The sequence below is a fragment of the Epinephelus moara genome, chromosome 4 (genome assembly GCF_006386435.1).
Source record: "Epinephelus moara isolate mb chromosome 4, YSFRI_EMoa_1.0, whole genome shotgun sequence".
Lineage (NCBI taxonomy): Eukaryota > Metazoa > Chordata > Actinopteri > Perciformes > Serranidae > Epinephelus > Epinephelus moara.
In genome coordinates, this window is record NC_065509.1 from 12,602,536 (window position 1) to 12,673,176 (window position 70,641).

A 70,641-nucleotide genomic window follows, 5' to 3' on the forward strand; every position below is an offset into this window, starting at 1 on the left:
ATGCAGTACACGGAAGTCACACGCCCCAGCTGTAATCAGCCCACAGCCAGCTGCTGTTTGGATCATTGTTTCTTATCAGTCACACACCAATCACAGCCCATTCCCACACAAGGTGGTCCATTTAAAAATAGTCTCCTATTCACTGATCCCTGCTACACCAATGCTGCCACATGGCCTCCAATTACTTTTGATTATTTTCACAAGGGGCAGTCAGAGGGGGGCCAGGGATTGTATCAGGGTGGCCGTGGCCCCCAGGCACCCAGGAACACAACTCAGCTTCAGCAGTTATGACTCTGTCTATTATGAATTTTTGGTCCATGGAGGTTTTATATTTGTGAAACTTTCCTCGAGCTTGAGAAAAGCGATTTAAAAATCTGTTATGTCATCACAATGTAAAGTGTACAAATGGAGTAGGAACTTGTTGGGGGGGATCCAGCAGGTGAAACGCTACTGTGTGGATTGCATAAACAGAAGTAAACCTGAAAGCTAGAAACTTTTTTTGCACATATATCAGGCGGGCAGTTCCACTGGACTGAATAGGCGCCATCTTGGAGTCCAGTATGTAGTCATTATTATACAGAGTTATTTTACAAATATAACTATATTTAGTAGAGAAATTACCATGAAATAAAAAACTGTTTAATGTGCCACAGTTTCAAATGGAGAAGTTCATTTCTGATTAGCTTTTTGGCTCACCCTGATCACTAGTGGGATTATTGGTTTCTAGGGAAGTAGGGAAGGACTGAGTCAAATACTGCAGCCACACAAAGTAGTAAAGTAATTAGGATACAAACCTAGTGTCCGGACAGTTTTAAAATTCTGTTTGTAAATTCATCTGTGAGCTACTTCATTAGCTTGCAACTTTAGCTAGCTTACCATGGTAGGTAGTTAAGCTAGGTGGCTACAAAGACAAGTCATGATTATTTATGAAAACTACTTTTTTGGTTTAGTAGCAGACATGAGCCCTGAGTTGAGTCAAATGTTAACAGATTAGCTGACTCATGGGCTAACTATATTAATAAAAACATTAGTGGAACTTTTACTCAAGGAAAAATAGCAAGTATTATTAGCAAAACATAGGCTACTTAAAGTATCACAATTAAAAGTACTCTGTGCATCTCTATCCTGTGAGTGTTTCTCTATCATATGACGAGTATAGGCTATCACTGGATGATATTTATGACTCAGCACTGACGTTGGCCGTGGCAGGAGGCGTTATGTTTTCAGGTTCTCCTTCTGTACCATGAGCGAATTTCTTCAAATTTAGCACAAACGTCCACTTGGACTAAAGTGATTAGATTTGCGCGGTCAAAGGTCAAGGTAACTGTGACCTCACAAAACATGTTTTTAGCCTGACTCAAGAATTCACAGGCTAATTGTGACAATGGGATGGGATGGGATAAAATAATGAAGTGATGACATTTTATGTCCAGAAGTTCAAAGGTAAACACAAATGTGACATTATAAAGTTCTGCAAAAACACTTCTGGCCCTTACTCAAGAGACATTTGGTAAGATACTGAAATGGTGACACTAATCGATGGTGTCCACCTTGAAATTGTGTTGATTGTACAGATGTTCTGTGCAACTGGATTGAAGATGTGTGTGAAGCATCTATGTTTAAGAATATGTAGCTTCAACAACATCCACCTATTTGAAGCACTGTCAGCTGTCATGACTACATATGAGTCTGGACAGAGGTGGATGGTTTCTGGTTAACTGTAACCACAGAGGCATTTAACTGCAAGGTGGTAATTCTAGTTAATGATGTATTCATGTGGAAGTGTACTTTTACTGTAATAGTTCATCAAAGTGGAGCTAATTGTAATTATTTTATATGCTATTGAATAGTTTACTCTATAGTTGAAGGAAGGAGGACGTACAACTCCAATATTTCAAATCGTGATGGGTGCAAGTTGCTCACAAAAGACTAGAGTCAAAATCTATGTTTTAATAGGGCTATGTTTGGCCGTGTGTTGCCCTATTAAAACATAGATTTTGACTCTAGTCTTTTACTAGTTTCTATAATTTACTCTGTAACAATGCATTATGTTTTATAAGCTCATCATACATTTTGTATATATTTCATCTTAATCTGTCAAATAACTAAAAACTATAGTTGGCAAACAAATGCAGTGAACTAAAAAGTACAATATTTCCTTCTGAAATGTAGTCAAGTAGAAGTATTGAGTAGCACAAAATTAACATATTCAAGTAAAGCACTTAAGTAAATGTACTAACTTCCCCACTATGACTTACTAATTATCATTAACCACCTCGTAGCACATCTCTTAAGATACAGTACACTCTGTCCAACAACATCATATCTGATCACTGAGTACAGAATTGATTTTTGTTTGCTCACATTTAACCAGCTCTCAACAAATGATTGAGCACACAACCCTTGACTGTTCTCAAACTGTCCCAAATAATTAAAGTGCCGTAGAAAACTGGGATGTTTAACATAGATGGCTTCCAAACTATGTGACTCAGTCTGTTGTGATGGCACTAACTACAGTGTGATGTTAAAAGTGGCATAATTGGCATAATTAAACGTTATAGTGCTGTGAAATTGAACATTTTAGTGCTTTGAACAGTGATCCTAATAGGAGCATAAATGCTGCTTAGTCTCCTCTAAATCATTCAGCTTCTTTGGAGTAAAATCTGCCAGAGAAAAAGAAAACCCTCCCCGTGTTGTCAATGCAATAGATTTTAGCAGCAAATGTCAGAAAATGTTAGTCTGGGCATCTGCACGAGTCTCTTGAAGATATAATCAGCAATTTATCTACAGTGATGATGTTTGTGTACAGTTTGACATGCAGTTGGAAAATATTCTGAACAACTTTTCAATTATTCCATATGTAAATAGACCCCGTGCATCCTGGAAATACACAAAATTGTTCTCTTTGCATAGCTTAACTAAACAATTAACTGGGAAATGGGAATTTTAAATATAATCAGTGCAATAACATCCAGTGCAAACAAAGCCAGTGCTGAAGCTCCAGTAAATGGCACAATCACAGACTAGAGATTGATCTATAGTTAATACCACCATCTTAATTCTTGTTTTATTTATACCACATTACGTCTCTTGAAGATCCCTTTCATAGGCAGTCGAGTACAACCACATGATGCCTATTCACCTCAGCTACTTGCCGTCTTATTTTATTGAATGTTGGAGCATTTTGAGGGGGGGGGGCCCAATAGGAGCGACATTGCTTCACTTCACCATCTCCCTGAACTATGAGTTTTATAAAACCTGACACTTTATTTCAAGGTGTTAAGAGTTAAGAGAGAAGGCAGGAAAAACTCTCAGATACTTCCTCTAAAGGTAAAGGTAAATTATCTATTGACCTGCTGAAGCATGTCGTTTTTCAAGCATAATCAAAATGACTAAACAGACACATCAGACCACCTGATACATATCTATCTAGCTCACTCATTAGGCTTGTCTTGATACTGCTGACCTGGGCGTCTGTGCTGCAGGTTCAAGAGTTGCTGCTGGCAAGGGCACACACCTTATTTGTTTGAAAGGGTCTGAAAGTCTTGTTTCCTCTGCTGCTTCTATGTCAGGGGACACAGCTCTCACCATTAGCTTTGTTTGCATCTTTCTTTCTTTGGACACCCCTCCATGAAACTTTTAGGACATCGGCTCCCTGCAGACCTCTTTTGTTCTCTTGTCCGCTGCTCACTTAATCTTAGGTTATATTTTTTACTGGCATGAAATTTTAGAAGAAAGAGAAGGGCTTTTTTTTTATCTATCCTGTATTCAGCTCTGGCACTTAAAGCCCGTCTTAAGTCGAATGAGAGAGTGGAAAGCATCATCTCACGGTTTGAAAAGGATAAGAGGAGGATTATTACACTGAGCTGGTACACTACTTCTTAAAGTTTCTCTCTCAAAGTGCCCCTGAACAGACATTTGGCCACAGATGCTCATTTGAGGGCTTTTATCTGCGGGGAAAGGGACCATTTCGAGTTGATTTGCCACAGAGAAGTGTTGTCTAAAGGTGGGTATATAATGATGACAGCCAATTCAACCATTTTTTTCCCCCTGTCACTGTTCTCGTTGTTAGGTGAAATTAGCAACAGTGAGGTTGAAAATGTTTTGATGGTCCCCGGAGGATCCGTGCTGAGAGCTGATGTGGTTATTTGTGTGCGGCGGAGTTAATAAATTATTTCAAGTCACATCAAATGGAACAATATAGGAAGCAGCGCTGCTCAGTTTCCAATCTTTTAAATTGGAAACGGTGCGGGACCACCTTCTGCCTCTATCATATCCGGACAGCCTGCTACATCTGTGGGGGTGCGTTAAAAGGCCCCTGAAATGAGGGATTTTCTATCATTACCCCTGCTGCTACTTTAAAGCAAATGACTTACAGTGCATTCAGGCTCAAACTGTCCCTCTGCTTCCTCCCACATGCTCATTATCATTGATAGCAGTTATATCAATCCTACCAGTTTCACGTGCCTATCTTTGATCTGTAATTTCGCCTGAATCTTAAAGTGCACTCAGCCAATTTTACACAACGTGTTTACTCCTCATGAGATACACTGCTCAACTGGGAAAACAGGTATATAATAATGTCCTCTGTGGGTTTGACACAGGGGATTAGGTTTTGTTTCAACACTGGGGAGGACACATGTGAAATGGAAGGTTTGGGGGTTGTCTGCTGGGAACTTTGGAGCATCAAACACTTAATTTCCTGCATTCTGGTGAATCTTCATGCACAAATTTCTGCATCAATTTGTGTTGCTCTGCTGCTGTCATGTTTTAATGGTGGGGCCAAATGCACATGTGCCCCATCCCTCTCTGAAATCTATGCTCTGACAGGACAGTGATGTCATTAGGGTTATCTAAGACTTGGAGACCACACATTTACAACAGTACGCCTTTGTTACCATGAGGGTTTGGAGTTTTAAAGATGTTTACCAGACAGGGATGGTTTAATGACAGATGTTATCCTTTTGTGTTATGGGAAATGCAGGATCCAGTGTTTTCAGAGCTTGACCCTAAAAGTCAGGATATTGTGGGCTCTGCTACCTCGATTTTGAGGCTATTTAAAAAAAAAAAAAAAAAAAAAAGGCTCCTTTGAGTTCCCTAACTTTTATGAAATTAGACAATAAATCACTACAGTGCCCCTTTAAAGTGCACACTGAGTGTGAGATGCTGAGCCTTTTTGGGGGTCTTTTTGGTCAACATATGACGTTATGATTATGTGTCCCAGGTTTTTTTTTTTCCAGATGATAATTATTAGAAAAGAACTGGCTCTTGATTATCATAAAACAGAAAGGTTATATCAGAAGAAGCTGTCTGAAGCCTTGCAAAATGAAGTTAAGATTGACCACAGCATCAACAGGATTTCCAAAAGCTCTACTGGCAGCAGCTTCATGACGTCAGATGAGGTTAAATACACTTTTTATTCACAAGTAAAAATGTTAACAGCAAACATTCAAAACACAAACTCTGCTTTTTGTTATGCTAGCAAGCTGTTGCGTTTATGGGCCTTGATCTGTGTGCGCTGTCTGGGCCTGTATCACTTTGATCTGTTCATTTAGCCTACATCAGTCTGACTGGTGATGTACAATATAGAGCTACCGGGCAGATGTAAGAAAACATCAGAATGAGAAAGGAATCATGTGAGTTAAAATCCACTGCTGTCGCCCTCTGTGTAACTTACTGCTTTTTGTTGGGAGGGTGTTGGAAGAAGGGGGGATTGTTTAAAGCACAAAGTCACTGATTGTCACAGCAGAGGGGAAGCGCTGCTCCAGAGCGGCTATGTGTTGCATGCCTCAGCGGGGAAAATGTCTTCGTATGCGGGCGGCAGTTCACTGGGGAGCGGGTAGGAGAAAGGGAAGCAATGATTGAGCTCCGGGTCTGTGGGCGAGTATCCCGGCAGCTCGATTGACGGGTGTCCCCCGCACTGCACTTCTGCACCTGTCTCGTCAAACACATTAAAAACACCCAGATTGATGTAAGACACCGGCTGGAAATCCGCCGAGGAGCAGTCCTGCTCCTCGCTGAGGATGATCGCGCCGGCGCGCTGCCTCTGAGACTGGCGGCTCCTAGAGAACTGCGCTGTTTTGTACCTTTTGATGACCAGCAGGTTGATGAGCCCGAGGAGGCACTCCAAGGTGCTGAGAACAGTGGAGACGACCAGACTCCGCTGGTAATCCCTCAGCTGCTCGCAGGCAGGGTTCACAACCACAGAGTGGAAGCAGTAATGGGAATATTTCCTCTCCACCAGAGAAGCCGTGTCCCCGTCCACCACCGCGCCGGAGAAGGCGGTGAGGACACCCAACAAGAAGACCACAACACCGAGGAGAAAGAAATTCCTGCAGCCGGGCTTCTTTAGGCAACAGAGCATCGCGGTGCCCAGCAGGACCTGCCCAATTCCCACAAGTAGCCCGGAGTAGAAAGCCCCAGCCGCGGCGCCGAGGTGGAAATGCGCTCTCACCGTAGATCCCAACGAGACGCATCTTAATCCAACGACAACTTCGCTCAGGGCGCACACGAAGAGGAGGGTGCTGGAGAAAACGGTGCACAGTCCTTTCCCACTCAACTTCATTATATTCCACCTCTGCCTCTCTCGATCCCTCTCCCCCCTTCTTCATCCTCCTTCGTCCTCTCCTTCGTCTCCTCTGGAAGCACTCTCACATTGGGACATCATCTGCCGGTGACTCCTCCGGTTCAGAGCGGGCGATCCTCGCCACTGTGGCGTCTCTCTCGCATCCCCGCCGCTTTACAGGAATATATAAATAACTAATGCCAAGAACGCGCTCCTTTCTGCACTTATCGGTAATCCATACACACGCAATTATCACTTTACCCCAGATCACCTACACTCCTCAGGCACTCTCCTCACCAAAAGTTTTTTCTTTTTTTCCTCCTCCCGAGCAGAGAGTCGCATCTGCAGTCCGCCAAGTCGTCGGATTGAATGGTGTGTGGCGTTTTTGTGGCAGAGGAGGAGGCGGCTGCTTGAGCCGGAGATGCTTGAGGGTCCTGTGGACCAATGACCGATGACCCACAGGCCTTAAAAAATCACTGCAACACTCCTACAGGGCGCGTTAAATGTGACTTTATAGCTACCGCGGTGTTAAATGCAAAGGTGGGTAAAGGACTTTTGGTTGGTGATCGAGAAAACAAACACCAGCGGGAACAGAAATCATTGGCTTTCAGGAACATTAATTTCTTCACACCCCTTTAAAGCCCCCTGGCCTTGTCGTAAAATCAGTTTGGAGCAGTAGCTGTGAGTCAATGAATTTAATTAGTACTGCTGCTAAACTGCATCCCTGCGAAGAGAAGAGAAGCAAACTGAGTTTTGGTTAATTATATTATATGTAACTATATTTAACTCATTCCAGTGGATATTATATAAAGGCTGCACACATGCTGTGATGTGTCCACGTCATCCTTGTATAGTTTTCTCATAAGGGTTGTTATTGTCAGGTGGATCTTTCTGGAAATCATAAAGCAAAGCATTAATAATAGAGCAGAGCTGTCCGTGGTGCTGAAACATCCAGCCCGGGCCAGATGGCAGCTGACTGGACTCCTCTACATCTTTTCCTCTCAGCCAACCTCTCAGAGAAACACAACAGGCGTTCGTGGACGTAGGAGAAACTATACTTCTCGCGTTTTATATAGCACACATTTAATAACCTGTTGTGTAGGTGGGGACATAACTGCGGCCTCTTTGTTGCTGGCTTGTTAAGCGCCCAAATGACCTTGGCGTCGTGATGGAGACTGTGAGGGGCCACAGACCAAAATAAAAAAGGCGCAGAGGTGTCACAGGGTAGATTACTGTTTAGATTTTCTATTTAGTCTCAAAACAAATGTAGAAGGACAAACGGCGTGAGTCATCCAAAGTCGATGCTGTAATGGCAAACAGAAGTTGATACAGCCCACAGTCTGAAAGTAAATGTATGAGCATGAAGCCTACTGTATTTGCTTTGTCCCCAAAGTTCACGTTTGGCAGGGGTGGAGCCAGATGGGGCTCAGACCAAACCTAAGGGGGTCCGGGGGGCATGCTCCCCCAGAGGAGATCTTTTTTCCCCCACTTACAGCAGCTATATGCATCATTTTTCAAGTCCTTTCAATAAGAGAAAGCCTAAAAATCTGTACATCATTTGGGAAAATATGATAGTTGCCAAGAAAAAAAATCATCCTGTATTTTGATTCCAACTGTTCTCCTACCGTCTTCATCATTCTGAAACCATGAGCATGACTAATTTTCACTCCTGCCACCTGAAAAGAGGCAAAAACTGTCTGATGTTACTATTTTTGGTTGCATAACATAGGGTTGGAATTTGGCATGCAGCATTACTAATCTTTAAACCTATTTTTGTTATACTACGCTGGAGTAGAGTTCACAGACTGAATGTTTAGCTGACAAATATGCCAGCATTGAATCCATGCCATAATAGTCTGGGCTGCTCTTACTGCAAATCAAGGATCCCCAACAATGCTAAGTTAATGTGTTCTTCAATACTTTGAATTAGTTATAAGATCAATAGAAAAACTTTTACTCGATTAAATTGGATTTCTTTAGAGACAGAAGCATGAGAATCAGAATAGTTCAGATAAAGTTAAAGCAAGACTATAAGTGGCTGCCCTTAGGCACAGCAGTGATTTTAACTAAATGCTGCTAACATGCTCACAGTGACAAAGCTAATGCTGCATTCACACTACAAGTGGCACAGCAACAGTGTGCCCAGCTACATCATCGCCAAGTTGCCATTGAAGTGTTGCTCGTTAACATGGTTACAACGCCACGGGCTTGTGTGTGTCTGCTACCTGCCACAAAGCACCTCAACAGAATGTCATCTAAAGCAGCTGTTCCCAACTGGTCCATTCTCCTCAGTCATTAGTTTGAGGTTTACACATTTTAACATGTTCTGCGTCATACTTGCATTTGGCCATGGCGTTAAGCTAGTTTGCTGTCTGTGTTAAGTAGCCGTCTGTTATTCACTCATTCTACAGCAGGAAAAGGCACTTCAGAATAAAAGCTCTGCACCAAAAATTCACTGTATTTAAAAATAAAGTGTGTTTATTACAAACTTAACATGTTCCAGAGTCACTTGTGGTGCATTCAGAATGGACTTGTGACCCACTTATGGACTGCGACCCACCAGTTGGGAACCACTGTTCTAAAGTATGGACATAAAATATCTGCTCATGATCAGTTGCTGAGCCCCATTTTAACATCACATTCGCTGCCCTGTTGCATTTCAGTAGCATTGCAATGCACAGTAAGCCAGCATAGCATCAGCTAACAAAGCTTAATAACAGAGTACCATAGCTAAAAACAAATCAGGTGAGTGGTTGATGCCTAACTGCGTCATTAGAGTGCTGAAAAAAGTTGAGGCCAGCTCAACTTTTGTTTGTAGCGTGTCATGACCATCAGTGGTGACAGGTGTCAGCTGTCAGTTTGTAGCTTCATGTCAGCAGCCTGCAATGAAAATGCTCATAGTGTTAATGCAGCAGAAAATTTTGATATTCAGCAGGTATGACATTCACCATGGATATACACACACACACACACACACACACATAGACCACACACACATATAGGGATAAAACAGATAGGATATGATGATAGAATAAATAGTTAAAATGCTACAGAGTATATAAGTAAAAAGTGCATGTTAAATGCTACAACTAAAAATGGTACGTGCTGACTAAAAGTGCAACGTCACATGCTAACTTAGGGTGCTTTCACACCTGCCCTGTTTGGTTCAGTTCAATGGAACTCAAGTTCGTTTGCCCCCTAAGTGTGGTCCGTTTGGGCAGGTGTGAACACAGCAATCACACTCAGGTGCGCACCAAAACAACCGGACCAAGACGCCTTGAAGAGGTGGACTCAGTCCAGTCACAAACCAACTCTGGTGCGGTTCGGTTGTGTTGAGAACATGTTCCAACCTCAATCCGAACCAACTACAGTCGCATTACAACAACAAACAAACATGAGCATCCAGGAGGATTATTAATGTGCACCTCCTCCTGTGCTGCCTTAATATGCACATTCAGCACATCCAATGCATCAAAACATTGTTTTCTAGTTGGAGCCGTGCCTCGTTTTCAAACTGTATGGTTTGACTAAAGTGAACAATGACAGCAATATAGTCCACGATGACCAGCGCTAAAATTAACCTGCGTAGTTGTCCCTCCATTGTGACATTAGAAAGTGTCACATTCATCTTAGTGGACTCTTCTTCAACGTTTTTTTTACTTCCTGGATTTTTCATTCATGGAAATTCTGATCAATCAAGAGCAGCTTTCTTGCGCAAGGCATTTGATCTGGTCTGTTTGTAAATGCTGCCGTGAGAACATGAACCAACTCTAGGCTTTTATGCAACTTTATAACAAAGTTAGACCCTGATTCAGACCAAAGCAAGACAACTCTAGGTCTGAAAGCACCCTTAGTTTAGCTTGTTAGCATGCAACATTTGCTAATTAGCTTTCTGACTGTTCAAAAAGTCATTAGTTTCCGGTACCTTGTCATAAACTACAACATTAGAAATGTTGACAATTTGTTTTTTAGAATATGTTTTATTTCGAAAGGGACAATGTAGTACATGAATCAACTTTTTAAACAGATGTAAATGCATCTGAGCGAGCTGAAACACTAGTTTTCATCGGCAGTCCCTTTGCCTGATTTTATTAGGCTTCCTAAAATAAAAAAACATGATATGTACAATAGTTTGAGATATACAAATGTCATCCTCATGGTGGCACAGGGTCAAAAGGAATCATCCTCTGAGGACCATGAATGTTTGTACAGAATTTCATGACAATCCATCCTGTAGTGTTAGCTGTTGAGATATTTCAGTCTGAACCAAAGTGTTGGACCGACTGAAAGACTGTGGATAGCTATGTCAAGGACATGTCATGAACTAGAACTCGCAAAAAACACTAAATGCCAAAATTCTTGAGAGGCAACCGTCTGAGAAAAGTTCAAGGATATGTAAAGTGATCTCATGGTGTGACCTGCTGGCCGAGTGCTGCAGGTTGTTGGATTTGATTTCTTTCCAATTCATTTACCCTGGACGTGAAAACTTTCAGAGGACAAGCACGACTTTTTGACTTAATGAACCAAACGTTTGACGGCTGCAGGTGAGAGAATTACACCAGGGAAATCCCTCGCCCATCCATTCATCACAATGAGCCACTTCATTGACTGTACCAGTACAGCTGCCAGTGAGTGTGTGTGTGAGCGGGACTCTAATTAGGTCATTGCTACTTTGCATAGGTTTGCAGATAAGAGAAGGTGCTGTGAATGATGTGTTGATGATGTGCTGATTGGTTGATTGATTGGCAGTAGTGCTGGCTGGCAGTGGGCGTGGGTCGCTGAGGATGTCGACAACATCAACGGCAACACTGAACCCGTCACCTCACATTTTTTGACCAACACACACACACCAGGCAACAAAACCTACACCTTTTAGTCCAGCCTTCTGTTACAGTATTGTATAATGTCCACACTTTGCTGATCAGCAGATTCAAAGCAATTTTCACATTTGTTGTTCCATAATGTGGGCGTTGTGAAGCCTTTGAGACTGTAACTGTGATTAAGAGCTATACAAATAAACTTGGACCAGGCCAGCACAGAAAATGGCTTCAGTTAACCCACAGTGAGAGCAGTCACAGGTACGCAGCACCCATTTTAGTCCTCGGGAAAACTACTGGATTCAATTGTCCGGCAAATTTGATGAAGCAGAAGTTGTTAACAGCATATGTCTTTGATCAGGGCACAAGGAGAGCACTGCTCACCTCCATAACACAGACAATTTCCCTGTCATGGTCACAAACCTGGAAGATGCTGCTACTGAAGAGGAAAGTAATTCCCATCCTAATAGGTAAGACTGCCACACACACGCATGCACACACACACACGCACGCACACACACACACAAGACTGCAACAGCAGTGTAAGAAAAACATGATCAACCAAACATAAACTCGGCCCATTCAGAGTCCTTTTCCCCTTCAAGAGCAGCTTTTTAACTTAAATCACTACAAGTCACAGTGTGTGTGTGCAAATGTGCGTGTGTCTGCATGTGTGTGTGTGTGTCTGCATGTGTGTGTGTGTGTGTGCAAATGTGCGTGTGTCCAGACCCCCTGCCTCAGCTGTGCCAGGAGTCAGCTGTGAAGGGACTGGTTCGGCATCTGAGATGCAGTTTTACGGCAGCAGTTACAACAGCGGTGACAGGTCAGCCTGTAAAATCCTGTGTTAGCCTATAAATATTAATGAATCTAAAGCAGTCTCCAGTGTTGCTGGCTGGAGCTAGGAGGGACTCAAACTATGTTTATCTCAAAGAGGAATTGACTCAGAACTATAAAGAATCGATACAGAGGCGCAGGACCTGCTCGGCCAGGATGAGACAGGGGACAGGGCCTGTCAAATGGGCAGGACTGCGAGGAAGATGAACAAAGAAGCAAGGTGGTCAGGGGGCCGGGGGATTATTTAAAGCTGCACCAGTCAATGTTTATATATTAACAGTGGATCAAATGACAGTGTGTAATGTGAAAGGTGTTGCTTGTTGTGACAAAGCCACAGAAATTCATCGCTTAACTCTGCAATTCCCCTCAGCTCTCTTCTCGTCAGCCTCTTCTGCTCCCATTGACACCCAGGTTGCTGTTTTTAGTGGAAACACTCTGATAAATCAACTGTACACTACCCATTGAACTCCAAATAGAAACAACCAGACAACATTAGCAGCTAATGTTAGCAGCAAAGAGCCAAATGTTTTTTCTAAGGATGTACTGGAGACCAAAACAGAACTACAAGCAGTGCAAATCTAACTTAAATTCATAAGTTTTGTCAGAAACACGACCCCAAATAAATACTAATGTTTGTGTCAGCTGAATTTAAAGGTATTCTATGCCATTGTCAGTTTGTTTGTAAGCACAACATTTAAACTTGGTCACTCTTCCCTACATTGCATGGGCATACACTGCAGTCTTCTTTACTGTTGTAGAAACTGTTGTGATAGAAATGCTGATACTTGAGCAAGCCAACAAAGCTAACCCCTGGCACGTACCTGTCCAACAGAAAACAGGCCAACGCTGCTCACCAGCGAAAGTGACCCCCAGATTCACTCTCATTTTGGAACAAACTTGCTGTTTCGTCTTGCTATATTTGAGTTTTTGCAGCACTCTGTCCATGATTTTTATACCCTCCTCTTGGATGTGTGCTGCACCTGGTAGCTCTGCTTTTATAAAGTACCGCTTTCACCTGTGCACTGTTATTGACTGGAGGTTATACGCCCCAAAACATCCCGAACACAGTAAAATGAGAAAATACAGGCAGAGGGCAGAGTCCCAGCAGATAAATAGTCTACACAAACACATTTCTAGTGGGTCATACTGTATGTGATGACTGAGAGGGATTACTTCTGTATGAGTATACATTTTGTTAGGAAAATCCAGCATAGTATGCCTTTAACACGTTAGCCATATGAACTTCATTTCATGTTATTTCATGTTTGGAGTTTGCTCTGCTGACCCCAGGTGGCTTTAAGATAATTGTGGCATATCATAATATTCCATTATTGTGTGATAATGTATTTTTAAGGTACTTTTCACTGAATGGCCTCATATATCTGTAGGTTTCCCTTGTGCAGCTACTTTTTGACAAATGCTGAAGTACTATATTGGCGGCTGTGGCTCAGAGGTAGAGCGGGTCGTCCACCAATTGGAAGGTCGGCGTTTCGATCCCCGGCTCCTCCAGTCTGCATGCCGAAGCATCCATGAGCAAGATACTGAACCCCAGTTGCTCCCAATGGCTGTTCCACCAGTGTGTGAATGTGTGTGTGTGGCAAAAAAACTGAGTAGCCAGTGGCACCTTGTACTATGGTAGCCTCGGCCACCAGAGTATGAATATGTGTGTGAACAGGTAAATGTGACTTGTAGTGTAAAAGGCGCGTTGAATGGTCAGATGACTAGAACGGCACGATACAAATGCAGATCTATTTACTATTTGCAGGTCCATTATCATCTCTAGTAAAAGCTCCTTAAATGATTGTTTGACCCTGAGAGGAATAACAGACCGTAGGAAACACTGAATGTTTGCAGCTCTTTTTAGAATAAGAATAGAAAAATACCATGAATTCTGAGATATAGTCAGTGGTGGATGAAATACCTTAAGGTCACACTTGTGTAAAAGGACAGATTTCTTAACAGAACATCGCTTTGGTAGAGGTTAAAGTCACCTGTTAGAGTATTACCTGAGTATGAGTCTTAAAGTATCTGATTTTTACTGTACTTAAGTATCTAAAGCAATTTTCTGATATTAAATGTACATAACTATTGAAAGTAAGACAAATACAAACACGTACACATAAATGCTGTTAATTAAAAAGCAACCAGTCAGAATTGTGAGATTTATAAAGTTTATTTCCCCATAACATACACCACCTTTAAAATGGAGCCTACCTTATACTTGAAGAAAACAAGGTTGTTCTCACAACTTTAATATAAGGATTTGAGGAACAAAATCCCTTCGCCCCTCCCCCTCTTCCTTAACTACTTTGTAGTAAGTAATTAAGATGCTTGAGGGAAAATGCAGTGGAGTGAAAGTTAAAGCTGACAGAAATACAAAAGAACTATTAGAAAGAAGTATTATTTAGTTATTTTGTGAGTATCTGTACTTCACTTAACTCTTAACACCACTGTGTACAGAATGAAAAACACAATATCCCTTAAAATACTTTGGTGGTCTAAAACTTCCACCATTACCCAAATATTGATGCTGTCACCAGTGTTACAAGCACCATTATCTGCCACAGTCTGAAAGAAACCAAAGCAAATTTGTTAAATTTCTCCTCATAATCTCAATCAAAAAAGCCAATTTAACTACACTCTTTTTCCCTGGCAATTTTAATTTGCTCTACTCAGTGTGATAATAGACTTCATCACTCAACTACACATTTTCAATTGATTTCCTTGGAGTGACTTTTAATCAAAGAGCGTGTGGTCAACTATATTTTTCAAAGAGTAAAGGGCACAAAGGGCCACGCCAACCAAATCCAGGAAATAGAATTAAATCATGAAGCCTAACAACAGTTAATGTGAGAGCAGATTTCATTCAACATCCCACACAGTTCATTTTGTTATGCTTAAGTAAAGTCAATTATAAACCATCCTTCAGGCATTAAGTAAATTACTTCCACATTCAGGATCATCATTGTGATTGTTCCTCTACTGCGCCTTAAAGAAGATTAATAGTGGTATTTGTTTAATGGACATCCATGTTCTTTTCTTTCTCTGTTCACGAGCAGTGCTGGGATGATGATGGTGATGATGATGATGGTGATGGTAATGATGATGATCACACTACGACAGTGCTTCATTAGTAGGAAGGAAGAGGTGTAATGATGGTGATCAAATGCGTGAGGTAAAAACACAGTCAACAAGGGAGATTTTCTCTGGTGTTTTGTCTTTCATGAAATAGTGACACTGCAGATACAGACAGGAAATAGGTTAAGGTTGTGACATGCAAAGATCTCCTATGTTTATGTTTTCTTTAAAGATCGTCCCAGAGCAGATTTATCATACAGTGTATAAAAATCTCATCACACGGATTATTTCTTTTTTTAGACTTCTACCACTGTGAACGCACTGTTACGCTTTGTCAGCCACTGCCAGTTACAAGCTCACAAGCTAGCAGACAACATAAAAAAATAAAAAATGCTAACTACACTTAGCGTTCTGATACATCTGCTAGTCACCGATTTTGGTGCACAACAGACGCTTCATTTGAGTCTGGGTCTGACTGAGGCTCAAACATGTATGGCTAAAACTCTCAGATGTTTCCTCTTACACTAATGCAAGCCATCTTGATGCGCCATTCTCCCATAGTCAGACCGATTGCCACACTTTGTTTTAGCAACGGAGAAAGCAGAGAGCAAAAGCAAAACCAAGCACAAGCAGAAGTGGTGCACGGGGCGGTAGACCAGATCCAGAATTTCTCAAGGAGGGAAAAAGAGTTGATGTCACTCAAGCCCCTTTTCAGTTATTTTTTTTACTTTTTATGTGGGTTAACTATCTTTTTTTTTTTTTTTTTTTTTAAGATATTTTTTGGGGTATTTCAGCCTTTAATGTATAGGACAGACAAGCGTGAAAGGGGGAGAGAGAGAGGGAGTGACATGCAGCAAGCGTGAAAGGGGGAGAGAGAGAGGGAGTGACATGCAGCAAATGGCCACAGGCTGTAGTTGAACCCGGGCCGCTGCGGCAACAGCTTTGTACATGGGGCGCCTGCTCTATCCAAGCCACCAGCGCCCCTGGGTGAACTATCTTAAACAAAATATAAAACATAGCAGAGTATTTTTCTACTTTTTTTTCAACAGTGTTTTTACTTAAAAACATATCTAAGGGAAAACTTTGAAAGTCTAGTGTGTATGATTTAGTGACATCCAGTGGTGAGATTGCAGATTGCAACCAACTGAAACTTATGGCGTGTGCCAAACGAAATCGCAAATGGCCCTATCTAGTGCTAGCGTGAGTGTTTGATTTGTCCGTTCTGAGCTACTGTAGAACAACATGGCAGACACTAAGGAAGAGGACTCGCTCCATCTGTGGATATAAATGGCTCCTTCTAATGTAACAAAAACACAATGATTCTTCTTCTCTTCTTCTTCTTCTTCTTCTCATTTTAGGTGATTATAAACTAATGAAAACAATTATTAATAATATATTCCAGTTCTGCCTGTGATCAGGTTTAAGTGATATTAGCAAGAATGTGACGTGAAGGCTCCTTTAAATATGTTTAAATTGTAGTAATACTACTACTATAACTTTCTAGGGATAAATGAAATGAAGTTGTGAGGACTAGAACTTTGATTGTTTAAAGAATAAGGCGGATTCCCAGCTGACATTGGGCGAGAGGCAGGGTACACCCTGGACAGGTCGCCAGACTATCACAGCGCTAACAAATAGAGACAGACAACCAGCCATGCTCACATTCAATTAAGGGTCACCAAATAACCTAACCTGCAAGTCTTTGGACTGTGGGAGGAAGCAGGAGTACTTGGAGAAAACCCACGCTGACACGGACAGAATATACAAACTCCACACACACTTTTTTTCTTGTTGTCAACAATTCTGTGTAAAAGAACAAAACATTCCACTTCCTAACTCCTGTCCGCAGCTCTCAGCCTCAAGCCCAGTAGTTTTTCCATAAAAATGGGCTGCAAATAAAATGTTTCATTTAAAAAGATGCTTAAATAAATTCTTGAAAGATCTGGGTGCTATAGGTTTTAGCTTTGTCACTCAAACAGGATTACATCTTGCAAAAGTGCATTAGCTGGGGAGTATTTTCAGCTACACGTTGATACACATTTTGTGCACTAGTGAGGCACCTTAACAGTGTGTGTGGGATCAACTCAAAATGAACTACAGTGCCCGTGTTCATTGTAATGAAGGAACATGTCAGCCAGTGACAGTGTGACTCGCTGATGTGTTTTTAACAGACAACAATAGAGCTGTATGGGGCAGAGGAACAGGATGTATCAGACTTTAATCAGGCACACACAGTGCTCGTGAGTGGAACTATTTTGATGTTGGCTTTTCAGTGGTTGTGTTGATATTAAGAAAAATAATAGCATCAGCCTTTGAACACATGTGGTTTGCCATTTCTTTGAGTATTTTAAGCAAACAAGAGCCAAACTACTAGAAAAGCTAAACACTGTTTCCCCCAAATACTCAGTTTTTAATTAAGTGAGCCTTTAATTTAATTGAATGTGACACTTTTTGTGTTATGTTTTCCTCGTGGGGCTTTTGGCTGAGTTAAATAGAGGCTGAAAAGAGGCGATTTTGAATGCTTTCTAATATGGGTTGAGTCACCTTAGCTTGGCTGTGTGTATTTATGTGTGGAGTGTAGTGACACTGTTTTGTAAGTCTTTCCCATTTAAATTCGCTGTATGTAAAATTAAATTTTTTGCTCCAGGTCAGGTGTGAATGTCTTGGTAACAACCTTTACACAGGATATTAATCTCTTCGATGTTTAAATTGCCAGAGATGATGATTAGGGCATTAAATTCTCTCATGCCAAATTTGCAGTTCCCTTCATCTCAGATTCTACTGTCTCTTATTTTGTATTGAAATCTGAAAATACAGTATTTATGCAAATATGTTCCCCCTCGAAAATCAACCATGTGCAGTGTGCTTCTGGTATCAATGCTCCTGTGTCCCAGTGTTACAAATAAAACATGTGGCTGAGTCTATGGTAAACGGAGAGGCTGCAGAGTCCCACACAGGATTAGCTGCCTTTTCCACCATTTAGAAGAAACAGATGTCTCAGAACCGGGCTGGATCTGATCCAGGACTTTACACCGATACACTGCTCTCCTGTTAATCCACCGTGAGTCTGTGCACAAGTCTTTAAATGATAACTGCTGTCATGGACATCACATACGGACACCAGAACGGACAGATTATTGGCAGCAGTTGCTCTTCTTCACCTGTAATTTAATAACTCCCATAGCCTGCAGATTGCGAGGGAACCTGGGTGGTTTGTTTGGACTTGTTCTGGGTTTAATTAGTATTTTAATTACACACTGTCTGGGACCCTTTTTGTTTTTCGGTCTAGGTTTACCCACCAGGGAGACCTGTCCTCCAAACATTGCTTGAAGTGATGCAGCAGGTACCTGATCTGTTTTGTTTAATAAGTTGAAACAGTGTAGCCAACATTCATATTCAGCTGGCAGCCTGGATACTGTGTGTGTGTGTGTGTGTGTGTGTGTGTGTGTGTGTGTGTGTGTATGTATGTGTGTGTGTGTGGCCTGATTTGTTATTTTAGCTATGTAGCTGCTTCACACTCATTTACAAAACTGCAGCATTTCAGTTAAAGGGACAGTTCACCCCAAAATCAAAGATACATACATTTTTCCTATTACCTGCAGCACTATTTATCAATCTAAAACTTTTTAGTGTGAGTTGCAGAGTGTTTGAGACATCGGCTGTAAAGATGTCTGCCTTCTCTCTAATGTAATGGAGCAAGATGGCACTCAGCTTGTGGTGCTCAAGCACCAACAAACAAACAAACAAATACATTTGAAAAACTCAACAGCAATGTCTCTTTCCAGAATTCATGACCTGGTTACTCAAGATAATCCACAGACCTTGTTGTAAGCAGTTTCATGTAGGAACTATTTTCTCTCTACCAAACTACACCCACCAACCATATTACTGCATAGAAGGAAGAGTGCATCTACTGCTAGCTCACCTAGCACCACAGAGCTAGCAAATGTTACAGCTCAGCCGAGGAGGATGCCATTAATGTTTACATCTCGCACCGTCACAAGCACGATACTCTCGTTCATGAGTAGATGCACGCTTCCTGCTGTGAGGTGATGGATGTAGTTTGGTGGAAAGAAAATAGTTCCTACTATTTGATTTCTGGAGAGAGACATTGCTGTTGAGTTTTTCCAAAGGTATTTTTTCGACACTTTGAGCACCACAAGCCAAGTGCCACCTAGTTCCATTACATTGGAGAGACGACAGACATCTCTACAGCAGATATCTCCAACACTCAGCAACTCACACCAAAACAATCCCACTACATGTAAGAGGACAGATACTGTTTTTTACTTTGGGGTGAACTGTCCCTTTAAACAAGGGGGGGGATTTTTTGTGTTGGCCAGTATATTAAATGAATCCCATCACTGGCACTGTTGTATCACACTGTCATGCGGCCCTTATGCTCAGTCATGTCATAACTGCTGATGACGTGATGGTGCCAGTCAGTGTCCTCCACACTGAGGAGGAAAAGCAGAGAAAAGCAAGCAGTCCTCTCAAACATCAAGTATTTAGAGAAGCTGTAATTACACACTGCTGGCAAACTAACTGCTTGGTTAGAAACTGGAGGGATGGATTGTGTTGTAGTGTCAGCAGAAGTAGAAACAGCTGCATCTAGTGGAGTAAATCCATTTCCTAGCTCCGAGGGAGTCCAGGACATGAGGCTGCGAGTGTCAATACATGTGCTGTATGCGCACAGGCTCGCTGGTGAGTTCAGTTTTTTCTCCTGGCAGCACAGCTCAGAGGACCAAACGGAACAAATCCCGCCCCATACCAAGAAAGTTGCTCATTTAGAGCAACGAATATAGATTCAGGAAAAGGGGAAAGCTGTGATGTCGTGTGACTCATTGATCAGAATGCAGCAGCATAACACTGCATTATCTCTCATCTGTTTTAGTGTCAGAGATGAATAGTTTTACACAACACACTCAGTGTTACTACAAACAGTTTTATTTTTATGCTTCATGATGTAAAACAGAATTACATGTATTCTCTGACTGACCAAACAACCAAGAAGTCCTGCAGGTGTTATATGAAGAGTGCGTTTACATGCATACTAAGCTCCGCCCAGTCTTATTTGGAGATGAGTGTCCGTTCGAAAATATCCTGTTATCTGGAAAATGTAAGAATTATCACAAAACTAACATAAATTACTTTAAAAAACAACACAAAGAAATACAATAAACATGTCAGAAAGCTGTTGCTAGTGTGGATTTTTTTTCTCTAATCAGATATTAACAGATGTGAACCAGCTACCTCTGAAAATCATTACAGAATCAAGTGTGCATGAAAACATAGTAACAGGGGTTTATCAGTAAATGGGGACTGCTGTCAGATTTAAATGTTCAAAAGACAAAAAAAATACAGATGTACTGGTCTAGCTTGTCTCCTGCTGCCCGGACGCTGGGACTGATGGTTCGGGATCATCTGTCGGAGGCTCATTAGGGGCACTGCTTCCAAATTTGTTCTTTAAAGATCGTCCCAAAAACAGCCAGTACTCCTTGCGGACTGTGTCCTTCTCATGTGCCAGAAGTTCACAAATCTTCAAAGGGGGAAAACAAAGACAAGAAGTCAGAAAACAACAGAGCAATATTCAGTTTATTTCTAAAACAAAATAATCCTGATTTCTTCAGATTTAGCGGCAATCGACAAAGATTAAATATGTATTTGATATTCAGTCATAATCAAAAAGCTGCAGCTATTTCACAGCCCTCTTAGAGGTATTACCAGGGGACTTCATGTCATCACATATGCACAGGATAAGTGAGGTCTGTATTTTACTGAAATTTACTGACATTATCCCCTGGATATGATGGCACAGTCATTTGTGATTCCACTTTACACAACACAAACAGAACACAGCACCACTGCTCGTAATGTACGGTGTTAACCTCCATTTTTGTCTTTTTAAATGTCGGTTCAACAAACAGAACTGATTCTGCCACACATTGTCACTTTCGAGGTTTCGCTCTTCTGATGGATTCAAGCTGACTCTTTTTGTGAATGGGTCACCATGCTGTGTAGCGAGAAAAGTGAGAGGAGCCTCCAGCACTCAAAATGCTGTCTTCTTTCATTTATAACTGCCAACTCAACCTCCATAATCCTCCACCAGGAAAGAGGCAAAAAAAAGAGGTGAAGAGAAAACAAAAAAATCTGAAAACGACCCCTTATTACCCAGATGCTGTTTTGCACAGAACTTAGTTTTACTTGACAAATTACCGACATGGCAGATTCACACAGGATTAAGATGACAGACAACCTCTGCAATTAATTCAAATTACTGGAGGTCCCTAGGTAATGCTAGTGCCATGCAATTAGGGCTTTTCCTTTAACAAAACACTCACTTCTAGAGCCTTTCTTAAAGTTTCCATTCGTTCCTCTTCCGCCGCATTTTCGTTTTGGCTGCTGCTCTCCAAGGCGTCCTCGTAGCAATCAAATAGAAATGCTAGAAGGTAAGAGGAACAATGAGTCTCCTTCAGCTCAAGGACCCTCTCCAGCAGGCCCGGTGCAGACGACAGACCTCGGTCTTGCAGCATCCTTGGGAAAAAAAAAAAAGAAGGGGGATACTGTCAGTGAGCTTTTCAATTTTTAATAACCGAGTCTCAACTTGGTTTCTCTCCTGCTGTAAATCATATATTGTGAATGTCTGAATGGGGATGGCACAGCGAAATATCAGCGATTTCACCTGAGGAAGTCTCTTTCAGTCAGACTGAATAAAGTGAACAAATACACAAAAATACAAACATCCTTGCAGATTTCCAGGGGTTTAGATATACTTAGACTTAGCTCATATGTTACATCTTACCCTTTCAAATAGTTCCATGCGCTTTCATTGTGGGGAGCCTTCTTGATCTGGTTGAGACAGTACCTTACACAAGGAGAGGAAAATTAGTCAAATGCATGCAGCAAAAGACAGCTGAGGCAGCAACAATTCCATGGTTACAACAAGGAACTTTTATTAGTCTTTATTCCAGCAAGTTAATACAGATAATTATGCTGAACACCTCTTAAATGCTGTATTTGACTTTTGGGGAATTGTATTGTCTTAACAGAAAAACATTTACAATATATCTTTGAATGTAAAGACAGAGATCCTTGATCCAACTTAAGGTGCAAATTAACTTTTAACTCCAAATCGTCCAGACGTTTAGCAAGAGTACTCACTGAATCTCTCTTTCCACTATGGCTGGATCAGAGAAGCCTGTAGTGTGAGAAATTACAAAATGCCTCTGGTTCCACGCAGAGTTATTCCTCACATCTTCTTCCAGCAGATTCTCCACAAACTCCAACTCATTGTCCCACAATTTGTACTCCTGCAAAGTAAATAAGACAAATGTTGGAATCATTCTCATTTATGTAATCATGTAGTACTTTTAGTGTTGGCCCTGCAATGCATGAGCAAAAACACTCAAACAGCACATCAACAAACAACTAAATGAATAAGCGATTCATTCTGGCAGAGTTGCTCACTGTGGGCTGAAAACTGGATCTGGAGCCTCATTTTTGAAGCCAAACTCTGCTAAGAGCTCCAACACCTACCTGGATGACCCACTGTCTGTGCTGCCAGGCGTGGTAATTCTTTGCATCTTGGCTGAGAATGTCCGCAATAAACTCCAGTTCCTCTGAGGGGTCATTCAACCACTCTACCACCATACGTCTGTGATGCCTGGAAGAGGAATTCAGAGAACTGGTCTTATTTTTAAATGTTTTCAATGTAATGAATCATTGTAGAAAAACCTTGTTTCACCTCTCTTACTGAGAAAACCATCTATATTTACGAAAGGTTAACGAAATATAGAAATTGCCATATACAGCGCTTTTCAAACAAACACTCAGGTACCTGTTCATGTATACTCTCTTAAGTAATGTCACATTATTTAACAACTGCTAGGCCTACATAAACACGTGACCTGGAATGAATTTCCCAGCACTCACCAGACTTGATAGTTTTTGGGTTGCTCCTCGATGATGGCAGTTATGTACCTCATCTCCTCCCTCAGGTCCTTTGACAGGGCTTGCAGCAATACTCGCCTGTAGTGCCTGCACATACCCAAACCCAAGAGCTGTCAATCAACAGACACACTGCTCCTACTACATTCTGATACAGACAGTAAAAAATGTGTAATTTATAAGACTGCTTGACAAGTGGTGAGAGTGTGACATCAAGGACAATTCTACAAACCATGATTTTAAACAAAAAAATAACCTCTCTTTTTTAGTTCCCCATGATGTAAAATTGAACACTAACTAGTTGACATTCATTTTCCATATTTCAAACATGCACTCTGCTCACCAAACTGTGTAATTGGCTGCATTTAGCTCAATGGCGTCTGCTGTCAAGGCGAAAGCGCGGTCACTTTTTTCATCATTCTTCAGGAGTGCACGGAAATAGTCATACACATCTGAGACTGTTGGGAGACAGATATATGCAGTGGTTATAAACATCAACACAGGTTTGACTTTAACTACTACTGAGTAGTCTTTTGGTCTTATGTCTGGGGTATATGGTGAAGTTATAGTTATTATAATAATTAAGTTATTACAAGCTGTGGCTCAGGCATCTGCATCCTCTACGTTTCTTGCATTTCTTAAGCAAAACCAAAAACCTTACACTTTTCTGAGTAGGCGATCTTTACAACAGGATTTGGCCCATCATCCTGAGGAACAGGCTCCAGGTCAGCCCACTCCTTTCTGTCTCTGAAACACAAAAACACGGGGGTGGGATTCCTGGCTGCTAACCTAAAAAAAAAATCTGCCTTAAGGTAGCTTAAGTTGCTAGCACTTCTTACTGTACTGACTACATTGTAAAACAAATTCAATAATGCCATAAAGTCATAATTAAATAACTAAGATATACACATTTCTATCGTTAAGTTTCCTAAATTCCCCTCCTCGGCAGGGGTGTGGTGAACTCACAGAAATACCCAGTCAATTAGCATAACACTAATCCAATAACTAGGCAGGTTAGCTGTTGAATCCAGTTGCAGTGCTGTAACCGTTGTCATGGCATTTATTTACAATACTCACCAACACAACAGATAAAGTTATCAAACATTACCATGTTATGACAAACTAAAGCTAATGGAACAAGTGTTAACCGTTAGAGCAGCTATCAAGCTAACTGTTAGCCACCCAAACATTTATGCAAAATTCTAACCAAACACTACCTGTAAAATATATATCGAGTCGGGTCAATAAAATAATCATCCTCGAGGTGGTCCTCAGCCTCTACGTCAAACTCTTTGTCGTCCTGAATTTCTACAGAATCATTTTGAATTTCTTCGACACCTGACATGGCTAACTTTGTGGCTGCTAATCCCCTCTGTAGTCCGCGAGGAAGGAAGACAACGTCATATCCGGTGTAGAGTAAACTGCTTTTAGGAGCTGCGGGAAATATTAATGTCTAACCAAAAACAGCCGTTTGATAAAATAGAGTGGAGTTGCGGAACCACAGCGACGGTAGGTGTAAAACAAACAGGCTGACTGACGTCTGTGGAAATGTTCAGGAATTCGCAGTCCCGTAACCGCTGACATTTTCTCTGATACACGGGCTGCCGAGATGAGACGTTCAAGGCACAGACAACACCCCTTTCCACTGCTGGTAAATCTGAGCTGGTGCTACTGATGCTCAGTGGTCCCACAACAATTGAACAAAATAGTCTTGACTGGAATATCTCTTGTCCTCTTTAGGAGAGGTGTAGTCATGGGAACGGTTACTAACAATAACAATTAAACAAACTGTTCAAGACTAGAGAGTGGTGAGCAACACTGTTTCATTCACTATGAGACAAATGATGTGCAGTGCACACTGAATGTCAGATTGGTCATATCCTGATCAAACAGGCCAGAACAGATGTATTTATTGAATGTGATATTTTAATGCAGTGTGAACGGGTGGTGTAGATATGCAGACCTACTGGTCCTGTTAGAAAGCTGTGGCAGTGCCATGTGACAGCTGGTAAAGACTAAAATAAATAAGAACTTCATACTAATTTGTCATGTACTGTTTGTGTTTATGTCTATAAAGTCATGCCTCAAGATATTTCCATATGAGCCAACATAAAATTTGTGACAGCGCTTACATCCATTCTAGGATGCAGTTTTGAGTCTTACCTTCTAGCTCCCTCTTATGGCAAGATTTGATTGTCTTGGATTTGAGAGAAATGCAGAGGTGCTTTGGAAAATACATAGAAATATGACAGTTGTCCTTGAAGGAATAAATTAAATATTTAAAATATGGATTATATGTATGTAAATCTATTGTGTTAAGAAAGTATAATCTGCAGGTTTTTTTAATTAACCCAAATAAACTAAGAATAATGGAAAGTTTTCACTGAAAAAACCTGCTAATTTTTAATAGATTATCTAAAAAAAAAAGAAAAAAGTTTTATGAAAAAAAAAAAGACTCAATGAAATAAAAATTTAAATACAGAATTATCTTGTTCATTCAGAAATGCATCACACTTCTGTATATGCGTAATTCCCTTTCAAACTTAATAATTTTCTTCTCCAAGCCAACATGTAGACATTTGAATCAACACTGAATCGAAACACCATCAGAGACAAATTTCTTAAGGTCAAGCTGAACTTTATTTTCATCGACGACTCTGGACATTATAAAAATAAATAGATGATTCACAGTCAGTGGATCGTAATACAAATTGTTATCAAAATTATGTATCAGCCAGAATGAAGAATTAAACACATGCATAATCACCATTCCATCAACCTATACATGTTCTGAATACTCGTCTCCAGTATTTGCAATTAACATCTGTTTTTGCAACAGAACCTTGTTGACGGAATATAAAATCACCATTCAAATTAGACAGCTATGCAAGTTGAATATGCTTCTCTCTGACATGTTTTCAATGATGGCTTGACCCAAAGTTTGTTCAGTGACTGTCTTCTCGATCCAGTCCGTGTTTTTCGATGTAGCGTCTAGAGAAGGGAAAGCAGATAGAACTGTCAGTGTTTACTTCATGAGAGTTAGTTTCACCTGTCGAGAATAAATCACACACCTGATAAAGACGGTTAATGCGACACATACACTTCACTACAGACAGTGCATGTATCATTTTTCTACCTGCTTCAATGAACGTGGTCCTGACACTGCCTCTCTGGACTAAATTAAAATGACTCTAGTGCCTTATGGCCAAAGTCTCTCGTAAAACTAATCTGTCACATCTTAAATGGGGGTTTCACCCCTACGGATCAGCCACAACATTAAAACCACTGACGAGTGAAGTGAATAACATCTACCATCTTGTTACAATGTTATACAAGGAAACCTAGGGTCCTGGCATTCATGTGAATGCCACTTGACGTGCTCCATCCACCAAAACACTATCACAGCTCAAGTGCCCCCCTTTATGGCAACGGCACATCTCAGTGGCAGTGCCCCCCCCAACCATGACAATGTGCCATAACACACTGCAAAAACTGCTCAGATTTGGCCCAAGGAACATGACAAAGAGCTCAAGGCGTCAATCTGGCTTCCAAATTCCCCAGATCCCAATCCCACCGAGCATCCATGGGACGTGGAAACCCCAGAGTCAAGTCTGATCCAAGGTGGCACCTCTTTGGATCGGACTTGACTGACCTGTCGAGGCATAGACTCAGGACCTTTTGGGGTAGTCCTGTGGTGTCTAGCCCCAGGCCGTCAGGAGCAGACCATTTGAGTTCCGTGAGCTGCAAAGTGGTCTGTCACTGGTTTTAATGTTGTGGCTGTTTGGTGTACAGTACATCTAAATTACTTGGGTCCCGGAGTAATAGTTTGTTCAATATTTGAACATGAACACTGCAACTATCAATGAAGCATTACACTGAGGCCCACTGGGAGTATGTCTTTCCATGTACATAATAATTTTTCAGAGCAGTAGTTTAACCTACAAACATCTTTTGGCCACTTGGGAGCAACAACAACAACATTGTCACAGAAGTTGTTTTGCTACTGGTTGACTATGCTTTCTTCCAAATAGACAAGAGCGTTATGAGATCCCATGTCAGACGGTCCACTTTTCTTTTCATGGCTTTTTCCAGACAGTCTGGATTTCAGAACAAATCTGTGGGGTCCAAATTAGTGGAGACAGGTGTATTTTTACATAAGACCTGAGTACTGAATGACAGACATGACCCTAGGACTGAATTCAAAGTAAATCTCAGACCAAATGAATATTGCAAAACTGCAAGATGTTGTGCATAATGAAGCAGCTTTGGCTTTTCTCTGAGGTGCCTTATTAACATGAAGTGAACAGACAGGAGGTACATTCAACGGGTCCACAGATATCTGATTAAAACAATGGTTGAGAGACTAATGGGAGATTTTATTCCACCATGTATGGCTGACTTTTCTGCTAGTTGTGCTGTAATATTAAGACAAGTTCTGCTCCTCCTGTTAACAATACAATAATCTCTTATATGTTGTTATAATAACTGCTGATGGTTAAGAAATCTCACCTTCTTGCAAAATTATACAGCGCTTCTTTTCTCTCTTGGAGAGACAAATGTCTGTCAGCTGGTGATCTCCCAAAAGATTTGGCAGCAGGCTGTGGATGAAAAGAAAATGGAATTACTAATTTAGTAAATAACAAGCCTGTTAGATAACATTTGAAAACAAATGCTATCTATCAATGTGACACATGATAAAGTAGCTGAACTAAAATGCCCAATATTTAATTATTTCTATGCAACTCATAATTCCTCAGGGAATCCTAAGAAATATGAACTTGTTGGATTAAAATGGATCCTAAATGATTAATTCCCCAATTAGAGATTCCATACAAAACAGCATGTTGAATCACCGAACCTTTATGGTGGGAGCAGAACAAGAGGAGTAGGAGCTGTTCCTAGAGGACCCAAATGTCGACGTCCCAGTTGCTTCCATCGGCCCTTCGTCCTTGTTCTCCAGCAGATTTGTTATGGTGGTGTCAACACAATTGGTTTTAGCTGTTCACAATCAAAAGACAACTGTAAGTGCAGAGCAATTTAAACCCTGAAGGATGTGTTAGAAATTGGAAGAATGGGTGGAGCAGAGTGAGCAATGTGACAGCACATTTCAATGGGGTTGGCAGGGATATGGGGTCCACTGAAATCGGGCCCTACCTAAGTCCTTTGTGATGACATTCAGTGGGACATGAGGCAGCACATCCTTCACCTGTTGGGCCATCTTAGCAATCCTATGTTCATCTGAGCCCAAACTCTGGACCATGAATCCAAGGCCAATAGAGGCAGGTCTGACACCTAGGGTAAGGAAGAAAATCAGCAACATCCCCTCCAAACACAACCAGCTGGATTCTTGCGTGTAGAAAATCAGGAGCCGTACTCACAAACATTCTGAGATCACTCTTAGGGCGCTCCTAACTTAGCCTAAAAATTTCTATCTCAGAGCAACCCTGAGCAGGGAAGTGAGCATGTGTGGTCGATCACGTTGCTGGATTTGAAACTTTATTTCTGAGCCCTGACACACCAAACTGACACCTAAGAAGTGGTGGCAACGAAGGCCAACTGTTTGCACACGTCATACTCCCCTGTGTCTCGGCCTAAAAGTTGCTCATGAGCACATCTACGGCTACAGCCAACTAGCACGTATGTTCTGCGTCTGCATGAGAGGAAATAACTTTTCATGGCAGCGGAAGGTGACAAGTCTGTGTTTGTGATTAAAAAACAGAAGACGAACAGGATGGATTCAAGATGCTAGTTGGCCCCAAACCGATGTTGAAAGAACTACGGATATTTACTGTGCACTAGCAAAAAATAAGACAAATATTACAAACCCTTACTGCTAAAAAAGCTCAATGGCAACAAAAGATCTCATGCCCTTTTGATTTTAGCTCTTTGTTTTCCTCACTTCCATTTCTCTTCTCATGTACTGAGCTGAACTGCCAATCAGAGTGATTAGTTCTCAGGTGGGCTCTGCCATCTCCTACCCCTATTTAACATGCTGAACTGTCTGGGGAAAAAAGCCCACGAATGGCCGACCAGCGCCAATGGTGCGGGACACGTGGCAAAGACACAGGCAACAGACGCTCACTGACAGCCCGACACTGACTAATAGGCGACTGTTGACTTGGTGTGTCAGGGCGGTAAAAGATGAGACTGGTTGTCACAGACATGCCCTTTTGTGAGCCTGCAAGGCGTAGACACCCAGTGGAAATTAAATGAACTGCGTCACAGTATGAGACTGAAAGCGCCTTATTTGTTTGTGTGATCACTCTGCTGACAGCAGGATGAGACAGACCCAAGTAATCACTGCTGCATTTTTCCAGTTGCCAAATATCTTAGTTCTGTGATCACTTTCATTTCTGGTGCTGTATTGATATTGCGTTGGGTGGGAGATGTGAGCTCATCTTTAATTAGATCGACCCCAACCATTATCCCTGCACAATCTCATTTGTAGCATTTCATTAACTCACTTTCATCATTATTTCTCCTACCTCTTTGTCTTTCCACCATTTTCTCCTCTGCTTAAAAAAAACTCTTAAGCTTCTTAAAAGTCTTCCTCCCTGCTCCTAACAGTTTTTCACCACAGGGCTGAAATGCTTGTAACTACCTTTAAACTTTACCAGGATCCAGCTTTAATCGTACGGAGAATTTTTTAGAAAACGTAACAATTCTAAGAATTTTCTTAGAACTCCGTCACTAGAAGCAGGTCTTGGTACTAGGAAGCTTTGTGAATACGGCCCCTGGTATATTTCGTGTTTACGTGACTGACTTACCTGTAGATGTTTGTGGCACAGTGTGTCTTTTCCGTTTGATGTGTTCTGCTTTATCAGCTTTAGTGATCTTGGTGGAGACCAAACCAAGTTCACCGGCTAGTAGCTGAAATTAAAGACAGATATAAGACGCACGTTAAGTGTACGGCTGCAGCACAAAGGCAAAAAAGAGGAGCCGCTTAGTCAGACAAAATAGAGGGGAGATCATACATCTAATAATACTGGAACCATAGCAAGATCCTTGTAGTTAACCAGTGAGGGACCAGAGTGCTGGTGCTGGGATTAGGAAACTGGATAACTGTCTCAGATGTTTTAGTGTATAACTTGTTGTTTTTGCTGTTACAAATCAAGCCCTTCATGACTAACTTCAAATCAACTGGCAAACATTGGTTTTACCTCCTGGACTTTGTTGGCAAACTCCTGTATGGACTCTCCATCTTGTCGGGACACTGGTGGGAGCCAACTGGGAGGAAAATGAAAAACAAAAAAGCAACACATGACAACAATTGTGACAAGAGAAATATTCAAAATCAACAGGAGACTATTTAAAAACAAAATGTGAAACAGCATTAAATAATTACTTACGAAAGCAATTTAGTTTAGAAATCATTTAAAACTCGTGTTTATTCATCAACATTACTGGCAAGAGAGGTTGAGCCTGGGGTTGGGAGTTGAACCACAGCCAAGTGTTTTCATCAGCTTTTTTTTCTTTATATGTAGTGGATCGAGTTTCTTTAGCTCATATCTCCATAAAACCACCTCAGTTTACATGAAAAATGAACAAAACTGTTGGGTTATTATTGATCACTCAGCTGCAGAACAGCTGGACTCCACTTTAAGAAGCGATTGCTGATAGTAATAATGATACAAATTATTTAGTACCTTACATGATACACTGTACATGGAGCAAAAAATGTCCATAAGAGCTCCGTCAGCCAGCTCGACTCTGGTGTGCTCTGTGGACAGACAAAGTACGATGAAGTCATGTTGTCATATCACAGTGTAGTGTAACATGTCCTACATTCAGCTATGCACAAGCAGTCACACAGAGAATATGGACAATAATAGCTGTGACAGGTGTCCTGGTGACCCCAACAATCCTGCAAGTATTTAAAAATACCCTCACTGGTTGTAAAGGATGTAAACTGTAGCCACTGCTGCACACAGCAACACAACACACTATTATTCTCAGTACTAAAATGGCTGGATTAGATTTAAGCAGCCTGTACTAATCAGCTTCTTGTTACTTACAAGAAATTCCATTCATTTGGTATTGACTTTCCACAGCTGGGAATGGTATGTAATATGTACGGCTGTACTGAATGTCATCTTTTTAGCGTTCAAAGCTTTTTTTTGAAGGAATAAAAAAAATCCAGGGATAAAATCCTTATTTCAATTAAGTGATTTATCAGATTAAATCAACTTTGTCTGATAAAAAAATGTATGTTGCTGCTGGATTGTTGCTGGACTGTCCCGTTAATACAGGTCACTCTGTGTGCGGCAAGTGGGAGAACAAACAGTTTTTTGACCTGAGTGAAAATATTGGTTTTTAAAAGCTAAATGACAACAACTATGGGCTGAAGTGTAATATTTCTTTAGATGAAAACGTTGTGAATTTGGGAAATTATTACATCTATCTTTTTCCACTAAATTTTAACTTTTGGACTTTACAATGCTCTGAAGTTATTCAAAATGTTTGAGTATGAGACAATCCAATGCAGCCACCACTGGATTCTAATTCTACAAATAGTGTAACACTAAGAATGGTGCAGCCTAATCTTTATCTGCAACTAGGGTTGTCAAAGGTATCGATACTCTGACAAGTATCGATACTCAAACGCTGTATCCAGATACAATAGTAATTTACAAAAGTATCGATACTAACAGTGCATGCCACCTCAGCGCCTGTCGGGTGCGCGCGATGGGTCCAACGGACACGCGCTGTGCAGGCAGTGTCTGGCAGGCACAGAGCCCTCGCTGCAACCCAGCTTGTTGTCATCGCTGTGCATGCATGCACACATTTCTGTTGCTGTAATATGGCCAGCGCAGCTGCAGGAGGATCAGAGCAGCCAGTTTTGGTAAAAAATAATAAAGGAAAAAGCGCTCTTTGGAAATATTTAGTGAAGTGAACACAGCAAGCTGCAGACGGCAGGTACAGCCCCTCCCCTCAGTAGCAGCTGAGCAGCTGGTGTCGCCAGCATCAAACTAAAATATAGCTTCTAACGTTAATGTGGGAGCTAAGCAGAAAACTTTATCAGTCATGCCCGTCTGTAACATTAATAGACAATGTTAGTTTAACAGGACAACACAATTATGTGTGTCTGAAGAGTTATGTTAACTGCAAAGTCAAAGACCGAAGCTGAAAAAACGTTTGGTTTCTCCCGTAACCCCTGGTTCTCTGATCACATAGTGAGGTAGAAACAGGAGCATCCTGAGCCTAAACTACCAACTCTATTTGATCAGCAACGAAAACATGGTGCCAATTCACCAGAAGCACAGAAAATAAACAGGGCTGTAGATAAATACATTTGTATGGACAGATCTTGTTTCTGGTTGTTATTTATTTTGGGGGGATTTTTTGTTGTTATCATTGATGTTACTGTTCTGATCTTTAAAAAATGACATGCCTCTTAATTTTTTGCTGCTGTATCGAAAATGGTATCGAGTATTGAATATTTTCCTGGGTATCGATATCGAGTTTTAAATTTTAGTATCGTAACAACCCTATCTGCAACTGTGCAGGAATACTGAGTTAAAGGTCCAGTATGTAGGATTTAGTGTAAGGGTGCGCAACCTGCTGCTCTGGAGCCACATGCGGCTCTTTAACCCCTCTCCAGTGACTCTATGTTGCTCTACTAACTACTTTTTTTTTTTTTTTTAACATTTTAGTTTTAATTTTTCATGGCTCTAGACCTAAAGTGATTCTTACATTTTCCAGTTGTGAAAATGCTGGTGATTGGTGATTCTCAGTCATGCAGGTTATGGTAATCTTCAGTGCTAGCCAACTATGGTGACTGACAAGAAAACGCCAACAGTTCTAACTGGAGCAAGTGATTTGTCCGTTCTGGGCTACCACACAATATGATGGACTCCGTGGAAGAGGACCCATTCTGTATGTTAATATAAACAGCTTATTCTAAGGTAACACAAACAAAGTGATTTTTAGTTTCTGGTGACTATACACCGATGAAAACCTAGTAATAAATATAATATTACATTTCGGTCAATAGATGCTCTAATTTCTATGCACTGGACCTTTAAACAGAGCATTCGAATGTTGATTTATAATTTGAATGTCCATGTTCTGAATCAAGCTTTGGAGCTTCAAACTATTACTATTTTCATTTTTGATTTCCTCCCTTTCTCTGTAAGCTGACATTCTGCATTTCATCATAGAGGCAGAGAAATTGTTGTGCATTAAAGATTCAAATGGTGACTGCTCTAAATACAAAATAATAATACTTTGCCAAAGGTGTCCATTATGTTTTTTGTTTCTTGTCCCTGCACTTTATTTTTTGTCTTCAAATAAAAGTTTAAATGACATTACCAAAGCAATCAATGGTCTGGTCACCCGTAAGGCCACAGGTTGAATGGAATCAGTCAGAGAGAAAGGCCAGGAGCTGAGGGAGGAAAAATAAGGTTGGATAAGCAAAATAGGACTTTTTTTTACTGAAGAAATACATTTCTGAACACATCAAATTCATTTGAAAACATGAATATAGTAACACTGAGAATCATGAGATGGTAAACTGGTGGCATGTTTTGTACATGGCATAGAAGAATTTTGGTCTGATTAAGAACTTTTTTAGTGTGTGGTTGGCTAATATAAAAAAATATAATAAACTGAATTTCAGATCTCTGTAAACAAAGGCATTGCAATATTCTTGATCCTGTTGCGAAGTGCTCCTTCCAGTTTTATTGGATTTCAGTGCATCTCCAGGAGACTTCAGCTGAAGATACAGTACACTTGGTTCTGAGCTACTCAAATTAACGACAGAAATGAATCATTTTGCAGCTGTTTTCACTTCCTTACACTAATTTGCCCATAGAACTCTAGAGGGAAATTAGCGAGGGGAAACAACCGCCAAAGTAATTAATCTCTATCTCAAAGTGCCATGGAAGAGGAATGATAATTTGTGGCTGGCTTGATTAAATCACTTTCTACAACCAAAATCAAGAGCATCAGGCCAAAACACTGTCTCCATGTGCAAATACTGATAGATCCATAACAGTCACTGCTGTGCTGTAGTGGTTTAATGATTGTAGGTAAATGAATGACTATCAAAAACTAGAAACAAGAGAGCTAAAGAAGAATTTGAAGAAAAAAAGTTACATTTTCTCAGTGAGTCATATGTTCTGCTCGCATTGCATCAACCAATACCCACTCACAAATAATAACTCTTGCTCTTAGTGACATTAGTCAAACACTGAGGAGATCCTGAGACAAAACTGTTAGCACTAACCTGAATTTCAGCAGGCCAGCACGGCCGTTTGTGGTGTCCTCCTCAGGAAACAGGAGCAAAGGTGGGGTGCCTTCAGTGGAGCAGTACCTCTGAAGAGACTCTTCTATTGCTTCCTGGCCAGATGCTGAATGGATTTCCATGAAGCCTCTGGCCCAACACACAAAGCCTGTGGAGCCCTCAAACTGGGGCTAATGAGCAGAAAGAAACTGATTTTAAAATTAAATTCCCATCATTTTCACTGGTGAAACAACAAGTCAAAGATGGTAGAGAAGGCATGTAAGACTTTGCTTCATATGCTTCATGCACCAGTGCACACACACACACACACACACACACACACACACACACACNACACACACACACACACACACACACACACACACACACACAGAGTCTCCCCTGCACACTTGCACGTGTCATCTGCAGCAGTTTACACACAGAACATGATGCACTTTCATTCTTTTAGGTTTTCTAGGAGAACATTCACAGTGCTGTAATGTTGATATGTAGGAAATCTAAAACATTTGTGAGTGCACCAGTTGTCAACACAAAGAAATTGGCACAGTAATTTTACAGGACTAATCTCTAACTATCAAGAGTGTAATATATATACACAGCTTTGACTTAAACACTGTAGTTTTCAGCATACGCAGACCGTGTTGACAGGTGCTCACTGGTACAGGAAACATGTAGCATTCTTACGAATTACGGATGGCAAAAATGTTTAAATCATACAATATACTGTATAAAAGTTGAACACTTACATTATGGCAGGGGGTCAGAAGATTGATTATGTTGTGGTCGAACTCTGTCACATGATTGCATATGTACAGCTTGGTGTTTTTGTCTCTGGAGCGAGGGTTTTTCTGTCTCACGTGCATCCCCAGCACTGAGCACATAACCCTGACAATAAATCTAAGAGAACACAGAAATAAAGATGGATGCAATCAGGGGCAGTGTCTTCTTAACAAGCAGTAAGCCATTCTCAACAACAATCTCAGTTTCTCACATTTACATGTGTTGTCCAATTATATGTTAAGGTTATTCAATCCCAGTCATCACCTTTAATTAAACATGGACATCACTGAGGGCCATGTCTCATTTACAAGAGGTTACCATGTAGCAGACACCGTATAACATATACTGAGCAGCCACTTACCTTAATGGTGTTTTACAAGTTGGCTGAGTTTAATGCAGTCATTATAGCCGTGAGAGGCAATTATTTTTAATGGGAAACACAGTATGCATAAAATAGCATGTGTTAGCATTAACTGTCACTGTTTTTCCTTATATCTCTACTAATTGTACCTCAATCATCATTATTACACACTATAATATTACTCCGAATAAGATTATTATTAATGACACACGCACGATTACTACTACAACTGCTGCCATAACGACATCTGATAGTAAAATGTGTTATTATAAAAATTGATACTTAAAGAAATACTTGCCTTCTAACAAAACTCTCTGGAAGTGCACAGCTGACCAAGAACACGTGAACACCGATAAAAATCCGTATTAACGTCAAACAGATGCCGACCGGAAAGTAAATAAGCAGCAGCAGGAGAACAAATGCATCTTTGGGAAACCTGAACAAAGAAAGAAAAAAAATCAGAGTTGCAAGCAACATTTTAATTGCAGTATTTGAAAAGAAAGAAAGATGATTGCTGGTGAGATCTACACAGACCACATAAATTCCACTGACAGATACACAACGCAATGAACAACCTATAATAGGAAGCAAACACACAAATGTTTAGACTGCATTCATTACAATATTTTATGAAGTCGTACTGAACTACTAAATAAACCCACACCAAGGTTAACTGGCAGATATCACTGTAATATCACATAATTACAAAAATCCTGCATCCTACCACTATGTATTAGTCGATTAACCAACAGACAGAAATTAATTAGCAACTACTAACAAGCGGATATTCATTCATTTGCTTGTTTAATGCTTCTTAAATTAGATAATTTGATGTTTTTCTTTGCCATACATGATAATTAACTGAATAGCTTTGGACTTTGGACTGTTGGTTAGATAAAACATTTGAAGATGTCACCTTGGGCTCTGGGGAAATAACACAGGGCATGTTTTACTTTTTTCTGACATTTCATTGACAGAAAGATTAATGATTTAATAAATAATAATCGTTAGTTGCAGCCCTAATCCTCCTCAACTCTTAGGAAACTGCACGGCAGTTAAAAAATATATCACCACCTACACCTGCTGGTAAAGTACTACTAGTAGTACGCAAACTATTATTAAGAGTTCTTTGTTGAGGAATATGTTTCATTTGTTTATTTTATTTTTTTATTTGATAGGGATGATGTAATTTAACATAGTTCCAATACAGAGTATGGAACTGATGTGTTGCACAGAGAGTTTATAGCTATTGCTAATTTTCAAGTCTTGTCCCGATTTGGCTTTTAAATGTATCATCTACAATGATATTAAAAATATACAGTTTAAAATATCATACAACCTCAATACACTATAAACATGGAAGGCACAATAAAATACATAAACCACAAACCACACACTACAATACACATACCACAATATATATACTTAAGTACAACCCAAAACACTGCTGAGGGTTATGTTTTCTGTATGTTAATTCTATGTTACTGAGAAATTATTATACACCTGTCTCCGTCATTGGTGCATTAATGTAATTTTCAGTTTTGCATTAAACCACAGCCCATAACTTTCATTTTCCAGTCGTTATTACACGTGTCTCTGTGTGACTGTCTTGGCGGGTAGCTGCTACAGAACATCTGGGAAGCCCAATATTAAGATAGCCCTATTCTGGCCTGATATCCGACACCATAATCTACACCTACAGGCCTTATGTCCCGCCTGCATTAATGTTAAAGATCTGTCATGTATGTTGAGGTGACGTTACGTGGTCAAAGCTCAACTTCCACAAGTCAGATGTGACGTGACATAAATAGCAGTTGTGCGCTCCACACATATAGAGGTGCAACTGTAACGTCAGCATACTGTGTCTGCTTTAGAGAAGTTAGGTCTTTCAGGAAACTTCACCCGCAGCAGAGTAATTTCACACTCTCAAGTTCAAATGAGTTCGTTAGTTGACGCATTTGACGTTAAGGCTGGTGACAGCGCGATGTAAACCCTGAAATTAGCATTGCACAAGGTTGCATTACAAAGGTTAGCGTCAATGTTTACTTAAATGTCACTGCCACACAGCTGAGTTAGCTCGCTAGCTGTGCGTTTATAAAGGGTTTGAGTTCCCTCTAGAAGCATACAGTAAGTTAGCTAGCTAGCAAACAATGGATGTCGCCAACATAATATGACTATAGTTCATGAACACACAGGATAAGACCGTAACGTTAGTGTAAATGTGGCTAATTAGCGTTAGCTTAAGGTTAACGTTAGCTGACTTACCGACGAAAGTCAAACATGTCTTCAATCCCCCGATTCTCCATGTCTGCCAGTCGGACCTTTGCTCGGAGGCTAATGCTAAGAGTACAACCTGATCCCTAAAAATAAATTAGTCATAACGTTCACGACAGCAATTTTGTCGCACGGGGTGTAAAGTGGCAGTTAAGATTGTTGTTCCCCCGGTGAGCTACAGAGGCTGGAGTTAAACGTTTTCGGCCAGCCAATTTTAGCAAGTTTACAATGTTAGCTTAGCCTAAGATGTTTCAGCCCGCGGTGCTAGCAGCGCTAGCGCCTGTGTGCTTCTCCACCAGCCACAACAACAACACTTCCGGCCAGAGTCCTCCAGAATAAAAGTGCCATGTCCATAAACGTAAACTGACACAACGGTTTAGCTAAATTTAAAAACGCGAATAAATACTCATCATAGCGTGTACGTTATTCGCATGCTTTCATGTAATCCGTAGCTGTGAGATAAACACGACTACAGACCTTCAAAGTCAGCGTAGTTCAGATTTGTAGCTTCGTCGTGTCTATTAATTTCAAAATAAAAGTCCACTCTCTCGCAGTTATGGTATTTTGTCTCCCTCTAGTGGTTGTATTTGATTATTATTGGTTATTACCTGGAATCACAAAATAGGTTGCACCATAATTTTTAGAGGTACAGGCCGATCTAAAATGCTACATTCATACTTATCCAGCGAGAATCTAAATTACAAAGTTCATTGGTATTTGATAATGGGGAATTGAACTGATAAGATGCGTCTGGCCCAATACTAGAGTGGCACTTTGCAGAGTCCATGAGAACTAACTCTCTTGCTGAACATTTTAACAATAGCACTTGAATCAACGCTTGATAACTTCTTTCTTTCTTGCTTCCAAATGTTTGCTGAGGTCTGTATGAAACAGCAGTGGTTCAGAATGTTGCAAAAGGATGTGTACATGTCCAGAAGTAGGAACTTGATTACTGTGTGTGGCATCACCCAATATTCTTTTGAAAGGGTTACCAGATTTATTTGACATGTCCAGTGTCGGGGAGTGAGAATAAGTGTAATCAGTTACAGCCACTGAGAAAAAACCCCGAATTAAATTACAGTTAGTTATGAAAATGTTGATGATTACAAATGGGTTACATATTAATATATCATTTTTGAATAAGACATTCATTCTGCTGTTTTTCGACATGCAGGAATGCCTTCTTTTGACATAACCTATTTTTGCACATTTTTCAGCTAAACATGTATTAGAAAAGTAATCGAAAAGTAATCAAATGCAATATGTTGCATACTTTAATTAAATCAATAAAAAAATAGTTACGTTACGTATTGTATTTTTACCGTGGTAACTTATAACTTGTAAGCCATTACATTTCAAAAGTAACCTTCCCAACACTGGCTATGTCCTACCCTGCAAAGGTAAGAAGTGCCATAGTAGAAGACTAATGTTGCTTTTTAAAGGAAAATAGAAAAGTTATCACAATATCTTGCAGTCACCAACATAAATGATGAACATGTGATTTGTCTTTTCATTCAACAGAGTGACGTTCACGTTATCTTAGCTGTTTATTACAGGTTTATAAGAGACGACACTGTTAAACTATGAGTGTGTGTTGCGTTCACTGTACGTTCTTGAACGCACTCCTTCCATAATACCCATGTCTCCTCCCACCACCTCATCCCAGTTGTGTTTGGCAACAACACTGCACTGCTACCTCTCTTGTGTAAGCACAGCGGATAACTTCATATCGATTTTCTTGTAGGAAAACAAACATCCCTGTTTTTAACCGAGCACAGACTGGACACCGGTCTCTTTTCTCTTTGACGACACACCGGAGACAACATGGTGGTCGGATTCCGCTCTCCGGTAATCCCGTTGCTGGCCTTGGCCGCCGTGCTGGGCTCGGTACTCGGGCTCGGTGAGGACATCGACCGGCCTCTCTTCGGGCCTCCGGGCTCTCCTATCCGGCTGAGGGAGTCTGACCCCGGCCTGATGAAGGCTCTGGATTTCGCCGAGGAGCGCTACAACCGCGGCTCCAACGCCATGCACCTCCGCAAAGTCAGCCGGCTCATCTCTGCCACCAAACAGGTAATGTTAACGAAGACGGTGTAATTTAACATTCTGTTAACGTTTTATCTAGTCACAATATTTTAGCGTCATATTTAGTCATCACATGCAAGTATGGACGGAGAATGTCGGCTGTATAATGTTTAGTGACACTACAGTAACAGATATATGTGCTTAATTCTTTGTAAACAACAGTGCAGCCATGAGCCATTTAAATCTGCGCCATGCTAGCAATAGTTAGCTAAACAAAGGCCGGAAATAAGGTGACTGACCTTCAAAATAAGGGCATCAACTGTTCACAGCGGAATACATTTTACTTATGCATTACTATAAAATGATAAAGTACAGTACTTTAACTGTTCACAGGCCTGTTGATAAATTTGTAATTTATTTTAACTTTGCCACCTACTGAAAACCCCGGAATAAAGGGTACAGGCGGCCTCTTAGTATGGTAATGTTTTCATACTGTCCGGAAGTCATATCGTTGAGTTTAACGTATCTTGACACTACGATCAAAGTACCTCACTAGAGTCATTTGTCAGCGCATCCATCTGTGCAGCATGGCTGCCACCAGTCTCCATGCAGCAAAAGAAGCATCCAGATACTACATCACAGTCAATGTACATTCGCCAGAAGCTTAGTCTGCCTAACTGTCAGTCAAACACACATGTATTGAATCAGACTTTTAACACAGTTGCAGTTATGTCTGTTCAAATGCTTTGTTAAGGGCAATAATTCTTGTATGTCAGTTAAAAGTAATGATTGCATGTGTGTATATGTTTGTTTTCCAGCTGGTAAAGGGTATCCGCTACACCATAACAGTGGAACTGAGCAACACTCAGTGTAAGAAATCTGCCATGCTCAGGACATGTGACTTCTATCCCGAGACACAGAAACTCAAGGTAGGGTGTGTGTGTGTGTGAGAGAGAGAGTGAATGCCAGAGAAAGAAGGTCACTGTCATGGTTTTAAAATAACACATTTCTCAAAGACATACATTATGTAATAGAATAGAACACACAATGCACAATGAAATTTGCTGTGCAGCTCTCAAAACTGAACATTAAAATTCCACACATGCACATGCCAATAATGGGAATGTGCATGTACTTGCAGCAATTTATTATTGCAGCAGTGTAATTGTGTTTGTTCAGCAGAGATGTCACCAGTCATCTAATCTTGTGACTGTTTGACTTGAAGTAACTCCAAGCACGCCAGCGCCTCATGACCAAATGCATGTTTACATAACACTGACACATTAACTTATTTTTTTGTTTGTTTCTTTGTTCCTCTATTCTCAAACACTGAAGAGCCATTCCTAATGTAAAAAAGATCCTCTGTCTTAGCCAAGGGGGAAAAACAGATGGTCTAAAAATATAGATATACAAGACACATAACTAAAAACACTAAAATATATACTGTATGTGGCAATATAGTCACATTTATTTACTGTTCATAATGTGGAATATCTTTCTCCTGTGTATTTTTCTGTTTATGTCAGACGGAGGTGTGTGTGTTCGAAGTGTGGGACATCCCCTGGCAGGGCACTTCGACTTTGCTCAAACAGAAGTGCCAGCCTAAAGGTCAGTCAGCAGCCAAAATCGTTCATGATTAAACATCTGAGATTTGTGGTTTTTGAGTTACAGCTGTCCTGTGGTCAGAGTCAAGCTGATAAACACAGCTATGGTTCACTGTGTGTGACTGTGTCTCCTCTGCACCAGTGTCTTGCATTTAGTCTTACCCCAAGAGATCAAGGTAATCACTGTTGACCTGTGTGGTTTCAGTGTTATCCCATCATGCTCTGCTTCCCCTGTAATAGCAGCAGTATCTGGTTTAAACAATATATACAGAAAATAATCTTTAAAGTGCCGTTTTAAGCCACCATTATAAATAAGGATTCCCAGAAAACGAAATTATTTATGTGTACTGATTGGCACTGATCTTGCCAAGTTAACCCGTGGACATCATCACAGAGCATTCCCTTCATTTTGACCATATCTTGTCCTGTTCTGGCCTTAAACTTTGCATGCCGCCAACAGCCAACAGTTTGATTATTATGTAACACTAATGTTTACTTACCTGGTTGATAATTGATGCTTTATACCAAAAAGATAAACAAGGTAAAAGATTAAATAGCGACGAGTGCACCAATAAATAACTTACAAGCACAAGCAATAAAAATCATGTCAAAAATTATTTAAGAGTTTCCATGTGTTTCCCTTTATTTTACTTACTATTAAAAAACAAACAATAGAATCAATGTATTTTTGACGTGAAACATGAATATAGGTGTTCTGCACACTGACACTTAACATGTATCCCTGGATGTCTCTCTTATCAGTTGAACCTCAACAAGAAGAGACCAACAAGGTCTTTGATGCATCGACCAGCCAGCCTCTGGAGGTAAAAATGATATCATATTCAGACCAATAACAGCCTGACAACAACGCTGATGTTGTTATCTGCCTCTTGTATACTCCATTGGTTGTGTAAACTCTTATCATCAGCTTGAACCTGAGATTGAGGATAAGGTCTGTGTTGTTGATTCTGTGTGTGTGTGTGCTCTCTATCTGGCAGGAGTCTGTGGAGCTGTTGGGACAGTTTAAAGAGTTCATGGTGAAATACAACAAGGCCTACAGCAGCCAGGAGGGTGAGTGCCTGACACCAAAGCATGTACAATACACGTCAAACGTACCAGACATTGCAAGGTACATAGTGTGTCAACTCCTCATCTATACATCCTGAACCCTTTATGAACTCACTGACTACTTGTAACAACGATAAAAACTCTGTATGTAAACCTAAATATAAGGCTAAACATCCCTCGTCCATTCAAAGCCATGGAGTATATTCAAGATTCGTGATTCAATACTTTATTGCCATATCAACATGACTGATTAGAATGTGTCTTAGTTAGCTGACTTTAACAAAGACAAAAATAGTAAAACCACGCACAAAGTCAAAACAGATACATGCTATCCATACCCATAAAATAATCATAAAAATATAAAGCAAATGGGTAAAATAACATCCAACGGGTAAGAGCACCACACAGTAGATAAAACACTTGCACCTATGTGGAGATTTGCAGCAACATTAAACAACCTACTAGTTAAAGTGCATTAACACATATAATGTATACTGATAGGTGACGAGCATCTCATCAACAGTGATTAAACATTGTTACATTTAAGAAATTGAGTAAAGAAGTTTAGAATAGCAAAGAACCCCGCAAGACATTAAATGCAACACAACCATGACTGTTTAACAATTTAGAAAGTTCATGTAATTTTATAGAATAAAAAAAGGAACAGGTGTTGACAGAGGAGTTGTTTATGTCTCGGTCAGTAAATGGCAGATAACAAATAATCAATAAAGCATATGATAAGGACTGACTGGTTGTTTGAGAATAGAGCTGGAAGGCTGGAGTGATACTGGTGGTGCGTTTCAGTACCCATCACACTATTTGGTATGCCAGAAACAGATAGAGTATGTCCCAGTACCAGGATGTCCTCATGCAACTGGTCACATTTTGCAGTCTGCGAGCCAGAATGCTTTCCTAGCTATGCTGACCCACAGTCCTCTGCGCAGCCGAAAATGCGTCACATCGACTGAGCCGCGGACATTGACAGTTGTCAGAAGTCGCAAAAATAATAGTAAACAGTAAAAACAGCAGAGCTCTCCGAGTTGATCTCCATCACTGGCGAGCTTGGCAAACGGCATTTTGTTCTATTGCCAAGGTAACGTTAAGTAATAACGTTTAGATTTACTGCGTTCCAAATTTCATACTTTCTCTTTTTACCTCAAGTTTCATGCTTCAGACTGCAACAGATGTATGAGCAGGAGGGTCAAAATTCAAGGCACAATATTAAGGCAAAGTATGTCTGCACACTCATGCAACAGTACATACTTTGTAAGGGCAGCTGCAGTACGCACTAAAAGGTAAAAAAAAAACAAAAAAAACAATAAAGTATGCAATTCAGAATGCAGGTAGGGTTTCTAGCTAGAAAATCCAACACATTCAAAAATCACTACAAGAGAGACTGTCACAGGAAATGAAAGGGTACGTGTTGCTTTGCATTCGTGTGTTCTGTCAAAACAGCCTAGATCAGCACATGCCAAACATTTGCCTGCTCACTCATTGTGTTTTCACGTAAAATATAAAAACTGATTGTGCATGGTAGTAAAACAGTCTTTCACTGTGAAATTCCAAATCATTTATTAATATGTGTCTTATTTGACCTTTGATCCTGCAGAGGCAGATCATCGTCTGCGCATCTTCCACGAGAACCTGAAGATAGCGGAGAAGCTCCAGTCTTTGGATCAAGGGTCAGCTGAGTATGGAGTCACCAAGTTCAGCGACCTAACTGGTGCGTGTCTGCGTGTGTGTGTTTGCTTTTCTTTCCATACAGCTTCCACAAAGGAAATGCACCTTCTGCTTTTCATGTGTTGCCTCAGCTTTTTTGCAAAACATCCACTTAAGAAACACAAAAGTTTGACTGCTCCTTCTGTTTTTCTCCAGAGGAAGAGTTTCGCTCCACGTACCTGAACCCTCTGCTGAGCCAATGGACTCTTCATCAACCAATGAAACCAGCAGCTCCTGCCAAAGGCCCCGCCCCTGCCAGCTGGGATTGGCGGGATCATGGAGCTGTCAGTTCCGTTAAGGACCAGGTACCAAAACACATGTTTGAATTAAAGGGCAGTCACCATAAATAACACGATACTGATGAATAAATTATACTGTATGCCTACTTCATGCTGATTGGTGTGTGTGTGTGTGTCTTGCAGGGTATGTGTGGATCCTGCTGGGCATTTTCTGTGACAGGCAACATTGAAGGCCAGTGGTTCCTGAAAAATGGGTCGCTGCTGTCCCTCTCTGAACAAGGTAACACACAAACACATACACACACACATACATGTGTGCACACGCCTAAATAAACACAGATGGTGCAATAATTCAATAACTTTCTCCTGCAGAACAAAAAAACTTGTTTGTATTAGAGATAAAAGCCATAATTTGATTGGTTCATTGATTTGTCCCTGACAGAGCTGGTTGACTGTGATGGGCTGGACCAGGCCTGCAGAGGAGGGCTGCCGTCAAACGCTTATGAAGCTATTGAGAAACTGGGTAAGAGAGACATGGGTGGAGGACAAGTGATGTGTGCAGACATTTGTTTGATCCCAATCTAATCTCTATTATTTTTCATAGGAAATTACAACTGTTTAAAGACTCTTAGCAGCCTGCAAATCATGCATGTGCTGAGTGCAAGCTTTAACTTTTTAATCTCTATCGTTCATTTGCTGTTAAGGTGGTCTTGAGACAGAAACTGATTACTCCTACACCGGGAAAAAGAACAAATGCGACTTCACCACCAGGAAGGTGGCCGCCTACATCAACAGCTCTGTGGAACTGTCCAAAGATGAGAAGGGTGAGTGGGCTGAGCCAATAGAAAGGGGAGGAAGGGAAGACCAAGCACTGATAAACATGTCAACAGAAATTATGACTAAAACACACCAAGAAGCCTTTTTTAGCTTAAAGTGACACTAAGTAGATTAAATGAACAAATGGTAATGACACAACACCAATGCTTCCTCATTTCATGTAGTAGGAATTAATGGGTGTTGATTTAGCAGGTGTATTAATTGTAACTAGAAAATCAGCTGTGTGTCACTTTGAAACAAAGTGCTGTGAAATGGACTTAAGTACTTTTTCCTCCTCAGAAATTGCAGCCTGGCTGGCTGAGAATGGACCAATCTCTGTCGCACTGAATGCCTTTGCCATGCAGGTAAACACTTACCCACCACAGCAATGGTTGCATGACTGAGATTCGACACACTGTTATCACCTCCATGTAAATAAATACATAAACAGATAACAGCATTGTGTCAACATGCATCTTATATTCATCATTTTTCTCTTAAATTTCTGTAGTTCTATAGGAAGGGTGTGTCTCACCCTCTGAAGATCTTCTGCAACCCCTGGATGATCGACCACGCTGTGCTGATGGTCGGATATGGAGAACGTAAGTGTTTATATTCTGTTGTTATCCTGTTGTTTTTTTTTATCACTTTATATTAATGTTTCGGTGCTTGCAGGTAAAGGTGTCCCATTCTGGGCCATCAAAAACAGCTGGGGAGAGGATTATGGAGAGCAGGTAAGGCAACCTCAGCTACTAACAGTATTTGTTTGTGGATTAGAGAATGAATGCATTAAAAAGGGTTTTTAAAATAATATTTACATTCTATTTATATTTATATATACAATTGTTGAAAATAGAGCAACTAGAAGCTGCATTCTGATTTTAAAATGAAAGATCTCACCAGAATTTCTTGATTTGAAAAGACAAAGGGAAATCCAGTCACCAGTGTCATGTCATGTCATGGCTTAAAGGAAATGTGTCAGTGTGCTCAGTAGAATTTGACACTGCAAAACCTTAAAGGGATAGTTCTGGTTTTTAACGTGGGGTTGTATGAGGTACTTATTTATAGTCAGTGTATTACCTATAATAGATGGCAGGCGACAAGCCGAGGGTTTGCAGCAGAACGTATTATAGCCACCTAAAAAAGGCCTACCTAAAAGAGTCAATATCAGTCTAAGTGGACACTATATTAGGAGTATTTTGACACATTTTACCTTGCCATCAGACAGCCCTTTCCTTTGGCACAACATTTTTGCAAATGTAGAACCTCTGTATTCCTACACATAAGTGCAACTGTGTCACACACTGTATTACGCCACAGATCAGCTGTTTTGGTCAGAAAGTGCTGTTGCGTGATCCGACTGAAACAAAACTTTTCTTTTCTAAAGATTTCAAAGATAGTGCGTGTTTGTGTTTTTCCATGCTGTTCAAACAGCTGTGGCTAGTTGCAATGAATATACATTAACGCTCCTGCAACACCGAGACAACTCTGAGGTTGCAGTGAACATTTCTCTCAAGAAAATTACGTAAAACCATCATACAACCCGGCCGAACTATCCCTTTAACAGGGCCACAGTTTGGTGTTATCCGGTTGTGTTGCACCACACTGTACATAACTAACTACTGTTTTGTATTGTGTTGCATTAAAATGGAAGGTTTGATGACACAGAATAACAATAAATAGAAATAATTAAGTTTCTTTTGTACTTTGTTGCTGCCCATACAACATTTTGAGTACGTATGTTTAATTCCTCTCTCTCTCTCTCTCTCATACAGGGTTACTACTACCTGTACAGGGGGTCCAATGCTTGTGGGATCAACAAGATGTGCTCATCTGCTGTAGTCAACTAAAGCACTAATACCCCATATTCACACGTACACACACATACCATCATACTACATGTACTACAGTTGCCAGCTGGCCCCCCTTTACACTACACACACACACACGCACACACACACACACACACACATTTGATCCAGAATGCACGAGGATCACAATCAGACACACATAAAGCCCGAATAATGTTACTTTTCCATTAAACCAGACTAGTGTTCCACCTTCATACCTCACACCATGTGTCAGTTTACTAATAATATACCAGCTCTAATAAAGCTAGCTTTGCTGAGGAATTTTATAGAATTTTTTAAGTACATTTTATGTCTGCATTTCATTCCGTTAGTCCGTCAGGTCATATGATTGCTGTGTTTTAGACAGTGGTGGTTTTAACTCATCTTTCCTCACAGTAACTGAGCCCTGGTTTGATAAAGAGAGTGCACTAGTCGTAGTTAGACTTCTGTCTTGTGAGTTTTCCTGGATGTTTTGTCACGAGTGTTGATGCTAATGCTGTGTAGGGTTTTCCCTGATACTGATCTGCACATTACTACATAACTGCTATGTAATTGTAAAAACTGCTGTAAGACAGAAAGAAATGAATGAAGGTTGAATAAAAAAGTGTGGAATCCTATTCTTTGTGTGTGGTGTTATTTTATATGCACTGGCATCAATTGAAAGTACAAACAAATGTAACATAATTTTTAAAATAGATTTTACTGCAGTGGTGTCCCCAGGATTTTTGACAGGGGTAGCACACCAAAACCAAAAGTCATAACTAAATTTCAGGAATTTGATTATGCTGTTAAAGCATACAGGCTAGTTGAAAACCTAGTCAATATGGATACTATGATTTCTTCTTTTATGGTTAATATTACTAGTTTTGTGCATAAACTGATATTCATACAGTAATCATTTGAGCTTAAAACAATCCTGTTTTAATGCGGGTACCTACAGAACCCATTTTCATTTAGATGTCAAATGTCTGAGGTCAGAGTTCAAGGGACCCTTTCGAAAATTTAGCCGAAGTTTATAGCGTAACTAAGCCCCTTCCTGACAAGCTATGCTAACACAGTTAGTACCAATGGATGCCTTAGCTGGTCTAGTCTCATAAGATGCAGTAATCATCTTGTCTTGCGAGCGCCACTGTTATACAATCTATATTAATACAGTTTATGGTCTTTATATCGACCTTATTCAGAAATAAACAATGGTGCATCAAATTACTGAAGTTATATTGACCTATATCAAATGTATGAATAAATTAATTAATAATTATCATGTCTGGCCCTACATTATGTGATTATTGAGACACATAAAAAGGAAAAAATGATTCTTGTGCTATCATGCTGACACAAAACAACAGATATAAAGTGAACAATTCAACACAAACCACTTGCAAAACAAAAAAAAATACCTAATACAAATGGAAACTAAACAAATAACACAGATAGAAATTCAGAAAATGTAAGTGGGGACAATATTTTACTTTATAAACATTCTCTGCAACAATGGGGAATGGGTTATTTTGCTTAAAAGTATTTAACAATTCATTGGCCTTAAGCAAAAATAGGTGAAAATTTAAAGTTAACACTGATTAAGACTAGTTTACCTCGAGTTGTGTGTGAGAACACTTCGACAACATTGGATTCTAGTGATCTTGAATGTTGCCCAAATTGAGAGAAAACAAAACTCTATGTCCCACAATGCAAAGGTACCGCAGGGGAAGAAGTAGACTGTGTGGAGCAATACGGTTTAAGAAACAAAATCTTGTGAGATACTAATATAGCCAGACAGCTAATAGGAAACGATGCTAAAGTGACAAGGTTAAAGCCCAAGTGTAAATCTGAAATGTTACGTGTAATTCTTCTAAGCAGTAATGACATGGCCTACAGGTAAAAGAAACACAGATAGAAACCCTTATTTTGAAAAGTATAGACTACGTGACACCGGAAGTGTAACATTGGAGTTATTGGAAAACAGGCACGCATGTGGTCCGGCTTTTCTGAAATATTCCAACGTGTCTGTTTATTCGAAAGTGAAATTTAGCTGCTGTCAAGCTACATAGAGACACACTCTGTTTCGTAGAGACACCATTGACGTTGCTCTTTTCTTTTTTTCAAGGTAGTTATGTGACCTGCTAACGTGGTTCACCTGGGGATAATGTTTTGAGATAGCTAACGTTAGCTTAGCTAAAGCACTGGCAGTGTTAATGTGATAATAATTGTGAGAAAGCAGCTATTTGCTGATGTTTCGAGCTAACTAGCTAGCATAATAAGTTAAGGGAATGTGAAATTTTATCATTTGTCCAAACATTATATAAACCGTGTAGTAGCCAAAGTTGTATTAAAGTTGCTAAGCTAGCTCATAACTAATATGTGTGACTCTGGGTAGTTTTACGTTAACCTGTTAGTTCTTATTTTTATCTTGTAGTTTATCAATGTAAACGTTTTCATTGTTCCCTCAATATAGCGTTATTTGAGCACAGGTGAGTGCATTGCTGTTTACCTGCACGTTGACCACTGTCTCCTGTTTCCTCAGCTGGCGAAGGAAGCTGAAGCTCACTCTTTATAATGTCACAGGCCACCAAACGCAAACATGTTGTCAAGGAGGTTCTTGGAGACTTTGTCACTCCCACAGAGAACCAGCAGATTGTGAAGGTGAGTTGTGTGTGGACTGCATTGTATTTAACGTTTTGTAAACAACCGACATAGCAGCAAGACATTTACCTGACTCTCACCTCCATCCTCTGCCTGTGCACTTGCAGATCACTGGTAGCCGTGGCAACAACCTCCATGAAACTGTGACGGCCCAGGGCGAGACTTTCCTTGTGAGCATGCCCACCAAGTTCCGCAAAAACATCTGGATCAAGAGAGGTAAGGGATGGAATAGGATGGTGACACTAAGCACTATAGATCAGTAGTTCCCAACTAGTGCAGCCACGGGGTCCAGATTTTTCCTTAGTCATTCGTTCATGGTCCACACAGTTTAATATATTCATCGTTTGGCCATGTCATCCAGCTAGTTTGCTGTCTCTCACTCACCAGCAGGACACAGCACTTCAAAATAAAAGCTCTGTGCCAGAAATTTACTGTACCTAAAAATAAAGTGTGTTTTTTTTACAAACTTGACATGTTTTCGCATCACTTGCGATTCATTCAGAATAAACCATCTCAGAAAATACCACGGTATACGGTATTACACAGTTATTGTCATCGTTAATTGCAGTGACCCTTTGAGGGATAAAAACAGAAGCTTTATAATAATTGAAACTTGAAACAATATTTTTATATTTAATATGTGTAAAAAGCCTGACTGGCAGCGGAGGAGGAAAGGAGACGTGCACACTCAGGTGAGATTTTGTGTGCAATTGCATTTGTTAAGCAAATGCTGTGGTATCAGTTTTCATAGCACGGTATATGGTTTCATGATATAGTGCTGCAAGTCAAGTATCAATCAACCAGCTCTATTGCTGCAGCTAGTGCTCACTGGAACAAGACCTTGAGGTCAAACAAACCTATTGAGTGCTTTTCCTTTCTCATAAAACACCTGCAAAGCAGATTTTTTTTTTTTTTTTTAACATTTTGAACCCTGCATTGTTTCCTTTCTCGTGGTCTCCTTCTCTGCCTTTGATGGTGCACTGCTGCCCTGTGTTGGTGCATTATTGCCACTCGTAGATCACTGGAATAGTGTGTATTGTGTACATGCATACGCGTCCTCTGCGCGTCCAAACAAAACACAGACCCACTCATAGCTCTATAGAGCTACTAAACATCCACAGGATACCTTTTAAATATAGCGCAGGACTGAGAATAGGGAGACAGATGGCAGTATTTCACAGGGAAATGTCTTATGAATGTGCAGTATTTGGTTTTATTAATCATAAACTTGGTAAATATCAGACTATCTAGTTTTGCATACTTGATTTCTTGAAGATGTTAAATGTTGAAATATTCTCTCTAGTAATTGTGCAGCTGGAGAATGGGATCTTTCCTTTACTATAGGCTCTAAAATCAACTCCAAAAATATCTTTTTAATTGGCCTACTGACATCTTTTCCAGCTATTTATTTTTCCAAAATGCCTAGGGCTTACATATGCTACCACAATATCTATACATGTGGGACTTTATAATGATTTTTTTTTTTGTGTGTTTACATTTCATAAATGCCTGCTCTCTGATCCCAAAGGTGACTATGTGATTGTGGATCCCATTGAGGAAGGAGAGAAGGTGAAGGCAGAGATCAGCTTCATTCTCTACAAAGATCATATTCAGTACCTGCAAAAACAGAAGCTCTGGTGAGCACACTCACACACATGTGGACACACATCACGCAACCAGCATCATTTTGTCATATGTAACTGAGTTTATTGTTTTTTTCCTTGACTTCCTGCAGGCCAGAGGGTTTTACAGAGGAGTCGTCAGAACAGGAAGCAACGAACAAACAGCAGGAAAAGGAAGAAGAGAAAGACGAGGAATATAGTGACTCTGAAGATGATGAGAGCGACCTCTTTGTAAACACTAACCGCTGTAACTACGAGTACAGTGAGAGCGAGGAGGAGGACAGTGAGGAAGAAGATGATGACCAAGAGGAACGGACAGAAAATGGCTCATAGTGGCAGCACTGTGGACACGGACAATCGAGAGGGAGAGTTGTGAACATCATGAGACAGTGTGCTCTGCTGTGCTGCAGCTGTCACTGCCTCTGGACTGCCTGATGTAGTCATTAAATGACTGGACTTTAACTCAGTGGAACAAAATAAGTCTTGCTTGTGAAAGTGAATTGAAAAAAAAAAAAAATCAGAAATCAGTGACGTCAAACTTTAAGTCAAAGGTAATGAGAATCATGTTTGAAATTCTGACGGATCAGTTTCTACTCTGCTCTCAGTGTCTCAGACTCACGCATGTTTATACTCTGATCTCAAGTGCAGAACATTACAGGATACACAGTACTCCCACGCTTACTGTACATTTACAGGTTAAGGTTAATTGTTATATCCATTCGTCCTCCTCTACAGGACAAAATAAATCTATAACAAACTCACAAAAAGTGTGTGACTCAGAACCTTGGCACTATCATCAGAACACGTTTGTCATGTTTGATTTTAATTATTAGTTCAGACTGTTGAAGAAGTCCAGGGTGTGGTAGGAATTGAAACACCTTTCCAGTTTCACCAGCCCTTTGAAGAATATTGTTTTAACTAGCCGGTCAGTTAATGCTCCTTTACAAAGCTAAATGTCATGCTCATTGTAAAGATTCGATTTTCTAAATGCAGCTGCTTGGTGATATACTTTGTCACAGACGCTGAAAGATCAACATGCTCTGGTTTCAGCTGACTTTGTATCACGCTGTATTCAATAGTTTGTTGTTGTGACTGCTTTGTGACTCATCTTTGCTGACATTCCTTACGCAGTTGCTGATTTTGGTTTGTGTAATGATGAACATTTTGGAAATAGATTCATTCTTGAGCTGTGTCTTCCAATTGTAAAGAATGTCCGTCTTTTCATTTCACGTTCAAAGACCCATCTATTTTAGATGCAGTTGTGCAGAAGTAAAACAAGTGTGTGTATAAAAGTATTTTCCATAAGTGCAACGTATAAATTCCCAAAAGCTGAGCTTACAATATTTGACGTGAAGTGTCAATGAGTCATTTGTTCCACAACTGGAACCAGTTCAACAGGAACTTTCGACTTGACACATTTTGCCCCCCAGGTGTTAGCGGAAACTTAATGAGACAACATGCTGCATAAACAAAGTGGTGCTAACTGCGTACGCTCAGCTATTTGCGTGGAAGCCCATAATGCTGTGAACTAACTGCAATGTGAAATACTCACAGACCAGTTCTGTTCAAACATTATGTTGTGCAACAGACTAACAAGCATGGATGCAACCTAATTCTTAAAGTGTGAATATTTTGACACGTTTGAAAGCTATTTATTCTTGACCAGATCAGCCAACGGTGTTGGGCTGTTTACTTATAGGGCAATACGGTGTCCCCACCCCCACCCCCCAGGACATGGCAGCCATATATAGCTCATTCCTGTGTTAATACATTTGTAATAATGAAATGAAATTGGTCATTGTGCATACATAATGGTTATTAAACACAAAAACATACTACATTGGTTTTATCATAATCATTAGTAAATAATGTATTTGCATCCTTACTAAAAAGAACATTGTCTTGTGAGTACATATTAATAAATTTGGCAGCTTTGGCACAGTTTAGAGAGATTTTGGGTGTGTTCAGAATCACATACTGTTGCTGCCCTTAAAAAGTATGCACACGCAATCAGAGCATAAACTTTCTCATAACAGCACCCTGAACTTTGACCCTCTTGCTTTTATATCTGTTACCTTGGAGATAAATTAAACGCCACTTACCGGGTTCGCCAAGGACAAAATCAACCCAGAGAGCTCTGCTGTTGTTATTTTGCAATGTGTGTGGTTTAACTTTAAAGTTTAACTACACAGATTGAAGATTCTAAAATATTTGCGACAGTGAAATTACATCTGCAGTTCTCTGTCATTGTTATTTTTATAGTTATATCCATTTGTTGTAACATTATGATTATTTTGTTCACTTAATTAATATTCCTATTATTACTATTCAACTGGTTATCTGTCACTTGAATACGCTGTCATCCATCATTGCGGCTTCTTACAGCTGTCAATGAGGTGTCATCTGTTTGCAGCTCCATCGATGTGACGTATTGTACGCTATTCTGATTGTGGGTCAGAATAGCCAGAAAACCATGCTGCCTTGCATGTTGCAAAGTCAGACAGGATGTAGTAGAACATCCTGGTATTTTTGGCATACTGCATTTGACATACAATATCTTTTTCTGGCATATTATGTAGTATGGTATTACAAGTATTGGAATGCACAGTTTGTCTTCCCCATACCCAGTGGATGTTTTGCTTTTTCAATGTGTTACATCCTTATTATCTTTATGTACATCCTTATTATACTTTCAGTATAACTATTTTGCTTTTGGTTGTATTTTAATAATGTGTCTTTTAAAGGTCCAGTGTGTAGGTTTAGGGGCATTTATATGCAGAAATGGTATATAATAATCACAGCGATGTTTTCATTAGTGTGTAATCATCTGAAAATAAGAGTTGTGCTTTCATTGTTTCTATCTTCATACAGAGCAAGTCCTTTTCCACAGAGTCTGCCACAAACAGACAAACCAAACACTGGCTTTAGACAGTGTCATTCACGTTTTCATATCGGCCACCATAGTTCTCCAACATGCTTGGCACACGGGAGAAGTTTCAGTTCTGCAACCTCAGTGCTTTATCCCTCTAAATATTACACAGTGGACCTTTAAACCATAACACTGTAATAAAGACACTCAGAACAGGAAAGATAAACATAAAATGGGTAAACATCCAAAAAAGTTGATATTAACAATTAGCTGTCTGATGGAGTTAGTGGACTGACTGTAGTTTAAACATTAATGTCTTACAGGACAGGGTGAGCGTCCACAGCTCAGTCTGTTCCTAGGAGGGCAATTGTCAGCCCCTCGCTCATTGGGAGACACTCCCATCACAGATGTAGAAAGCCACTAACTCCACCTTTTGTCTATGACTTTAGTTTGATGTCACCGCAGCATTCTTTCATCTTTTATATTTGCTCTCATCCCAGGGCTCTCCCTCCAGGCGCTTGCATTATCACATTTGGAATGGTTTTTTTCTACATTTGCTTTCATACCAGTAGGCTACATCCTTCGTCTGTAACAGTTGCCTGAGGAAGGCAGAATGTAAATAAGTCCACTGGTTATATGTTAAGTTTATTGGGATGTGAACGAACCAGAAAAACAGGAATAAACACAAATGTATTTCACACATTCTTCATGAGTCAGTTCCTTATAGCAGGCCTAACGGGAGTGGGGCCGACACCAGCAGCTCATTCATGGCAGATGATGTAAACGTACCGAGGGCTTTCCAGTTTCAGCTCTGAAAAACTGGCTCGACCACTGTAACCCCAAACTCATTTTAACAATAGCTACGTTAGCATAGTTGCTTTGAGCAAATTCCTTACAGTATGTACATTGACAGATAATTAGAGCTCAAAGCGTACAGTGTTCCAGCCCGTAAACCAAGGCTGTACTTTCAGAGGGGAGAAATAACACGTTGTTCCTCTTACAAGTGAAACACAAGCATTAAAACACTACTTTGCTGCTACATCCTTACTGTGTTATGATCACTAACGTTAGCTTATGGTGGCTAATTGGCTAACGTTAGTAATCTTTAGCAAAACGTTGTTGTGTAATTCACATTAATGGGTCTGTTCACAAGCTTTATGTACCTGCTCCTCTTGTGCTATCGTTACAGTAGCCTAGCATTTTAGCTAAATGCTAAACTAGCGCTACCATTTCACTAAACTACTGCCATGCACTGTTACAAGTATAATTAATGTAATAAATCATGCACACTTTACATTACTGCTGACAGTTTTCTGTTACATGTTGTGTTTTTGATTGTTTTTCTTTTACATTATTATCCCCCCATTTACTTCCATTTCAGTTTGCAGACTTAAAGCAAACATGGTCACAGCTGTGTTATTATTTTTTAGGAATGCAGTCATACCTGTAGACTGATTTGAAATTGGAAAAAGCAGTGATAGAGAACTGACAAAATGTGCAAATAGACATGGTCACAGTATTGATTTACAGTATCAGCTCATTACGGTTTATTTTTATATAATAAATGACAGTCAATGGCTGCCAGAAATAATAAAATAAAGTACAAAAAACTTGTTATAATCTTTTAAAAATGTTAAATTTGTAGTAAATATATAAAAATTTGTAAAAAAAAAACACTGTTTTAAAAAGTATGATTAAACATTGTTCAGGCAGTAGGCGTGTTGATGGACCCGCAGGTTTTGACATTAGTATAATTAAATATAATATGTGTATATAGTTAATACAGTGTCACTTCATCATGGCTGACAGCAGCTCACCAAAATGTTTGCGATCAGACTACAGTAGTAAAAATGTTCAATAGAAACTTGGGGTGGTCTCACAGTTTTGGTTCCTTGTCCTTTCTCAGGGGCACATCCTTACACTGTTCCTGTGTCTCTCTCAAGTGAGCCCACAGTTGAACTAACTGCTCTGGGCTTCGTTTGTGGACCAGTAGGACTGTGTGGTACGAACAGCGCCCCTCCTCTTCCTTATCAGGAAAGTCAAACGTGAGGAAGGCAGGGTGATGGATGGGGTGAGCGTTAAGCCGAATCATACACATCCCCACATAAACATCGTCGATGGGGTACAGGTTAACCCTTTTAGACATGGTGTACAGGCGTTTGGCCAACAGGCCCGAGTACACCACCCCTCCACCACCTGGGTACGAGGGATAGAGGCCCTTGTAGAAGCTGTCTGAGATAAAGTACTTGGACGTGTTGACTCGGATTGGTATGGCTGCCTCTATGACATTTCCAACCATGAAGTTTTTCATGGTCTTGTATGCTTGTGGTGTCTTTAACTGGTCCTGGAGGTAGGTTATTATTTTCGGCGTGTGGACGAAGACGTCATCGTCCCCCTTAAAGACGAAGCGAACCCGGCTGCACGAGTGTGAGAACCATTTCCAGAAGAGCACATCTTTCAAGGTGAGGTTGAAGAATGTGTCCTTGAAGTCCCACTTCAGGATGTCTCCATACCGTTTGTTCTCTATCTCCAGTAGGTAATTCAAGTCCACACCTAGCTCCTCAGTATTTTCTGTGGCGAGCAGAAACACCCTGCGGACGAATCCTCCTTGTTTTCCTCCTACTTCACTGCTGTTGATCTTCTGTCCTGCTACCCATCCTGCCTGGCCCCACGTCTGTCGAATGACCTGCCGGTTCTTAAAATTCATCTCTGTTGACTTGATGGCCAGTAGAAGCAGAGGGGGCTCCGTTTCATCCTTCGCCCCTACTCCACAAACTCCATCTGGCTGGATGAGGATTGGGTAGTCCCTCCTGTGCATGCTGCTCGCAAAGTCTTTTAACAGCTGTGGTAGCTGCTCAATGTTTCTCTTCATGCTGCTCAAGTTGGTAACTTCAGGGAAACCTCGGTTCACTAGGGACTCATAAAAGGTGCTATTTTTGAATCTCAGCATGGAGTTGTTGGCCTGCAGGATGGGGTTGAAATGGCGGTCGATGGTCAGCTGGAGGCGGTTCCAGTAGGCGTCCTGCTGGTGCAGATTCCAGAAAGTTTTAGGGAGTGGGGCGAAGCTCTTATTCCTAAAAGATCCTGAGGCCACAAAGTGAGCGCCTTGCTGGTCCTGGACTGGGATCCCCGGCACTGATGTGTTGTTCATGGCCATACACAACATGACAGTGACGTAGACAAACAGCAGGGCCAGGGAAATGCATGGCGTGCATATGCAGATTAACACTCGACGCCAGCGACAGAAGCACCGCGCCATCCAGCTGCAAATATACAAATAGTATGTTAGTTTAGATTTTAAAAAAAAAACGTGGTTTCTGAGTATCAAAGTACATTAAATGTACCATGAAAGCCCAGAGTTAGCATGTAGATGGACAGTAAGTAAAACAAAGTCACAAGAGATAAAAGAAAGAGACAAGCATGGGTGGATTATGGCAGATGCGCCCCTGGGCCCAGATGCCCTAACCCTAACCCTAACCCCACAGAGTACTGAGCACATCTAAAGTCCTACAGATAAATGGAGGGGTTAGAAACACTCATCTAAAATGTATCATCATGGTGATATCTTCAAAGTGAATGTTTAGGCTATTCCATGAGTTTGCCATTTTTAAGACTTTTGGGGCTCTGTTATTGACATGTGACTAAGCCCTTTGACAAGAAATGCAAAGTTGAAACAGCAATTTCACACAGATGCTCTGGCTTTGGGGTCCCCTGAGCCCTTGGGCCCCTGGGCCTGAGCCTGGTAGTCCCATTTAGTAATACAGACATGGAGACAAGAGGGGGGACACAGAAAGCAGTGAGATAGTAAGTTTTGGATTATATCACATGATCTTAGTCAGTAGATGGATATGACCTAGTTGAAACGGGAGCTGTAAATGTTTACATTTACATTTCTCTGAGGGGCTGTGTCCACAATTCCAATACAAATGGGCCACCCCCATCTGCTCGCAAGCATCATGTGATGTGATTGACAGCTCAATGTCAGCTACAAAGTGGTCAGATTGTTTTGTCAACTTCTGCTCCTGAGGAAGCTCGTCTTAATTTGAAATGATAAAAAGAGACGTTAAAAAGAAGCACTAAAATCAGCAGATGAATACAGACATGACAGCAGTCCACAAAATCTCCATGTTACTAATCATAATCTTCTTGTATAATAGTCATAATTACAGTTTTTACAGGTTATTTACACTACGTCATGTCACGAGATGAGATCATCAGTGCTGAAATATGAATGAAGAGTCAGCAGCTTTGCTTACCTGTTTGAAGTGAGGACTCTCTCATTCACTGAATAGTCATCTGTTTCGATAAGCAGAGCTGGTGGTCCATGCTAGTAACCTGATGGTCCCATTATCACCTCATTTCACAGAAAGCAAAAAAACAACAACAAAGATTCTCCTTCTAATAAGAAGTAAAGGTGCGACCCAGAAAGTTTCGCTGACGGTGAGCCAAGATTCTTCAACTTGTTTAGTCAGAAATAACGTGGCATGCTGACAACGGAGGCTGCTGTAGCACATGCAGGTCTATGTGAGAAAAGGCAGAAAGCTCCACAGATCAGCTTTACTTAGAGAGCACACACACACACACAGTCAGGTGTGTGTGCAAGGGATACACCCACCTGCACAAAGAGAGCAAACAGGAATGACATGTTGGTCTCCACTGGTGATGAGTGAAGATGGAATCAGCCAAGAACATACATGGGGCAACAACAATTTGTAAGATCATGATCTATGACTTTGATTATTTGTTACAGACTCTGAGCTGTTGTAGCTGCGAACAACAAGTCAGAGTCTACATGTAGCAGGGCCGGCTCTTCAAACAGGCGTAAGTTGTTTTTTTTGCACTCAAGTTTTCACAGATACAGAAACACAAGCACATCGACTTTGACACATAGTACAATAAAATACACAAACCAAATGATAATATAAGGTAAGAATAACTGGTTATCTGGAACTGTTTCAGTATTTATACAAGTGTCTTCTAGTTCATGTGTAAATGTTCAGGGGTTTTTTTTTACACTTCTTTATAATGTCCTCTCTTTAAATCTCAAAATGTATGTTAACTTGTCCATAACTAAAATGCATTGGACAGTTTCCAGGCAGTGTTTCTGTTTTGGGCCATTTTGCATTAAGCCAATGCCTGGTAATAGCTTTCTTATTTTCTGCAAGTAAAACTAATCAAGAAGATATCTTTTTTAATCACCACGCCTTTAATGTTCCTGAGACACATCACAAGGCAGGTATTTGGGGTTTTAACAGATGTATTAATATTTTCCCAGTATGACATGATCTTTGTACAGTGCTTTTTATTTGGGTATTAGATTCTTCCAGCAGAATTCCCTCCACACTAGTGAATTTGAGGATGTAAATTGTGTCTCACACATTATATACCATTCTCCCTTTGTTATTTAAATCTTTAACTCTGCTTCCCATTTTGTCTATAGCATTGAATCCCCGCAGCTTCCCCCATAAGCTTGGTAGAAAGCAGAGATGACCCAAGAACCCTTCTGTTTGTGTGCACCCACAACCACCTCAATCACATTATTTAAAGTTTCATCTGGTTCAGATTTTTATCTCTTTTATTAAGTAGTCTCTTAACTCCGTCAGGCCTTTTTGTGCCCATTCTTTAAATACTGAATCATACATGGCTAAAATTTGGTATCATATGCAAACCACCTTAGTGTATATTCCTCTTTTTAGTTTGTTTTTTTTCCACTATTACGTTTCATATTTCTAGTGTATGCTATTATTGGATCCATAGCATGTCTCAGGATTCAAGATTCAAGATTCAAGACCTTTATTTGTCCCCGAGGGGCAATTGATTCTGTCCAATGGGGGGCGCATGCGCACGCAGGATGTTCTCCTTGATTTGGTTATAAATGTTAGAAAGTGAGTCAGTAGCCCCTTTACACTGCTTCTTCAAGGTGGGAATTTCACACCATTATGCCGCCCCACAGTTCTCTATAAAAGGTACAATCACGGAATGGTGGGACAGAAGTGTCTCATCTTTAAGCTGGCATCAGGGGTAGGAACAGCGCTGAAACGATGTCTATATATATATGTAAAATGGGACAGCCGGCAGGACGGGATCATGGGTGGCTCGGGTGTGACATTTTGACAACATGTTATGTGTGTGACCAACCACTGGAAATTTAAAAAGTAGCAGTTAGCAGCTAACTCAACAAAGAAGAACAGCAGCCCAGAACGTCCGCAAATTTGGAAAACAATCAGGTACGGGAACTCCCTACCCTCCGAGCAGAGGATGAGATCAGCTGTCTTACAACAGGAGTGGTAAATGATTGTTATTGCCATGTTATGCCACTGTAAAGCACTGCCGATGCGTATGTTATATGTCACACTAGAGACCATAGTTGTTAAGTTACATGTCACGCCCTTCACACCTCTTGTGCTTCTGTATTGGTGGCATGCTGTCTAAAATCACGCACTGGAGCAAAATGATGCTGCTGTCTGTTGGCTCTGCGTAAATAGACGGGACTTAATTGCAGCTCTGTAACAGGCCTATTGTTACATCAAGATACCTCATTGTTGTAGAGTTCCATTTCAGCTTGAATGCATCTCTGATTTGTTGGGATAGATGAATAATAAAATTGAAGAGTTTCAGTTTTTGTTATATACCCTGAGTATTGTCCATATATTTCAAGTAGATTCATTAGGGTTGGGAAACATACTGTATGTCAGGTTGTTCCAGAAAGGTAATGACATCATCTGCGAAAAGTCCAGTGATATGTTCCTTCCCCCCTATAGTGAACCCTCCAGCTCTTCACTCTGCCTTACTGCTTGCACTAAGGGTTCCACATTTAAAGCAAAGGGAGAAAGGGAAAGACAGCATCCTTGTCTTGAACGTCTCTCCATTTGAATCCTATTTGACAGGTTTCCATTTACCGTAATCCTCGCTGTAGGCTCATAATAAATAGTTTTAATACATGGGATTGCATTTTTATTGAAACCAAATCTCTTTAACACTTTATATGAAAATACCCAACTGACACTATCTCTGTGTTCAAACCAACCAGAACCATATTTGTACCCCTTTTTTGAGCATTACCTGCAATATGGAGGGTTCTTCTAATGTTCCAGTTTGATCTTCATCAGTCAGATTTGGTACAAAAGTCTCAAATCTTCTGTAAATTATTGAGGTTGTAGTCAACATTCAGGACAGGTGTTACTTTTAAATGTCAAATCATTCTGCCTCCTTGAATACAGCAGCTGTGTGAAATCGGCACAGAACAGGTCTGGCGGCTGATTAACAGCTCTGACAGAGGAATCTTTTATACAAACACATCATTTCTCTGCCTTATTCACGGCCATGCACTCATCAGGTCAAACAGAAAGTATGACCTGACCTGACCTGAAGTGTGAGGAGGGGAGTCGTGTCTCTGGAATGCCTGGAGTGTGCCTGGCATTATGAAACTTTAATGTTGCAACACCTCTGGTACTTGTGGCGGCAGTTTCAGTTCAGCCTGTAGCATCAGTCAGCAATAAAAGCTGTCCTGCTGGTCATGTGGAAAGAAAAAAATTGACAATTTAATCAACATTTTGTTAAAATCACTATCCTGTTTGTTGCTTTAACTGAGAATGTTTAGCTTTGGACAAATAATTATTTCTATATAGTAAAGGCTTAATGTTAAGGCCGTACATGCCCAGAATGCGAAAACAAAATAAGGTTAAAGGTCCAATGTGCAGGATTTAGTGGCATCTAGGGGTGAGATTGCAGAAACCTTTCCCATGTGTCGTGTGTGTAGGAGAACTACAGTGGCTGACGTGAAAATGATACTAATGGTCCTATCTAGAGCCAGTTTTTGGTTTGTCCATTCTGAGCTACTGTAGAAGAACCAGTGGTGGATCTTCCTATAGGCAACATAGTCAGCAAAATTCAGAGCTTCCAACTGGTTGACATAGTGTGGGTCTCCAGAAAAAAAAATAGGGTAGATCTTGAGTTCAGATCTTTGTTTCACACCACTATTTCCAATGAACTTGCTACATTCTGAACTAATTGACAAACTCTTGAAATGCTCAAATGTGGCTAGTAGTCAGGTTAATGTGACACAAACATCTTCCATTTTTATTCATTATTTCTTTTTCTCTACCAACTGGATCAATTGATACATGTGAAATCTCTCTCTCTCTCTCTCTCTCTCTCTCTCTCTCTCTCTCTCTCTCTCTCACACACACACACACACACACACACACACACACACACACACGCATATATTTGGATCCAGGCACTGTAATAATGTGTGTTTTAGTGTCAGTGGTCAGTGTGTATTAATCCACTCCATCTTACAGCCCCACTTTTCTTAATCTCCCTCAGAAGAATTAATCATTTAAGTAAATAAGATGGAAAATTTGTATCTGTATTCAAACTTATTAAGAAATTCAAACCCAGACAAGTTTAAGTTGATGATGTTAGCTCAGTGGTTCGTTTGCTGAAGTAATTTAGTCTGTTGAATCATGTGACAATGGATTCAAGTAACCAAATATGTCTTGCTGCGGACATTTCCAACTCCAGTTTCTTCAAAAAGACAACAAAACATATTTTTTACACCACTGCTCTATTGTTGACAAAATGTGTTGATGATGCATGTCTACACTGTGTTCCATTGTTTTTTCATCTTAATGCCTTAATGATCTTAATGATCCTGAATTGTCTGATGGGGATGCTGTAATGATAAGTCTAATACTGTGGGGATGTCCTGGTGGCCGAGGGGTTTGAGTCAGTCCAGAGACCTTTGCTGCATTTCATCCCTGTCATTTGCAGTCAAAGTTTCACTGTATAATAAATGCATAAATGACCAAAATTACATTTAGAAATGTCATGAATTGAGACTGTAGTATAATATGTCAAACACTGCTATGGTTTGAAGGATTAGATGGACAAGTTGGTGATGCAGAGCTGTGAGGAAGACGGGTCAGTCCTCTCTGTGCTCATCAAATTTGTCATCAGCTGGTGCGTGAGTGTAGCTTTATAAACATAATGTGTCACACACTGTTGCATATTTTTAAAGAAAAAACACACAATCCACTGGATTGAAATGTTGCCTCTTAAATCTTTAAACTGTCAATGTAGGGCAGCTACAAAGAATTTTTATCTTGTGTTGAGTGTGGCGGCCCCTGTGGATGGAAGTGGTAGTGCTTCCATGAGCACTAAAGCCTCCTGTTGATCTGGCTCGCACCTGCATTTGTTTTTACTACTTTATTTTTTTAACAAAGCTGTTTGCAGCAAAGTTTGTTTTAGTGCTGTTCATACATTCCAGTTACATGTAAGCCAACAACTAACAGATCTGGCTGCTCTGTAATACCTGTTTAGGAGGAAGAGGGCCAAGTCAGGATCAGTTTTGAATCATTTCAAAAGCCCACAGACCAGAGGAGGCAAAACAGAATGGAATACAGTCATAATGAAGTATTTTATTAATCACACCTTGTTTCCCCGGTGTGTTTGCTATATATATATATATATGTATATATATATATATAAAGTTGTTATTTAAAATTTGTAAAATGCAACCCAAATAAAAGCTTTCTCGAAAGTAGTATGGAATATTGCAAATAATCTATGTGTAAAATTACTGGGGTTTTTTAGACTAACACAGTGGTTCCCAGCCTTTTTTCTTAATGGACCCCTTTTCTGTCATTGAGTAAACTGACGACCCATGACTAAGGGACATATTTAATGGATAACTGGCAAAAAAAGTGAACACAACACTTGCAGGACGTTTGTGTAAAATGAGTGATTATGATGAATTTTGAGCAGATTATTTCCTGTGAATATCAGAGATGAGTTTCCTGATATTTGTAGGAACTTTTTATAGGACTCACCTCACTGTATTGTTTGTTTTTTTAAATCTCTAACAATCATACCTTCTTAAAAGGCTTCTTTTTTTGTGACAAATTCAGTGTTTTCTTCTCTTCGACACATAGCCAATGTTCTATGTAGCTCTTTGGTTGTTTCAGACGCAGGACGAGGCTGTTTAGCAGCAAGAAAGTTTAATAATAATCCAAACTTTAAAAATAAAAATTTCATTAAGTTTCCTCACAGAAATGATTAAAATGCTGAAATACAGGCCCACTGCAAAGTTAAAAGAAAAAAATAGTTTTCTCACACCCCTTAAAATCAAGACGAACTCTGGACTCCCTGTGAAGCTTTGGCACCCCCTAGTGGGTATCAGGACCCCCAGGTTGAGGAACCCGTGTACTATGGCAAGCCGTTTTAACATTTAATCGCTAGACTGGATATTCATTACTGATAACTGCAACATATCGCTAGACTGGATATTCATTACTGATAACTGCAACATAATTTTGACTAGTCAAAACTCTTATTCAAGATATCTGTAATTAGATTTTGCCTAGTCAAAACTCTAATTACAGATATCTGTAATTCAGTTTTGACTAATAAGATTCAAACTGTTTTTGCCATTCATGTGTATGGGGTTTGTCATTATAGATATAATCTATAATGATAGATATAATCATTATCTATAATGTCATTCTGACTAGTCAGAATGACGTTATAGATATCTGTAATTCAGTTTTGACTAGTCAGAATGACATTATAGATATCTTCAATTAAAATNTATAATCTATAATGATAGATATAATCATTATCTATAATGTCATTCTGACTAGTCAGAATGACGTTACAGATATCTTCAATTAAAATTCATACTAGTCACAATGACATTACTACTAGTCAAAATGACATTGTTGATATCTATAATGGTAATTCTGGATAGTCAGACTTAGTGATTAAATGTTAAAATGGCTTGCCATACGTGTACTAACATACAGAAGGCACCATCAAATTATAGCCAAGGTAAATCCCGCCATCTACTGCTCATATCTTTGCATCTCCTCTCATACTGTACATTTGGTGCACTGGCTTCTTGATTTTATCATCACCTCTTCTGAATAAAACTAAATAAAAAGAAAGAACAGTTGCTCTTTGTTACAAAGACGACAGGACTGTTTCAAAATGGTAGGAATAAAGTTTTATTTTCCATATGAAGGGGTGGTTTTGGATTTTTCTTCTTTTACAAGTAGTATGTTTTTGATAAAACTTGCAAAAAATCTTCTAGCATATTCCAAGAATGATGGACATGAAGAGAAGGGGATTTATTGCTGAATGTTAAAATGAAGACACGTTTTTTTTATTTTTTCACCGAGTGGAAAAACGATTTGCTTGCTGCTTTTTCCATGCACCCAACTACCAGTACCACTAGGACATGCAGAGGGGTCGGGGTGAGAGGAGAGGAGAGGAGAGGAGAGGGGAGAAGAGGGGAGGAGAGGGGAGGAGAGGGGAGGGGGAGGTAGGGAAAGGGAGGAAGGGGGGAGAGAGGGGAGGAAAGAGGGAGTAAAAAAGACGAAGGCAAACTGCTTGACAAACACAAACATGGTAGGGCTCTGTGTTTGTGTGTGCATATGTGTGTGTCTGTGTGTGTGTGTGTGTGTGTGTGTGTGTGTGTGTGTGTGTGTGAGTTTGTGTGAGGAATGTGAAATGTATGTGTGTATGTGAAGGGCAAAGGGGGGAGTGCAGGGTGAGGAGAAAGAGGGCGGAGGAGGGTGTTAACAATTCAACTAGCTCTAGAAGCACACTACCCTCACTTGCAGTATTTCCACATTGCAAATCCCAGATTGATTACAGTGATATTAAGACAAAACTAGCCAGACCTTTGGGCCGTGAACCCAAATAATGTTTTTATAAATTTCTAGCATGATTCCCCTGAATCTGAGGGGGGTTGTCGCCATTTTTAAGATACTTTCTATATCTGTGATCCATGCATCTCCTGTGTGAAAAAGAAGGAAAAGAACTCTACGTATTGGAAATCAACTCTAATAGGGACACATATTGTATCTGACACAGTATCATTTACCTCGGTGAGCTTGAAAGGGGTCTCTAAACCCGATGTATATCTGAAGGTGAAGAGTTTCTGACGTGATCAGCCTACTGTCAGTGTGCTGTTCAGTGTACTTGTCTGGAGATGGGCCCTAAATTCATCCGCTAGTTGCTTCTGAAGGTCGGTAAGGGGGTGAGAAAGACATGGAGGTGAGGGGTGATGTGAGGTGGAAGGGGGGGGAGCAGACAGAGACAGACAGATAACAGATCATTCAGTCAATATGACCAAGCAAAAGAAGTTCAATCAATAAAAGGTATAGGAATGCAAATCAAGGATGCAGTAATCAGTATTATCATATACCACCGTTTGGCTGTGAGCTAAAGAAAAAAAAGTAGAATCACACTCAGAAACTCGCTCTCTAGCAGTGTGAACCTGCACGCAGCGACCCGCTAACTATTTTTTGTCCCCCATCAGAGTAGTGCCATCGCTAGAGGGGTGAAAGGTGGTGGCGATTCCAGGGGCCCACAGCTGGAGAGGGCCCGTAAAGTTTCCAGTAGGTTTATATAAGTTAAAAAAAGAGAAAGAAAAGGGGGGAACCCAGAGCAATATCCTCCTCTCAGGGGGGCCCAGAATTCCTAGCTACGCCCCTGCAACATAGTGAACAGATGTGGTCTCCGCATCATTTTTTTCATCGTCATCGTGACCCACACACATGCCTGCGTACACAAACACACACACACAACCTTTTAAGTAAAATAAAAAAAGCAACTTAATCTCCCTTCTGATTCCAAGAGTTTTTTCACCCACGCTCCCTTTAATCATGGCCACGAGTGAACGCAACAGACCTGATGGACAGACAGGAAGGACAGTGAGGGGACGTGGATCTGGCCTGCGGACTGAACTGTGACTGAGATGACGTGCGCTCTCTGCTTTGAGTCTTTTGGCTGTGATGTGATGGGGAAGTCCTGAGACACAGTGCGGCTCTAAGCTGCTGGCATAGGAAACGGGCGGGCTGGGCAGTCCACGGGAGGCCAGAGTCAGGCTGGATTACAACTGGATTGGTTAGGTTCGGTTTGGATCGGCAGCTCCCTGGCCAATGACTGCTCACGGAGGGAGGTTCTTACAGTGCAATGGAGCTTCTGGCAGCGTGAGGATTGGTGAGAGGAGCATGTCAGTCAAACAAGGGACCACACTTTCTGAGGTGAACGGAGGCGCCGACCAAATGAGGCTTCATGAGGTGTACATACACACACACACGTACACACACACACACGCACACACACACACACACATACACTGCAACCACCACCAATGTCATGGCAGCACCCTGAACACCGACACAGGAATCTGGAATTACTTCCCCTCAACAATTCCCTAACACTCTTGTTTTCACAGAAATAACAACAAATGACTGACAGGCAGCGAACGAGGACATAAATGACCAATGTGATTCGTCCAAAAAAAAAAAAATCATCCAAGAAAAACTACCCTACACTTCCGGTTGCGTCAGTGACTAATGTCCCTGTGAAACGAGCGCATTGCGTGGATCATACTCATGTAAACAGACACCTTTTACACAGGAGGAATCAATATTGCATGATGACATAATCAGATCACAGTTCAAAAAGAGGAAGATCCCAAATCAGAGAGAAAACCAAAGCAAAAGGAAGGAAGAGGGTTGGTCTCTATAAAAACGAGGAGTCTTTATAAGAAAGGCTACAAAAACTCAATGGGACCTCCGACTTCAGCATACAGCAAAAGGCACCACAATATTATTCTATTTATCTAACTTGTGAAAAAATTGGCACGTAATTCTCTTATTTTTTCATCTCTCATAATGCTGTAAATCAAAAAACTTTACATATAAATATTTCCCCCCCGTTATAAAAAAAGTCTTTGCTGTTAGCTAGTAGACAATTTTTGCTGAAATGAAAATAAATATTTCATTTGTTTAGAATATCTGTCTGTTATACAAAATAAAAATATTTCTCCTAGGTGCAGGTCTCTAGTCCACTGGTTGTGTGTAGGAGGAAGGGGAGTGTGTGAGGTGGGGGGGTGGGTGGTGGCGGGGGGGAGGGGGTTAAGTCTTAAAGGGGCATGTTGTCAGCCTTGGAGCGCTGCGACTGGGAGCCGCGGCTCTGCCCGTTGCTGCGTGTCCCTGGCCGACTCAGCCCGCGGTGAGTCCGTGTGTCCGCACCGGATGACGAGCGGTAACCCGGAACGGTTAAGGGTGGGTCCATGTTCATGTTCTGCATACTAAGGAAAGGCGTGCTCTCCCCGTGAGCATCCTCTTCCTCCTCCTCTTCCTCCTCTTCCTCTGACTGGCTGAAGCTCTGTGAGCTGTAGTCCCGTAGGCCTGTCGAACGCTGGGAGATGTGTCCATTGAGGCGATTGCGTCTCGGGCGGCGCCGGCTCCGGATGGGTTCCCGTGAAGAGGCGTACTCTTGCGTGGTCTCGTAGGCCTCGTCATCTGGGAGACGGTAGGGGCTGGACGGTAGACTTCCTGTGCTCTCCGTCAGGTAGGGTCGCCGCGGACGCCGGGGCTGTCTGTATAAACTTCCGTCCTAAAAAGCAAAACAGAGGTAAGAATTTGAGAGAAACTGTTTGTGAAATATGTTTGTTTGTCAGTGGTTTGCTCAAAGGAACTTGAACCATCAGGTTAAAGTCTGGTTATACACTATATTTTATCACTGTGAACAAATCTCAAGAAAAAAGCAACAATTAACTCAACATACTGACAAGTAGGGCTGCACCTAACGATCATTTTCATTGTTGAATAATCATTGTTTTCTTGATTCAAGGTTCATACCGTCATGACGCCTGGAAAAGTCATGGAATTCAAAGCCTGTAAAAGTTTGTAAAATTAAAAAATTAATGAATATGTGTTCACAAATACCTGTATATTAGAGAAATGTGGCTCTGTAAAGATCGACTGAGAGATCTAAATCTATTGGGTAAACAACACTTTAATATTCGGGCAGATTGGTCATATCACTGCACTTGACGTTATGTTGCTCTCTCCGAGGATAGCTTCAGACTGCCACCTGAGATGCACCTTGTTCCTTGACAAGATGTAAGTTTGTAAAATACAAGGTAAATGCTGATTTAATAATGTCTGGCTTCACTTGGACAAGTATATGGCATGGCCTGAGAAAGACCAGGACCAGGGGCGTGCAAAACGTGGACTGTGTAGTAAAACGTTTGACATTATTCAAAAACTGTATCTTTTTTTTTTTAGCTGTGTCCACTCACTATGACGCAGATACATTTGGATGCCGATGATTGGTGCACATGTCACGGGCCAGAGGTCAGTGTATGATAAACACTTAAATCACGCTCAATTGTGATGCTAGCGATATTGTGTTACTTATCTTGTGTGTTAGCAAGCAAAAGTAGTTAGAAATGAGCAAACGAAAAATATCTGAGCATTTTTCAGGCTTTTGAAATCAGAAAGCAAACAAGCCTCAGCAGTGAACAATATGAAGGAAGCAGCAGTACGATCACTGAGTCTGCTAACGTTACTGCTGCTAGCATTTACGCTACAACAACAGAGGCTAGCAGCGAGCTAGATGTCCAGGGTAAACCCGCTTTCCAAAGTGATGAGCCTTGGGATCATCATGATATTGGAATTAATGCAGCGGCCGTTCTGCGTGAGTTTGATGCAACAGGGAAACACAGAATGAACTTCAAATAGGTAGGAGTACTACTTCATTTTCTCATCTAGCCATTTTATTGTTCATTGTAACTGTTGATGTTGATGTGATTTTGATGCAAAATGAGGGAATCTGTTGTCTGCTAAATGCCTTTATGTTTCTCTGGGAATAAAATAAAATGATAATAAATAAAACAGTTATTTAGTGATCAAAATAGTTGCCAATTAATTTTCTGTTGATCGACTTCGATTGACTTCTGTTCGTTTATTCGACTAACTATTGCAGCTCTACTAACAAGTATATCTGCCATGTCTAAAGCCCAATATTCAGTAGCTTATTCGTCTGTGCCACAGAGCTCCAGTGTTATTCAAAAAATATTAAAGACACATCAGTGAGTCACACTGGTGCACTGGGTGACATGTTCCTTCATTACCATGAACACACACACTGTAGTTTATTTTGAGTTGATCCCACACACACCATCCTGCTGCTGTAAGTGCTTGAGCAGTACTTGAATACATGAGCCACTTGAGACTGACTCCAAAATCCAGTCAATCCCCATGGACCCCCATGTTAAAATGAACATGTTTACAGCCCGATACAAAAGACGATTTTGGCCTCTTTAGCGGATTTTCCTGATTATGACAACTGTACAGGGGTGAATTTTTATATAACTTGCCTGTTTACATCACATTAAGGTTATGCATAATTAAGGGCGGGCCGCTTTGAGTGACAGGCAGATTCACCCCTCGCTCCTCCACAGCACAAGCCTCTCTCCCAAATA

At 40.5% G+C, this 70,641-nt stretch overlaps 7 protein-coding genes across 11 annotated transcripts in view; 2 read left to right on the plus strand and 5 right to left on the minus strand.

Annotated features, from left to right (window-relative positions):
* Window positions 1-5,405: 5,405 nt before the first annotated feature.
* LOC126388992 (transmembrane protein 271-like) lies at window positions 5,406-6,936 on the minus strand. The gene has a single exon (XM_050042410.1). It carries the CDS (start codon window positions 6,563-6,565, stop codon window positions 5,774-5,776), a length of 792 nt encoding a protein of 263 aa, XP_049898367.1. The 5' UTR covers window positions 6,566-6,936; the 3' UTR covers window positions 5,406-5,773.
* A 13,287-nt stretch (window positions 6,937-20,223) lies between these two features.
* Window positions 20,224-24,659, minus strand: fnta (farnesyltransferase, CAAX box, alpha). Its single transcript, XM_050043036.1, has 9 exons — window positions 24,459-24,659; window positions 23,903-23,988; window positions 23,585-23,699; window positions 23,227-23,331; window positions 22,831-22,957; window positions 22,456-22,604; window positions 22,097-22,159; window positions 21,636-21,828; window positions 20,224-20,833 (listed from the first exon to the last, which is right to left on the minus strand). The coding sequence occupies exons 1-9, from the start codon at window positions 24,584-24,586 to the stop codon at window positions 20,669-20,671; spliced, it is 1,131 nt and encodes a 376-aa protein (XP_049898993.1). The 5' UTR covers window positions 24,587-24,659; the 3' UTR covers window positions 20,224-20,668.
* A 1,199-nt stretch (window positions 24,660-25,858) lies between these two features.
* On the minus strand, window positions 25,859-38,218 carry aup1 (AUP1 lipid droplet regulating VLDL assembly factor). The gene is made up of 12 exons (XM_050042251.1): window positions 37,893-38,218; window positions 35,926-36,063; window positions 35,233-35,383; window positions 34,469-34,656; window positions 33,553-33,625; window positions 30,888-30,961; window positions 30,402-30,468; window positions 30,009-30,111; window positions 28,396-28,533; window positions 28,100-28,239; window positions 27,751-27,839; window positions 25,859-26,232 (listed from the first exon to the last, which is right to left on the minus strand). Exons 1-12 carry the CDS (start codon window positions 37,931-37,933, stop codon window positions 26,187-26,189), a joined length of 1,248 nt encoding a protein of 415 aa, XP_049898208.1. The 5' UTR covers window positions 37,934-38,218; the 3' UTR covers window positions 25,859-26,186.
* A 1,358-nt stretch (window positions 38,219-39,576) lies between these two features.
* ctsf (cathepsin F) lies at window positions 39,577-47,836 on the plus strand. The gene is made up of 14 exons (XM_050043119.1): window positions 39,577-39,971; window positions 40,742-40,852; window positions 41,450-41,531; window positions 42,290-42,351; window positions 42,526-42,598; window positions 44,205-44,318; window positions 44,471-44,619; window positions 44,737-44,833; window positions 44,996-45,076; window positions 45,258-45,377; window positions 45,670-45,734; window positions 45,881-45,971; window positions 46,045-46,103; window positions 47,145-47,836. The coding sequence occupies exons 1-14, from the start codon at window positions 39,726-39,728 to the stop codon at window positions 47,217-47,219; spliced, it is 1,425 nt and encodes a 474-aa protein (XP_049899076.1). The 5' UTR covers window positions 39,577-39,725; the 3' UTR covers window positions 47,220-47,836.
* Window positions 47,837-49,169: 1,333 nt separating this feature from the next.
* eif1ad (eukaryotic translation initiation factor 1A domain containing) lies at window positions 49,170-52,682 on the plus strand. The gene is made up of 5 exons (XM_050043122.1): window positions 49,170-49,326; window positions 49,744-49,862; window positions 49,970-50,078; window positions 51,391-51,499; window positions 51,598-52,682. Exons 2-5 carry the CDS (start codon window positions 49,776-49,778, stop codon window positions 51,815-51,817), a joined length of 525 nt encoding a protein of 174 aa, XP_049899079.1. The 5' UTR covers window positions 49,170-49,326; window positions 49,744-49,775; the 3' UTR covers window positions 51,818-52,682.
* Window positions 52,683-52,929: 247 nt separating this feature from the next.
* si:dkey-160o24.3 (N-acetyllactosaminide beta-1,3-N-acetylglucosaminyltransferase 2) lies at window positions 52,930-58,902 on the minus strand. Its single transcript, XM_050043120.1, has 2 exons — window positions 58,610-58,902; window positions 52,930-57,616 (listed from the first exon to the last, which is right to left on the minus strand). The coding sequence occupies exon 2, from the start codon at window positions 57,610-57,612 to the stop codon at window positions 56,230-56,232; it is 1,383 nt and encodes a 460-aa protein (XP_049899077.1). The 5' UTR covers window positions 57,613-57,616; window positions 58,610-58,902; the 3' UTR covers window positions 52,930-56,229.
* A 6,450-nt stretch (window positions 58,903-65,352) lies between these two features.
* nrg2b (neuregulin 2b) overlaps window positions 65,353-70,641 on the minus strand; it is an 88,113-nt gene continuing 82,824 nt past the window's right edge. For all 5 annotated transcript variants that reach the window (XM_050043117.1, XM_050043115.1, XM_050043114.1 and 2 more), the window contains one exon: window positions 65,353-68,768. In XM_050043117.1, coding sequence (XP_049899074.1) covers window positions 68,292-68,768 — 477 coding nt within the window. In that variant the 3' untranslated portion in view covers window positions 65,353-68,291. The remainder of the gene's footprint in view (window positions 68,769-70,641) is intronic.

Excerpts from the sequence above, each read along its gene's own strand:
- LOC126388992 (XM_050042410.1), bottom strand. The coding sequence starts at position 6,565 with ATGAAGTTGAGTGGGAAAGGACTGTGCACCGTTTTCTCCAGCACCCTC.
- fnta (XM_050043036.1), bottom strand. The coding sequence starts at position 24,586 with ATGTCAGGTGTCGAAGAAATTCAAAATGATTCTGTAGAAATTCAGGAC. Across the intron at positions 22,605-22,830 it reads ACAGACAGTGGGTCATCCAG|GAGTACAAATTGTGGGACAA; the intron begins GTAGGTGTTGGA and ends TTTACTTTGCAG. Across the intron at positions 22,160-22,455 it reads ATAGTGGAAAGAGAGATTCA|GTACTGTCTCAACCAGATCA; the intron begins GTGAGTACTCTT and ends TCCTTGTGTAAG.
- aup1 (XM_050042251.1), bottom strand. The coding sequence starts at position 37,933 with ATGGAGAATCGGGGGATTGAAGACATGTTTGACTTTCGTCG. Across the intron at positions 30,962-33,552 it reads CCAGACCATTGATTGCTTTG|AGCACACCAGAGTCGAGCTG; the intron begins GTAATGTCATTT and ends GTCTGTCCACAG. Across the intron at positions 30,469-30,887 it reads TGTACAGTGTATCATGTAAG|TTGGCTCCCACCAGTGTCCC; the intron begins GTACTAAATAAT and ends TTTTCCTCCCAG.
- ctsf (XM_050043119.1), top strand. The coding sequence starts at position 39,726 with ATGGTGGTCGGATTCCGCTCTCCGGTAATCCCGTTGCTGGCCTTGGCC. Across the intron at positions 40,853-41,449 it reads CCGAGACACAGAAACTCAAG|ACGGAGGTGTGTGTGTTCGA; the intron begins GTAGGGTGTGTG and ends TGTTTATGTCAG. Across the intron at positions 44,620-44,736 it reads TCAGTTCCGTTAAGGACCAG|GGTATGTGTGGATCCTGCTG; the intron begins GTACCAAAACAC and ends TGTGTCTTGCAG.
- eif1ad (XM_050043122.1), top strand. The coding sequence starts at position 49,776 with ATGTCACAGGCCACCAAACGCAAACATGTTGTCAAGGAGGTTCTTGGA. Across the intron at positions 49,863-49,969 it reads AGAACCAGCAGATTGTGAAG|ATCACTGGTAGCCGTGGCAA; the intron begins GTGAGTTGTGTG and ends GTGCACTTGCAG. Across the intron at positions 50,079-51,390 it reads AAACATCTGGATCAAGAGAG|GTGACTATGTGATTGTGGAT; the intron begins GTAAGGGATGGA and ends CTGATCCCAAAG.
- si:dkey-160o24.3 (XM_050043120.1), bottom strand. The coding sequence starts at position 57,612 with ATGGCGCGGTGCTTCTGTCGCTGGCGTCGAGTGTTAATCTGCATATGC.